At 51.0% G+C, this 63,276-nt stretch overlaps 9 non-coding genes across 9 annotated transcripts; all 9 read left to right on the top strand.

Moving 5' to 3' along the window:
- The first annotated feature begins 19,620 nt into the window (after nucleotides 1–19,620).
- TRNAN-GUU (transfer RNA asparagine (anticodon GUU)) lies at nucleotides 19,621–19,694 on the top strand. Its single transcript has one exon. It is a non-coding gene; the product is annotated as a tRNA-Asn (tRNA).
- A 4,050-nt stretch (nucleotides 19,695–23,744) lies between these two features.
- On the top strand, nucleotides 23,745–23,821 carry TRNAN-GUU (transfer RNA asparagine (anticodon GUU)). Its single transcript has one exon. It is a non-coding gene; the product is annotated as a tRNA-Asn (tRNA).
- A 1,111-nt stretch (nucleotides 23,822–24,932) lies between these two features.
- Nucleotides 24,933–25,006, top strand: TRNAN-GUU (transfer RNA asparagine (anticodon GUU)). Its single transcript has one exon. It is a non-coding gene; the product is annotated as a tRNA-Asn (tRNA).
- A 955-nt stretch (nucleotides 25,007–25,961) lies between these two features.
- TRNAN-GUU (transfer RNA asparagine (anticodon GUU)) lies at nucleotides 25,962–26,038 on the top strand. Its single transcript has one exon. It is a non-coding gene; the product is annotated as a tRNA-Asn (tRNA).
- A 669-nt stretch (nucleotides 26,039–26,707) lies between these two features.
- Nucleotides 26,708–26,781, top strand: TRNAN-GUU (transfer RNA asparagine (anticodon GUU)). The gene has a single exon. It is a non-coding gene; the product is annotated as a tRNA-Asn (tRNA).
- A 21,464-nt stretch (nucleotides 26,782–48,245) lies between these two features.
- TRNAN-GUU (transfer RNA asparagine (anticodon GUU)) lies at nucleotides 48,246–48,319 on the top strand. Its single transcript has one exon. It is a non-coding gene; the product is annotated as a tRNA-Asn (tRNA).
- Nucleotides 48,320–55,468: 7,149 nt separating this feature from the next.
- Nucleotides 55,469–55,542, top strand: TRNAN-GUU (transfer RNA asparagine (anticodon GUU)). Its single transcript has one exon. It is a non-coding gene; the product is annotated as a tRNA-Asn (tRNA).
- Nucleotides 55,543–58,117: 2,575 nt separating this feature from the next.
- On the top strand, nucleotides 58,118–58,191 carry TRNAN-GUU (transfer RNA asparagine (anticodon GUU)). Its single transcript has one exon. It is a non-coding gene; the product is annotated as a tRNA-Asn (tRNA).
- Nucleotides 58,192–63,144: 4,953 nt separating this feature from the next.
- Nucleotides 63,145–63,218, top strand: TRNAN-GUU (transfer RNA asparagine (anticodon GUU)). The gene has a single exon. It is a non-coding gene; the product is annotated as a tRNA-Asn (tRNA).
- Nucleotides 63,219–63,276: the final 58 nt, after the last annotated feature.

The following is a 63,276-nucleotide window of genomic DNA, read 5'->3' as shown; positions in this document are numbered from 1 at the left end:
TTCTAGTTGTGGAGTTTCTAGTTGCGGAGTCTCTAGTTGTGGAGTTTCAAGTTGTGGAGTCTAGTTGCGGAGTCTCTAGTTGTGGAGTTTCTAGTTTTGGAGTTTCCAGTTGTGAAGTTTTTAGTTGTGGACTTTCTAGACATGAAATTTCTTGTAGGCAGGTCTCTATTTGTGGAGTTTGCAGTTGTGGAGTTTCTAGTTGTGAAGTTTCTAGTTGTGGAGTCTCTAGTTGCAGAGTTTCTAGTTGTGGAGTTTCTAGTTGTGGAGTCTCAAGTTGTGGAGTTTAAAGTTGTGGAGTATCTAGTTGTGGAGTTTTAAGTTGTGGAGTTTCTAGTTGTGGAGTTTCTAGTTGCGGAGTTTTTAATAGCGGAGTTTCTAGTTGTGAAGTTTCAAGTTGCGGAGTCTCAAGTTGTGGAGTTTTCAGTTGTCGAGTTTTTTTGTTGTGGAGTTTCTAGTTGTTGAGTTTCTAGTTGAGAAGTCTCTAGATTTGCAATTTTAGTTGTGGAGTTTCTAGATATGGAATTTCTAGTTGCCGAGTCTGTATTTGGGGAGTTTGTAGTTGTGGAGTTTCTAGTTGTGGAGTTTCTAGTTGGTGAGTCTCTAGTTGTGGAGTTTCTAGTTGTGGAGTTTCTGGTTGTGGAGTTTCTAGTTGTGGAATTTCTAGTGGTGGAGTCTCTAGTGGCGGAGTTTCTAGTTGTGAAGTTTCTAGTTGTGGAGTTTCTAGTCTTGGAGTTTCTAGTTGTGGAGTTTCTAGTTGTAGAGTCTCCTGTTGCGGAGTTTCTAGTTGCGGAGTTTCTAGTTGTGGAGTTTCCAGTTGTGGAGTTTCTAGTTGTGGAGTTGCGGAGTCTCTAGTTGTGAAGTTTCTAGTTGCAGAGTCTCTAGTTGTGGAGTTTCCAGTTGTGGAGTCTCTATTTGTGGAGTTTCTAGTTTTGGAGTATCTAGTTGGAGTTTCATGTTGTGAAGTTTCTAGTTGTGAATTTGGGGAGTCTCTGGTTGTGGAGTTTCTAGTACTGGAGTTTCTAGTTGTGGAGATTCGAGTTGTGGAGTTTTTAGTTGTGGAGTTTCTAGTTGTGGAGTTTCTGGTTGTGGAGTTTCTAATTGTGGAGTTTCCAGTTGTGGAGTTTTGAGTTGTGGAGTTTCTAGTTGTGGAGTCTCAAGTTGTGGAGTTTAAAGTTGTGACGTTTCAAGTTGTGGAGTCTCTAGTTGTGGAGTTTCTAGTTGCGGAGTATCTAGTTGTGGAGTTTCCAGTTGTGGAGTTTCTAGTTGTGGAGTTTCTACTTGCGGAGTCTCTAGTTGTGGAGCTTCAAGTTGTGGAGTCTAGTTGCGGAGACTCTAGTTGTGGAGTTTCTAGTTTTGGAGTTTCCAGTTGTGAAGTTTTTAGTTGTGGACTTTCTAGACATGAATTGTCTTGTAGCCGAGTCTCTATTTGTGGAGTTTGTAGTTGTGGAGTTTCTAGTTGTGGAGTCTCTAGTTGCAGAGTTTCTAGTTGTGGAGTTTCTAGTTGTGGAGTCTCAAGTTGTGGAGTTTAAAGTTGTGGAGTATCTAGTTGTGGAGTTTTAACTTGTGGAGTTTCTAGTTGTGGAGTTTCTAGTTGCGGAGTTTTTAATAGCGGAGTTTCTAGTTGTGAAGTTTCAAGTTGCGGAGTCTCAAGTTGTGGAGTTTTCAGTTGTCGAGTTTTTAGCTGTGGAGATTCTAGTTGTTGAGTTTCTAAATGAGAAGTCTCTAGTTTTGCAGTTTTAGTTGTGGAGTTTCTAGATATGAAATTTCTGGTTGCCGAGTCTGTATTTGTGGAGCTTGTAGTTGTGGAGTTTCTAGTTGTGGAGTTTCTAGTTGGTGAGTCTCTAGTTGTGGAGTTTCTAGTTGTGGAGTTTCTAGTTGTGGAGTTTCTGGTTGTGGAGTTTCTAGTTGTGGAATTTCTAGTGGTGGAGTCTCTAGTGGCGGAGTTTCTAGTTGTGAAGTTTCTAGTTGTGGAGTTTCTAGTTTTGGAGTTTCTAGTTGTGGAGTTTCTAGTTGTAGAGTCTCCTGTTGCGGAGTTTCTAGTTGCGGAGTTTATAGTTGTGGAGTTTCCAGTTGTGGAGTTTCCAGTTGTGGAGTTTTGAGTTGTGGAGTTTAAAGTTGTGGAAGTCCCGCTGGCCTTGTCGGCGGTGTCTTGCGTCGCTGACAGTCCCGGCATATTCTCACATAAAAAGTGACGTCGGTGGTAAGACGTGGCCAGTAGTACCTTTCTTGTATCCTCGCGAGCGTGCGAGAAACACCGAGGTGCCCTGCCGTCGGATCGTCGTGCAGGGCCTGCAGGAGTTCTGGTCGCAGAGCTGAAGGCACCACAAGGAGGTACTTAGCTCGAAGAAAAGTTTTTCTTTTGTAGAAGACCGTTTCGTAGAGAGAACGACGCAAGTGCGCGCTTGAATACCTTCGGGACTTCGGCGGTCCTGCCTTCGAGGTATTCTATTAGGGTCTTAAGTTCCGGGTCGGCCCTCTGTCGTTCAGCGAAGTCGTCGGTAGTTATCGTTCCTAACAAGTAGTCGTCATCCGGGTCGTCGGGTAGCGGTTGGTCGACAGGCGCACGAGAGAGACAGTCGGCGTCGGAGTGTTTTTTGCCGGACTTGTAAATGACAGTAATGTCATATTCTTGAAGTCTCAGGCTCCATCGTGCGAGGCGACCTGAAGAGTCCTTCAAGGTGGCTAGCCAACACAATGCATGGTGGTCGCTCACAACTTTGAAGGGTCTGCCGTAGAGGTAGGGGCGAAATTTCGACGTAGCCGAGATGATGGCGAGGCACTCCTTTTCTGTTGTGGAATAATTTGCTTCTGCTTTGGATAGCGATCGGCTGGCGTAACTAACAACCCTTTCAAGTCCGTCAGTCCTCTGCACAAGAACGGCGCCAAGACCTACGCTGCTTGCGTCAGTATGTATTTCTTTCTCGGCGAATTCGTCGAAATGGGCAAGTAACGGAGGCGTCTGGGGGCGATGTTTAAGCTCCTGGAAAGCGTGTTCCTGCGGCGTTTCCCACTTAAACTCCACGTCGGCCTTGGTAAGGTTAGTGAGAGGATGGGCGATGCGGGCGAAGTTTTTCACGAACCGCCTATAATAGGCACACAGGCCCAGAAATCGGCGCACGGCTTTCTTGTCAGTGGGCAGCGGGAAGTTGGCGATGGCGGCTGTTTTCCGTGGATCGGGACGAACTCCAGACTTGCTGATAACGTGCCCCAGAAACAAGAGCTCCTCATACGCAAATCTGCACTTTTCTGGCTTCAGTGTGAGTCCCGAAGTCTTGATGGCTTGAAGTACAACTTCAAGGCGCCGAAGATGCTCGTCGAAACTCGAGGAAAATACGACGACGTCGTCCAAGTAAACAAGGCAAGTCTGCCACTTCAATCCTGCCAGTACTGTATCCATAACGCGTTGAAAAGTTGCAGGCGCTGAGCAAAGGCCGAAGGGCATCACCTTAAACTCGAAGAGGCCATCTGGTGTTATAAACGCCGTCTTCTCTTGGTCTCTTTCGTCGACTTCGATTTGCCAATAGCCAGTCTTGAGGTCCATTGACGAAAAGTACTTGGCGTTATGGAGCCGATCAAGTGCGCCGTCTATTCGTGGGAGAGGATACACGTCCTTTCTTAAGATTTTGTTCAGGCGGCGATAATCGACACAGAAACGTAGGGTCCCATCCTTTTTCTTCACTAACACCACGGGGGATGCCCATGGACTCTTGGGCGGCTGGATAATGTCATCCCGCAGCATTTCATCAACTTGTCTCTTCATGGCCTCACGTTCTCACGTCGAAACCCTGTACGGACTCTGGCGGAGTGGTCTGGCATTTTCTTCGGTTATGATGCGATGTTTCGTGATTGGGGTCTGCCGAATTTTCGATGACGATGAAAAGCAATCTTCGTATTGCAGGAGCAGGGCCTTGAGCTGTTCTTGCTTATCGTTCGGAAGTCTGGGATTGACGTCGAAAGCTATGGGAGGGGCTTGGTTCCTGAGAGCAGGTTCCGCAGAATCGGCGAGGGCGAAAGCACTTGTGGCTTCGACAATGTCTTCGATGTATGCGACCGTTGTTCCTTTGTTCACATGTTTGTACTCATTGCTGAAATTCGTGAGCATAACCGTTGCTTTGCCTCCCAGCAGCTCTGCAATCCCTCTTGCGACGCAAATATTTCGGGTGACCAACAGATGCCGACTGCCTTCAACGACGCCTTCCAAGTCAGGTGATTTAGGAGCGCCGACTGAAATAATGACGCTTGAGCGAGGCGGAATGGTGACTTGTTCTTCCAGCACATTCAAGGCATGGTGTTCTGACGGCGTGCGCGGCGGTAGTGCTTCTTCTGTGGATAACGTTATCGACTTTGTTTTTAGGTTGATGACAGCACCATGGAGGCATAAGAAGTCCATGCCAAGGATGACATCTCTTGAGCAACGCTGTAGGACTACGAAGTATGTAGGATAAATACGGCCGTTAATGGTGACTCTCGCTGTGCAGATTCCTGCAGGCGTTACGAGATGGCCTCCGGCTGTGCGGATTTCAGGGCCTTTCCAAGCTGCCCTAACTTTCTTTAACTTCGCGGCGAACGACCCACTGATGACAGAATAGTCGGCTCAGGTATTGACGAGAGCGGTCACACTGTGGCCGTCGATAAGAACGTCGAGGTCGCTAGTTCGCCGTCTCGCATTACAGTTAGGGCGTGGCGTCGGGTCACGGCTGCGTCGGCTTGTTCCGCTGCTTCCATGTTGCGTCGTCAGGCCATCTTCGGTAAGTGAGCTTTCGCCGTCAGGGCTTTGCCTGTTTGGCGTTGTGTTCGGAAAGCTCCGTCGCGGCGTCGTCGTCGTCGGAGGATCTTCGGTAGTTCGTCGCACAGCAACCGCCCCTCCACCGGTTGCTGCCCTTAGTTTCCCGGATACGGGCTAGGAGACCGGCCCCGCGTTGGGCCAGAGTACTGCCGGTGGTGCGGTGACGTGCGGCGGCTGGGCGACGGCGAACGCGAAGGGCATCGTGGTGTCCACCGAGTTCCTGTCAGGTAGTCGGCGATGTAACGTGGTTGTTCTCCTGGCTGTGGACGCGGTGCATTGACGGCGAAGCCACGCAGTCCCATCTGTCGGTACTGGCAGCGGCGGTATGTGTGTCCGGCCTCGCTGCAGTGGTAGCAGAGTGGGCGATGGTCAGGGGTGCGCCAGACGTCAGTCTTCCTCGGTGCACTGCGCTGGGCTGCTGGCGTACGGTATGACGTCGGTGGGGGTAGTGGCGGCGGTGGCGTCTGTCGACGGAAGTGCGATGGGGCGGCGTCTTGGCGTGGACGGGGAGGAGCGTTGTGGCGCAGTGCAGCGGCGTAGCTCATAGGTTCCGGCTCGGGCAGCGGTGCGTGGGGAATTTGAAGCGATTGCCGGACTTCTTCTCGCACAATGTCTGCGATCGAATCCACTTGAGGCTGCGCCGAAGGCAACAGTTTGCGCAGCTCTTCCAGCACGATCGCTCGGATCGTTTCACGCAGGTCGTCGGAGTCACTGGCTCGAGCAGAAGCGCATTCTGGAGACAGGTGACGATTATACTGTCTGGTTCGCATGTCCAGGGTTTTTTCGATGGTGGTCGCTTCGGGTACAAATTCTTGAACGGTGTTCGGTGGATTCCTCATTAGTTCTGCGAAGAGCTCCTGTTTGACCCCTCGCATGAGGAACCGAACTTTCTTTTCCTCAGGCATGTCTGGGTCAGCGTGACGGAATAGGCGGGTCATCTCCTCTGTGAAAATTCCAACCTTTTCATTTGGTAGCTGAACCCGGGTCTCGAGTAGAGCAGCGGCCCTCTCTTTGCGAGCGACGCTCGCGAACGTTTGCAGAAATGCGCCGCAGAAGACATCCCACGATCGGAGCGTGGACTCCCGGTTCTCTAGCCAGGTCTTTGCGGTGTCTTCCAGGTAGAAGTACACACGACGGAGCTTTTCTTCGTTGTCTCAGTGGTTGAGGGTGGCCACGCGGTCGTATGTTATTAGCCAGGTTTCCGGGTCTTCAAACGATCTCTCATAATCATAGAGTGGTTTTGGGACGTGAAACCCCACATATCAATCAATCTTCAAACGATGAGCCATGGAACGTTGGTGGTTCCCTAGGTTGATGAATGACGATCGCGGGCTGGGACGCTCCGGTTGTCATTGTCGCTGCAGTCGAGGTCATGGTCTTGGTCTTCCGTGCCTTGTCTTGTAGAAGGCCGTACTCCGGTGGGAGGCCTTGCTGCCGGCGGCTTGTTCGCTGCTCTTGGTTGGCGTCGGTGTCTTCTCCGCGACGGGGGCTAGATTCACTGCTTGACGGGGGCGTCCGGTACATGAACGAAGCAGCACCTCCACCAGATGTCACGAGGTCGTGACGTGGCCGAAGACAGGAAACTTCGTGTTGTGATTTAACTGTTTATTTGGGCGAACCTGTGCCCGGTAAAGGGAAAGTCTAATTACAGCACCAGTCTTGTACACATAGCAGTCTCGGACTGATAGCGGCGAACGCAGCGTCGGCCTTCGATCAACAACTGACAGGCGGCGAAGCGCGTTGACATTTATACTCTTGCCGTCGAATGTTCTAGCGTTATCGCTGGCGGTGGCGTAGGTTCCAGAACAATCTGTACCGTTCGCACAGTGGGCGTGATCTTATCGAAATGATCTACTACAGTCCGGAACCTTCTAGAAAACTGCAGGCGCGGTTTGCGCTGAGAATCGTGTGGTGTTTTGGGATGATAACAAAAACTTGGGAAATGGAACGTGGCAATATGTTATATAGGTGAGGCTGGTAAACTGGAGACAACAATACGAACAGTTTTTAGTTCTTCCGACTCGGCCCCCTTCAAACACACTTCTATACGCCCTCTTCGACTCACAGTAGCTGCGATATAGAGCAGCAGCGATTGAATTCATTTTCTAAGACACATGATGTTGTTTTCAGGCGGGAGGAAGTCCATACAGCGTTTCCTATTTGCTTTCCACCTGAACCTACGTCACCTTCGATGTAAACTTCAGGTCAGACAAACTCCAATAAAGGCACGTCAGAGTGGTTCAAAGAGCCAGAGCTCCGACTGAGCCGTGGCTTCCCTTGCAATGTTCGAGCGTAAGGCACGAAAGTATTGCATAAGCGGCCTGCAATGCAAAAAGCTTACATTGCACGGTCACAATTAAGACACGGAAAGAACCCCTATGAGCAAAACTCTACGAAAAGTATCTTTAAATATCATTATATATATTTATGTGATAGCTGCGCTGAACGAAAATTTCGTCTGAGTTCGTTTCTCAGTGTGCAGTCGACAGCGGCCACTGCCGAAAGTGGGGGGGGGGGGAGCTCAGCCTCCCTTACTTTCCTTAGTGGGAGGGGGCAGCACTCTCCTTGCCCCCCCAGGAGATACGCCTATGCATGAGGCATGACTCTTGTAAGCTTAATCTTCATAAAAGCATCACAAATGAATTCAACTATTGTAAATATGCTATTTCAGAGATGTCATGTATGTTTATGTATCCATTCATTACTTTTGAATTAAATGACTTGCCTTTAGATTTCCAAGTCCGTTCATTCGCTTAGTTTACATGTAATGTTGAAAATAATGTATAGTAATCAAGGCTGTGTACACTCTGGCCTATTTGGCCACCGGCTGGCACGTGCGGAAATGTCTTGTGCAAGTGGAAACAATGCATTGAAATTATCTGTGAAGTTGGATTGTGCAGAACGAAAGCCACGGTTTTTATTGAGAAACCCTTACCCAAAACTTTTTGCTCTATAGAATCCTGAGCATTTCACAGAAGCAATATTTCCTTACACGACCAGTCAAATAGCAGCACTTAGAAGAACTGAAGCGTTCTGCGATGATATCATGCATGTAACGTGGATGCACGCTGACGAAAAAAATTTCATTGAACAACCAAAAAGACAAACACAATAACCCCAATTCTAAAAGTTCTTAGCTAACTTGTGCATAGACTACAGAAAAAAAAATTTCAATATTACTCATTTATTTCTATTTCAGTATGAACAAATTCATCTAACCTTTTCTCAAGCATAATTTACAAAAAAAGCAATATTTTTATTGTACAAAACGAGAAATTATTCTATTCGCTGACCTTTAAATATATAAATTTTTTTTCTGAGCTACCCATTTCCTAATAAATCCCCCAGAATGGTTGTGAGCCAGAAATCTGCAAACCTTTTGGGCAGTACGTGCATGAAAGCAAAGGCGAGCAGCTTACGAAGAACACGACTGCATCATGTGCGAATGCATAACCAACGTATACGCAATAAATCACCAGAGAAAAGACCGCAAAGGCTCACAGCACTGTACTCACGATGCTGAAAATTCCAGCCTTCATGTTTTCGATAGTGCTGTACACTAGCGTTGCATGCTAGCCAAAATTTTTATTGGCATATCACGGGTGCCGACCCGCAAGTGAGAATAAAGATGGCGGCCTGCCCAATTTAGCGCCGGCTATGGATGGTAACTAGGTTGCCCGTCAAATTCGGTGGCTACTTGTGCTTGCACTGTTGCAGATTTCATCACCCTGAAACTGGGCGGGAGGTGTGTGTGCATAAAAGCTCCCTGAGACTACGCGAAGCTGGCGCTGAACAACCACGAGTACAAGGAAGCTCCTGGATTCGTGTTTTTGAGCGAGTTAATTTGCATTTGTGCTTCTCACCGGCTTTGCATTTGTGCTACTCGCCGGGTACAGCGAGGAAGAAAAGTAACACAAACATAGCAGCGCGCTGTTTCTACTGGGCTCTGACTGTAGTGGCAACAAAACGATGCAATATGGTCTTCGCCACATGTGTGACTCTGTCTTTTTATTATCCCAGCTCCAACCACTTAGAAATAATTGTAACAGAAAGGGAGGTACAGTATAGACCGCTTATAAGATAAGTCGCGGGAGTGAAGAATATCCCCACTATAAGTGGTACCGCACTATAACTATAACGACCTTTTTCAAGAGCTCCACTAGCACAAAACATGTTAAGCATGCAGCTTTGTGTGTCTGAGAATGAAAGCATGCGATGTGTGCTTGCTAACATTTAACTTTCTGAATGTTAAAAGAATTTAACGTTCAAAGACAGGTGTTGCCAATGAAATGAATGCGAAAGGAGGGTTCATCACAAAACATTATGATTTGTGATGTCATAAGATGACGTCTTCTTCATGTAACGATGATTTGGTGCATCATATCGTGTAAACGCAGCTGGCTTGAGAAGATGCCGGATGCCGCCAACGATCCATTTTCGCTTTTCATGAGGAATTTGTTGCATTCGCATCTGTTTTGGTGAGGATTTTTTATGCTGTTTATTTGCCCCGTTTATTCACATTGTTAATTATTGCCTCCTCATGTTATATCGCTGCGAGTTTTTTTTTCTTGCTCCTTCATAAGTGCAGCGCAACTGCAAACGCTCCAAAGTGTACAATTAGAGGGAGGGCGGAGCTTATCAAGCTGCTTGTCAGCTTTTTATCTCACCCTCGATCATTGTCTTGGTGAAAAATAAAGGATATACTATTGTTATTTATGCTTCTGCCTTAATACAATGTATGGCTGTCATTCCGCGAAATTGCAGCTCCACTGGTGTACGAGGGAGGGTGCTTGCAGTAATCAGGCAAGGTAAGTGATCTTGTAATACAATATTTGTGCTACACTCAAATATGTAGCCGTGACTCACAACTCAAATATTTTGCAGATTATAAGAAGTGGTGGCGCAAGACTACACTTCACATTTGGAAGCATGGCAATCGGTATGACTAAGCGGCACTGCGCTACGTCCGAACAGTCAACGAATGAGTCTTATCAGTAGCTACACTGCCCGGCGATCACTCCAGAGTGCAACGCTTACATTACGCCCCGAAGCTGAATGGGAGCCCTAGGGCAAAACATGAGTTACACGCGAAACACGCGACAGTTATCATGTACTGTGTCGTAATGAATGCGTCCTTCTAAGGCTGAACAGGGTGCCTCCCGTGGTGAAAGCGTCCGTGTCTACAGCCATTCAACCTCTACTGTGCTCGCTACCGAATAGAACGGCCGAAGAAAAGAAAAAAGAAACAGAACCGAGCAGCCAAATAAATCTGTCCAGGAATACACAGACGAAATCCAGGAATTGACAACAGCCAGCATTTTTCTCGCCTGTCACCTTGGCTCAAGATGTGGATCGGCATCAGACTTTACACTAACGACCGCGCCTGTTCAAAACATCGGCCACGGTTGCAGGAATCGTGCCGTACATGGAGCTGTTTTTGTTTGTTTTTCGTACCAACACCTTTCTGTCAAATGGTGAATTCAAATGGCATCTTTTCTCATTTTCTCGCACTTGCTTTCTCTCAGTGTAAACACATGTAATACTCAAAAGCGTTACGAAGGAAATGGATGATCACTTATATTCCTGGAAGCAGTTCAGTGGCAATTCATGCCATTTAGCGCATGAACTCCGTGCTTGCATATAATGTGCTACACCACTGTACAGTAGCAAGCATCAGAGAACATAAAGCACCCAAGGCTTTAGAATTGGCGTCTTGCACAGAAGCTAATACTCTCAAAAATCAACTTTCAGTAAGTCAAAAAAGCAACTCTCAGAAGAGCAAACAAAACAATGAAAAAATTATTTTCGGCGCATCGCTGGCCTGGCATGAGCTATCTGGTATCGGCTTAGCAGAGGACAAGCGATTGCCTCAATGAAGAAGTCGAAAACGACACATGCCTAGGAAACGAGCTAGGTGTCTAGAACAACAAGTGTTTCACATCTCAACAATTATACCTCAAACAATGCCAATACAGCCGAAGGCCGAACCGTATACAGCTTCGAACGCACCCCCGGCGTTGTTTGCGCGAGAGACGACGCGGTGATATGCCTACTCTGGTAGTGGTGCCTGGCAGCAAAATGCCACACTAACACCGACGGCCGCTTCCCATTGAAATCTGCTCCTTCGCCCAGGCATTGGAAAAAGGCGCTAGGCAAGCACATCGAAAGCTGTTCCACGTTGCTCACATACAAATGACGCACGAAACGTATGCGCAGGTACAGATGAACGCAAATAAGCACCTCAATTGTTACTTCCCAGTGTCTGAAAAGCATGGCGCTTTCGTAGAGACTGTGCAGCGAGTGTAGTGACCTTTGTGCACCCAATAAATACAACAAAATATTTCAAGTGGAAGACCAAGGCATACGATTCTCACCACCGTAAGATAAGCGCGCGCACGCATGAGCGTCCATTCCCCCTTTCGCAGGGCAAAGTACGCGTGAAAGACGAGAGCACGCGCCACAGCATCGTGATCTGGCGACGCGCACTTATTGCATCATCCCACTGGCAATGCTCAAAATATAGAAGATAGAATGGTGAATAGCCGGCAGTGTCGTGACGTGACGAATTATATGCGAACGTCACAAATGGCAAATGAACGTCCCAGTCCTGGTGGTCGGCCGCTACGTATTTAGAAAGCATGTCGGTTATGGTGTGGTCGAGGCGCTCCGTAAGACCGTTCGTTTGCGGATGGTACGAAGTGGCAAACTTGTGCTTTGCAGAGCAAGAGCGCAGGATTTCATCAACGACAGCTGATAGGAAGGTCCGGCCCCGGTCAGTGAGAAATTGACGTGCAGCTCCGTGTACTAAAATAATATCATATACCAGAAAGTTCGCCACATCGGTTGCGCAACTCGTTGGAAGTGCTCGTGTGATAGCGTACCGTGTCGCATAGTCAGTGGCGACAGTGATCCAATTGTTGCCTGAGCTGGAGATCGAGAATGGGCCAAGCAGGTCGAGGCCAATTCGAAAGAAGGTTCAATGGGAATGTCGATTGGCTGAAGGAATCCAGCTGGTAGGGAAGATGGCTTTTTGCGGCGCTGGCAGGGCTCACAAGCGGCGACGTAGCGTCGAACAGAGCGGGCAAGACCAGGCCAAAGGAAACGACGACGTACACGGTCGTATTGCCGAGAGACGCGCAAGTGTCCCGCCAAAGGAGCGTCATGAAGCTGGTTGAGAACAGTCGCACGAAGATGTGCTGGTATGATGGGGAGCAAGTCATGGCCATATGGATCGAGGTTATGGCGATACAGGATGCCGTCTTTTACCAGGAACCTTTGTAGAGATGCCTCGCGAGGCATTGACTCAAGCTTGTCAATGATGGTTCGCAGGGAAGCATCCAGGCGTTGTTCGTGGCCAAGGTTGAGTAGCTGCGTCACAGGCAAAAGGTCTGGAAAGGTGTCAGTATGGGCAGCCTCTTCCACAGGGTAGCGTGATAAAGAATCCGCATCTTGATGTGACCGCCCTGTTTTGTACGTTACGGTGAACGTGTATTCTTGTAATTGTAGGGACCAACGAGGGAGGCGTCCTGAGGGATTCTTGAGCGAGGCCAGCCAGCAGAGCGCGTGGTGGTCGGTGACTACCCGGAATGAACGCCCGTATAAGTATGGGAGAAACTTGGCGACTGCCCACACAAGAGCGAGACACTCACGTTGTGTGATTGAATAGTTGCGCTTGGCTGTAGATAGCAGGCGGCTTGCATACGCTATAACACGGTCTTGTCCGCGTTGATGTTGCATTAGCATTGCCCCGATGCCATGCCCACTAGCGTCAGTGCGAACCTCGGTTGGAGCTGATGGATTGAAATGGGCTAAAATCGGCGGTGTTTTAAGGAGCATCGTGAGCTGGGAAAAAGATGAAGCTTGATCAACGCCCCAGAAAAACGGGGTGTCCTTCTTCAGGAGGTTTGTGAGTGGGCGTGCAATGATGGCGAAGTCCTTAACAAACCGTCGAAAGTAGGAGCACAAGCCCACAAAACTGCGAACGTCCTTTGTTGACTTCGGAACAGGAAAGTCCGTGACGGCGCGAATTTTCTCGGGTTCTGGGCGGACTTTTGCGGCATCGACGATGTGGCCAAGTACGGTTATTTGACGACGAGCAAAGTGGCATTTAGACGAGTTCAGTTGAAGTCCGGCTCGATGAAAAACTTCAAGAATCGCCGATAAACGCTTGAGACGAGAGTCGAATGTGGGCGAGGAAACGATAACGTCGTCTTAATAACATAAGCAGGTTGACCGTTTAAACCCTTGGAGAAATGAGTCCATCATTCTTTCGAATGTGGCCGGCGCATTACAGAGACCAAAAGGGCATGACTGTTTTTCTTTGGGCTGATAGCTCTGGAGAAATGTTCTGATGGTGGTGAGAGGGGAGCACGACTGTCTCCGTGGTGCAATTGGCTAGCGCGATAGGCTGTTAACCGAAAGGTTGGAGCTTCGAGCCCTCCCGGGAGTGGTGCGGCGCTTTTTTTCTTTGGGCTGATAGCTCTGAAGAAATGTTCTTACGGAGGTGGGAGTGCTGCACTACTGTCTCCGTGGCGAAATTTGCTAGCGCGATCGGCTGTTACCTGAAAGGTTGGAGGTTCGAGCCCTCCCGGGAGTGGTTTGTTGCTTTTTTTTCTTTGGGCTAATAGCTTTGAAAATATGTTCTGATGGTGGTGAGAGTGGAGCAGGACTGTCTCCGGGGCACAATTGGCTAGCGCGATCGGCTGTTAACCGAAAGGTTGGAGGTTCGAGCCCACCCGGTGGTGGTGCGGCGCTTTTTTTCCTTTGGGCTGATAGTTTTCAAGATATGTTCTGATGATGGTGAAAGTGGAGCAGGACTGTCTCCGTGGCGCAATTGGCTAGCGCGATCATCTGTTAACCGAAAGGTTGGAGTTTCGAGCCCACCCGTGGACGGTGTGTCGCTTTTTTTGCTTTGCGCTGATGGCGTTGAAGATATGTTCTCATGGTGGTGAGAGTGAAGCACGACTGTCTCCGTGGCGCAATTGGCTAGAGCGATCGGCTGTTAACCGAAAGGTTGGAGGTTCGAGCCCACCCGGGGGTGGTGCGGCGCTTTTTTTTTCTTTGGGCTGATAGCTTTGAAGATATGTTTGATGGTGGTGAGAGTGGTGCAGGACTGTCTCCGTGGCGCAGTTGGCTAGCGCGATTGGCTGTTAACCGAAAAGTTGGAGGTTCGAGCTCACCAAGGGACGGTGTGTCGCTTTTTTCTTTGCGCTGATAGCTTTGAAGATATGTTCTGATGGTGGTGAGAGGGGAGAACGACTGTCTCCGTGGCTGGCGCAATTGGCTAGCGCGATCGGCTGTTGACCGAGAAGTTGGAGGTTCGAGCCCACCCGGGGGTGGTGCGGCGTTTCTTTTTCTTTGGGCTGAAAGCTCTGAAGAAATGTTCTGACAGTGATGAGAGTGGACCACGACTGCCTCCGTGTCCCAATTGGCTAGCGCGATCGGCTGTTAACCGAATGGTTGGAGGTTCGAGCCCACCCGGTGGTGGTGCGGCGCTTTTTTTTTCTTTGGGCTGATAGCTTAGAAGATATGTTCTGCTGGTGGTGAGAGGGTAGCACGACTGTCTCCGTGGCGCAATTGCCTAGCGCGATAGGCTGTTAACCGAAAGGTTGGAGGTTCGAGCCCTCCCGGGAGTGGTGCGGCGCTCTTTTTTCTTTGCGCTGATAGCTTTGAAGATATGTTCTGATGGTGGTGAGAGTGGAGCACGACTGTCTCCGTGGCGCTACTGGCTAGCACGTTCGGCTGTTAACCAAAAATTGGAGGTTTCAGCCCTCCCGGGAGTGGTGTGTTGCTTTTTTCTTTGCGCTGATAGCTTTGAAGATATGTTCTGATGGTGGTGAGAGTGGAGCACGACTGTCTCCGTGGCGCTATTAGCTAGCGCGATGGGCTGTTAACCGAAAGGTTGGAGGTTCGAGCCCACCCGGTGGTGTAGCGGCGCTTTTTTTCTTTGGGCTGATAGCTCTGAAGAAATGTCCTGACGGAGGTGGGAGTGCTGCACTACTGTCTCTGTGGCGCAATTGGCTAGCGCGATCGGCTGTTAACAGAAAGTTTGTAGTTTTGAGCCTTCCCGGGAGTGGTGTGTTGCTCTTTTCTTTGCGCTGATAGCTTTGGAGATATGATCTGATGGTGGTGAGAGTGGAGCACGACTGTCTCCGTGGCGCGATTGGGTAGCACGATCGGCTGTTAACCGAAAGGCTGGAGGTTCGAGCCCACCCGGTGGAGGTGCGGCGCTTTTTTTTCTTTGGGCTGATAGCTCTGAAGAAATGTTCTGACGGAGGTGGGAGTGCTGCACTACCCTACCAGAAAAATTGCCATGGTGGATACTGGAAAACATGGTGGGCGTAGTGGAAATAATAGTGGGCATGGTGGAAATTATGATGGATATGGTGAGACGTAGTGGAAAATATGGTGGATATGCCGGGACATACTGGGTGGTGTGGTGTACAGATGATGGGTAAAGTGGAAATGATGGTGGAAAGCAGAGGCTAGATAGTGGGCAATAATGGGACACTCGGCCCACCATTGCGATAATGCTGGGAAGCCCTAAGTATATGTTGGGTGGTGCTTATTATGGTGGGCTACATGGTGTACCAAGCTGAGAAGCTCTGCCCACCATCGCGATAATGCTGGGAAGCAGTAAGCAGATGATGGGTGGGCTTATAATGGCGGGCAATTTATATAGTGTACCAAGCTGGGATCTGTACACTACATGTTCTACCACCATGATTTCCACCAAATGTTAGGCCTACCGACCGAGCCCGTACAATTGTGTTATCCGTGCTTCCGGGTTTCAGAATACACGATTTCGACGATTAAGTATGACAATACAGCGCAGCCATGGCATCAATTAACCTAAATGAAGCATTTTTCATTGTGTATGGTGTCCGCTCAAGAAGCAACAAACATCGATGCGACGCGATTAAAGCACTCCCAGAGAACGTCAGTGTCTTCTCACCGAAAGCCACCGGTCGCGCTCGCCGGCACTTCTCTAGCTTTTGTACGGGAACTCAGAAGTGGCAATTCGTATGCTTGGTGAACCAATATGATAGCGTAATGTTTCCGGCACACTGAATTCGTTTTGGCCAAGCTGTTATGTAGTTGTTGCTTTAGCGAAAGAGCTACAGCATTGCGCTGGCACGACCGCCCTCTACATTGCGCGAAAAACATCCCAATACTCAATCAAATAAACTAGGCGGGCGAATCTATGGAATGAGCCTAGAAGCGTCATAAAGCGTGAGCAGATGTCGCCCTTTAGAACGAGCGCGAAACGGATAATAAACTTGGCAGACCCCGCCGGAAAACTGTTGCTGCTCCCCAGTCCACTTGTTTTTTTTCTTGAAGTTGTGAATTGTAAAAAAATAGCACTAGTGCCATTAACACAATGGCAATCGTTACAGGCCGCAGTTGCCTGTGTCTATTAAATGTGCAATTTTTAGTAGCAGGTGTATATCTTGTCTATGTTGTGTACTCGACAAACATAAGTTGAACCGTACGTTAGTATGCCAACTAAGTATTCAGCACACCATCAACGTCATGTTGGTGTGGCGCAGTCGTTAGTGTCTTCGAATCAAAATCCGCAGGTTGCACGTTCGATCTCCCTGGGCGCCTTGTTTTTTTTTTACAGGACAGGTGTTTTTTATACCGTTTCTATGGAATTCTTTTTTATTTTTTGTGGCAGCTCGTCACGGTGATTCTGACGTCATTTCGCGCTGAAGCGTTGACGGCACTGCAGCACCCACCATACGCACCATGCACCATGGTGGGCGTTTTCCACCATTCACCCACTACATTAATCCACTATAATGGTGGGTGGTTGTTTCCACCATGCCCACCATACGTTTTTTTTCGATAGGGTACTGTCTCCGTGGCGCAAATTCCTAGCGCAATAGGCTGTTAACCGAAAGGTTGGAATTTCGAGCCCTCCCGGGAGTGGTGTGTTGCCTTTTTCTTTGCGCTGATAGCTTTGAAGACATGTTCTGATGATGGTGAGAGTGGAGCATGACTGTCTCCGTGGCGCAATTGGCTAGCGCGTTCGGCCGTTAACCGAAAGGCTGGAGGTTCGAGCCCACCCGGTGGTGGTGTGGCGCTTTTTTTTCTTTGGGCTGATAGCTATGAAGAAATGTTCTGACGGTGGTGAGAGCGGAGCACGACTGTCTCCGTGGCGCCATTGGCTAGCGCGATCGGCTGTTAACCAAAAGGTTGGAAGTTCAAGCCCACCCGGTGGTGGTGCGGCGTTTCTTTTTCTTTGGGCTGATAGCTCTGAAGAAATGTTCTGACGGTCGTGAGAGTGGAGCACGACTGTCTCCGTGTCGGAATTGGCTAGCGCGATCGGCTGTTAACCAAAAGGTTGGAAGTTCGAGCCCACCCGGTGGTGGTGCGGCGTTTCTTTTTCTTTAGGCTGATAGCTCTGAAGAAATGTTCTGACGGTGGTGAGAGTGGAGCACGACAGTCTCCGTGGCGCTATTGCCTAGCGCGTTCGGCCGTTAAACGAAAGGCTGGAGGTTCGAGCCCACCCGGTGGTGGTGCGGCGCTTTTGTTTCTTTGGGCTGATAGCTTTGAAGAAATGTTCTGACGGTGGTGAGAGTAGAGCACGACTTTCTCTGTGGCGCAATTGGCTAGCGCGATGGGCTGTAAACCGAAAGGTTGGAGGTTGGAGCCCACCCGGTGGTGGTGCGGCGCTTTTTTCTTCTTTGCGCTGATAGCTTTGAAGAAATGTTCTGACGGTGGTGAGAGTGCAGCAAAAATGTCTCCGTGAAGCAATTGGCTAGCGCGTTCGGCTGTTAACCGAAAGTTTGGAGATTCGAGCACTCCCGGTAGATGTGTGTTGCTTTTTTTCTTTGCGCTGATGGCTTTGGAGAAATGTTCAGATGGCGGTGAGAGTGCAGCACGAACTTCCAATCACAGGTAATGTTATTAGGTTCCTTCTGTTCAAAAAGAGTCTGACTGATAATACTCCTTACGACTTGTTTATGTTGTTGGGACTGTATTCATTATGGAAAAGTCGCACGATTGATAGACATGCCGAGCAACCATGGTCGACTATATCTGTCTTCCGAGAAGCAGCTGCTCAAGTGCGCAGTGTTGCCGACACTTTTGACCCTGTTCCGGAGTCACTTCTCCTTCTTGACGATTTTGCGTGTTTTCCGGACTTCTGGTGAAGTATGCTCTGTGTACATTACTGTTGATAATTTCATTCATTCAAGAAAAAAAAGTCTCCGTGGCGCAATATTCTAGCGCGATCGGCTGTTAATCGAAACGTTGGAGGTTCGAGCCCTCCCGGGAGTGGTGTGTCGCTTTTTTTTTCTTTGCGCTGATAGCTTTCAAGAAATGTTCTGACGGTGGTGAGAGTGGAGCACGACTGTCTCCGTAGCGCAATTGGCTAGCGCGTTCGTATGGTAATCGAAAGGTTGGAGGTTCCAGCCCTTCCGGGAGCAGTGTGTCGCTTTTTTTATTGCGCTGATAGCTTTGGAGAAATGTTCTGACGGCGGTGAAAGTGGAGCACGACTATCTCCTTTGCGCCATTGGCTAGCGCGATGGGCTGTTAACCGAAAGGTTGGAGTTTCGTGCCCACCCGTGGACGGTGTGTCGCTTTTTTTGCTTTGCGCTGATGGCGTTGAAGATATGTTCTGATGGTGGTGAGAGTGAAGCACGACTGTCTCCGTGGCGCAATTGGCTAGCGCGATCGGCTGTTAACCGAAAGGTTGGAGTTTCGAGCCCACCCGTGGATGGTGTGTCGCTTTTTTTGCTTTGCGCTGATGGCGTTGAAAATATGTTCTGATGGTGGTGAGAGTGAAGCACGACTGTCTTCGTGGCGCAATTGGCTAGCGCGATCGGCTGTTAACCAAAAGTTTGGAGGTTCGAGCCCACCCGGGGATGGTGCGGCGCTTTTTTTTCTTTGGGCTGATAGCTTTGAAGATATGTTTGATGGTGGTGAGAGTGGTGCAGGACTGTCTCCGTAGCGCAATTGGCTAGCGCGATTGGCTGTTAACCAAAAGGTTGGAGGTTTGAGCCCACCAGCGGACGGTGTGTCGCTTTTTTCTTTGCGCTGATAGCTTTGAAGATATGTTCTGATGGTGGTGAGAGCGGAGAACGACTGTCTCCGTGGCTGTCGCAATTGGCTAGCGCGTTCGGCTGTTGACCGAGAGGTTGGAGGTTCGAGCCTTCCCGGGAGTGGTGTGTTGCTTTTCTCTTTGCGCTGATAGCTTTGAAGATATGTTCTGATGGTGGTGAGAGTGGACCACGACTGTCTCCGCGGCGCAATTGGCTAGCGCGTTGGGCTGTTAACCGAAAGGTTGGAGGTTCGAGCCCACCCGGTTGTGGTGCTGCGCTTTTTTTCCTTTGGGCTGATAGCTCTGAGGAAATGTTCTGACGGTGGTGAAAGTGTAGCGCGACTGTCTCCGTGTCGCAATTGGCTAGCGCGATCGGCTTTTAACTGAAAGGTTGGAGGTTCGAGCCCTCCCGAGAGTGGTGTGTTGCTCTTTTTTCTTTGGGCTGATAGCTTTGAAGATATGTTCTGATGGTGGTGAGAGTATAGCAGGACTGTCTCCGTGGCGCATCTGGCTAGCGCGACCGGCTGTTAACCGAAAGGTTGGAGGTTCGAGCCCACCCGGTGGTGCTGCGGCGCTTTTTTTTCTGTGGGCTGATAGCTTTGAAGTTATGTTCTCATGGTGGTGAGAGTGGAAAAGGACTGTCTCCGTGGCGCAATTGGTTAGCGCAATCGGCTGTTAACCGAAAGGTTGGAGGTTCGTGCCCTCCCGGAAGTGGTGTGTTGCTTTTTTCTTTGCGCTGATAGCTTTAAAGTAATGTTCTGACAGTGGTGAGAATGGAGCACGACTGTCTCCGTGGCGCATTTGGCTAGCGCGTTCGGCTGTTAACCGAAAGTTTGGAGGTTCGAGCCCTCCCGGAAGCAGTGTGTCAGTTTTTTTATCTTTGCGCTGATAGCTTTGGAGAAATGTTTTCACGGTGGTGAGAGTTGCGCATGACTGTCTCCGCTGCGCAATTGGCTAGCGCGATCGGCTGTTAACCAAAAGGTTGGAGTTCCGAGCCCTCCCGGGAGTGGTGTGATGCTCTTTTCTTTGTGCTGATAGATTTGGAGAAATGTTCTAACGTTGGTGAGATTGGAGCACGACTGTCTCCGTGGCGCAATTGGCTAGCACGTTCGGTTGTTAACCGAAACTTTGGAGGTTCGAGCCCTCCCGGGAGTGGTGTGTTGCTCTTTCTTTGCGCTGATAGCTTTGAAGATATGTTCTGATGGTGGAGAGATGAGCACGACTGTCTCCGTGGCGCAATCGGCTAGCGTGAACGGCTGTTAACCGAAAGGTTGGAGGTTCGCGCCCACCCGGTGGTGGTGCGGCGCTTTTTTTTCTTTGGGCTGATAGTCTGAAATATGTTCTGACGGTGGTGAGAGAGGAGCACGACTGTCTCCGTGGCGCTATTGGCTAGCGCGATGGGCTGTTAACCGAAAGGTTGGAGTTTCGAGCCCACCCGGTGGTGGTGCGGCGCTTTTTTTCTTTTGGCCTGATAGCTCTGAAGAAATGTTCTGATGGTGTTGAGAGTGGAGCACGACTGTCTCTGTGGCGCAGTTGGCTAGCGCGATCGGCTGTTAACTGAAAGGTTGGAGGTTCGAGCCCTCCCGGGAGTGGTTTGTTGCTTTTTTTCTTTGGGCTGATAGCTTTGAAGATATGTTCTCAGGGTGGTGAGAGTGGAGCAGGGCTGTCTCCGTAGCGCAATTGGCTAGCGCGATCAGCTGTTAACCGAAAGGTTGGAGTTTCGAGTCCACCCGTGGACGGTGTGTCGCTTTTTTTTGCTTTGCGCTGATGTCGTTGAAGATATGTTCTGATGGTGGTGAGAGTGAAGCACGACTGTCTCCGTATCGCAATTGGCTAGCGCGTTCGGCTATTAACCGAAGGTTTGGAGGTTCGAGCCCTCTCGGAAGCAGTGTGTCACTTTTTTTATCTTTGCGCTGATAGCTTTGGAGAAATGTTTTCACGGTGGTGAGAGTTGCGCATGACTGTCTCCGCTGCGCAATTGGCTAGCGCGATCGGCTGTTAACCAAAAGGTTGGAGTTCCGAGCCCTCCCGGGAGTGGTGTGATGCTCTTTTCTTTGTGCTGATAGCTTTGGAGAAATGTTCTGACGTTGGTGAGATTGGAGCACGACTGTCTCCGTGGCGCAATTGGCTTCCACGTTCGGCTGTTAACCGAAAATTTGGAGGTTCGAGCCCTCCCGGGAGTGGTGTGTTGCTTTTTCTTTGCACTGATAGCTTTGAAGATATGTTCTGATGGTGGTGAGAGTGGAGCACGACTGTCTCCGTGGCGCAATCGGCTAGCGTGATCGGCTTTTAACCGAAAGGTTGGAGTTTCGAGCCCACCCGGTGGTGCTGCGGCGCTTTTTTTTTCTGTGGGCTGATAGCTTTGAAGTTATGTTCTCATGGTGGTGAGAGTGGAAAAGGACTGTCTCCGTGGCGCTATTGGCTAGCGCGATGGGCTGTTAACCGAAAGGTTGGAGGTTAGAGCCCACCCGTGGACGGTGTATCGCTTTTTTTGCTTTGCGCTGATGGCGTTGAAAATATGTTCTGATGGTGGTGAGAGTGAAGCACGACTGTCTCCGGGGCGCAATTGGCTAGCGCGATCGGCTGTTAACCGAAAGGTTGGAGTTTCGAGTCCACCCGTGGACGGTGTGTCGCTTTTTTTGCTTTGCGCTGATGGCGTTGAAGATATGTTCTGATGGTGGTGAGAGTGAAGCACGACTGTCTCCGTGGCGCAATTGGCTAGTGCGATCGGCTGTTAACCGAAAGTTTGGAGGTTCGAGCCCACCCGGGGGTGGTGCGGCGCTTTTTTTTTCTTTGGGCTGATAGCTTTGAAGATATGTTTGATGGTGGTGAGAGTGGTGCAGGACTGTCTCCGTAGCGCAATTGGCTAGCGCGATTGGCTGTTAACCAAAAGGTTGGAGGTTTGAGCCCACCAGGGGACGGTGTGTCGCTTTTTTCTTTGCGCTGATAGCTTTGAAGATATGTTCTGATGGTGGTGAGAGCGGAGAACGACTGTCTCCGTGGCTGTCGCAATTGGCTAGCGCGTTGGGCTGTTAACCGAAAGGTTGGAGGTTCGCGCCCACCCGGTTGTGGTGCTGCGCTTTTATTCCTTTGGGCTGATAGCTCTGAGGAAATGTTCTGACGGTGGTGAAAGTGTAGCGCGACTGTCTCCGTGTCGCAATTGGCTAGCGCGATCGGCTTTTAACCGAAAGGTTGGAGGTTCGAGCCCTCCCGAGAGTGGTGTGTTGCTCTTTTTTCTTTGGGCTGATAGCTTTGAAGATATGTTCTGATGGTGGTGAGAGTAGAGCAGGACTGTCTCCATGGCGCAACTGGCTAGCGCGACCGGCTGTTAACCGAAAGGTTAGAGGTTCGAGCCCACCCGGTCGTGCTGCGGCGCTTTTTTTTCTTTGGGCTGATAGCTTTGAAGTTATGTTCTCATGGAGGTGAGAGTGGAAAAGGACTGTCTCCGTGGCGCAATTCGCTAGCGCAATCGGCTGTTAACCGAAAGGTTGGAGGTTCGAGCCCTCCCGGGAGTGGTGTGTTGCTTTTTCTTTGCGCTGATAGCTTTGAAGATATGTTCTGATGGTGGTGAGAGTGGAGCACGACTGTCTCTGTGGCGCAATCGGCTAGCGTGATCGGCTGTTAACCGAAAGGTTGGAGGTTCGAGCCCACCCGGTGGTGCTGCGGCGCTTTTTTTTCTGTGGGCTGATAGCTTTGAAGTATGTTCTCATGGTGGGGAGAGTGGAAAAGGACTGTCTTCGTGGCGCTATTGGCTAGCGCGATGGGCTGTTAACCGAAAGGTTGGAGGTTCGAGCCCACCCGTGGACGGTGTGTCGCTTTTTTTGCTTTGCGCTGATGGCGTTGAAGATATGTTCTGATGGTGGTGAGAGTGAAGCACGACTGTCTCCGTGGCGCAATTGGCTAGCGCGATCGGCTGTTAACCGAAAGGTTGGAGTTTCGAGTCCACCCGTGGACGGTGTGTCGCTTTTTTTGCTTTGCGCTGATGGCGTTGAAGATATGTTCTGATGGTGGTGAGAGTGAAGCACGACTGTCTCCGCGGCGCAATTGGCTAGCGCGTTCGGCTGTTAACCGAAAGTTTGGAGGTTCGAGCCCTCTCGGAAGCAGTGTGTCACTTTTTTTATATTTGCGCTGATAACTTTGGAGAAACGTTTTCACGGTGGTGAGAGTTGCGCATGACTGTCTCCGCTGCGCAATTGGCTAGCGCGATCGGCTGTTAACCAAAAGGTTGGAGTTCCGAGCCCTCCCGGGAGTGGTGTGATGCTCTTTTCTTTGTGCTGATAGCTTTGGAGAAATGTTCTGACGTTAGTGAGATTGGAGCACGACTGTCTCCGTGGCGCAATTGGCTACCACGTTCGGCTTTTAACCGAAAATTTGGAGGTTCGAGCCCTCCCGGGAGTGGTGTGTTGCTTTTTCTATGCACTGATAGCTTTGAAGATATGTTCTGATGGTGGTGAGAGTGGAGCACGACTGTCTCCGTGGCGCAATCGGCTAGCGTGATCGGCTGTTAACCGAAAGGTTGGAGGTTCGAGCCCACCCGGTGGTGCTGCGGCGCTTTTTTTTTCTGTGGGCTGATAGCTTTGAAGTTATGTTCTCATGGTGGTGAGAGTGGAAAAGGACTGTCTCCGTGGCGCTATTGGCTAGCGCGATGGGCTGTTAACCGAAAGGTTGGAGGTTAGAGCCCACCCGTGGACGGTGTATCGCTTTTTTTGCTTTGCGCTGATGGCGTTGAAAATATGTTCTGATGGTGGTGAGAGTGAAGCACGACTGTCTCCGTGGCGCAATTGGCTAGCGCGATCGGCTGTTAACCGAAAGTTTGGAGGTTCGAGCCCACCCGGGGGTGGTGCGGCGCTTTTTTTTCTTTGGGCTGATAGCTTTGAAGATATGTTTGATGGTGGTGAGAGTGGTGCAGGACTGTCTCCGTAGCGCAATTGGCTAGCGCGATCGGCTGTTGACCGAGAGGTTGGAGGTTCAAGCCCTCCCGGGAGTGGTGTGTTGCTTTTTTCTTTGCGCTGATAGCTTTGAAGGTATGTTCTGATGGTTGTGAGAGTGGACCACGACTCACGACTGTCTTCGTGGCGCAATTGGCTAGCGCGTTGGGCTGTTAACCGAAAGGTTGGAGGTTCGCGCCCACCCGGTTGTGGTGCTGCGCTTTTTTTCCTTTGGGCTGATAGCTCTGAGGAAATGTTCTGACGGTGGTGAAAGTGTAGCGCGACTGTCTCCGTGTCGCAATTGGCTAGCGCGATCGGCTTATAACCGAAAGGTTGGAGGTTCGAGCCCTCCCGAGAGTGGTGTGTTGCTCTTTTTTCTTTGGGCTGATAGCTTTGAAGATATGTTCTGATGGTGATGAGAGTAGAGCAGGACTGTCTCCATGGCGCAACTGGCTAGCGCGACCGGCTGTTAACCGAAAGGTTAGAGGTTCGAGCCCACCCGGTCGTGCTGCGGCGCTTTTTTTTCTTTGGGCTGATAGCTTTGAAGTTATGTTCTCATGGTGGGGAGAGTGGAAAAGGACTGTCTCCGTGGCGCAATTCGCTGGCGCAATCGGCTGTTAACCGAAAGGTTGGAGGTTCGAGCCCTCCCGGGAGTGGTGTGTTGCTTTTTCTTTGCGCTGATAGCTTTGAAGATATGTTCTGATGGTGGTGAGAGTGGAGCACGACTGTCTCCGTGGCGCAATCGGCTAGCGTGATCGGCTGTTAACCGAAAGGTTGGAGGTTCGAGCCCACCCGGTGGTGCTGCGGCGCTTTTTTTTCTGTGGGCTGATAGCTTTGAAGTATGTCCTCATGGTGGGGAGAGTGGAAAAGGACTGTCTTCGTGGCGCTATTGGCTAGCGCGATGGGCTGTTAACCGAAAGGTTGGAGGTTCGAGCCCACCCGTGGACGGTGTGTCGCTTTTTTTGCTTTGCGCTGATGGCGTTGAAGATATGTTCTGATGGTGGTGAGAGTGAAGCACGACTGTCTCCGTGGCGCAATTGGCTAGCGCGATCGGCTGTTAACCGAAAGGTTGGAGTTTCGAGTCCACCCGTGGACGGTGTGTCGCTTTTTTTGCTTTGCGCTGATGGCGTTGAAGATATGTTCTGATGGTGGTGAGAGTGAAGCACGACTGTCTCCGTGGCGCAATTGGCTAGCGCGTTCGGCTGTTAACCGAAAGTTTGGAGGTTCGAGCCCTCTCGGAAGCAGTGTGTCACTTTTTTTATCTTTGCGCTGATAGCTTTGGAGAAATGTTTTCACGGTGGTGAGAGTTGCGCATGACTGTCTCCGCTGCGCAATTGGCTAGCGCGATCGGCTGTTAACCAAAAGGTTGGAGTTCCGAGCCCTCCCGGGAGTGGTGTGATGCTCTTTTCTTTGTGCTGATAGCTTTGGAGAAATGTTCTGACGTTGGTGAGATTGGAGCACGACTGTCTCCGTGGCGCAATTGGCTACCACGTTCGGCTGTTAACCGAAAATTTGGAGGTTCGAGCCCTCCCGGGAGTGGTGTGTTGCTTTTTCTTTGCACTGATAGCTTTGAAGATATGTTCTGATGGTGGTGAGAGTGGAGCACGACTGTCTCCGTGGCGCAATCGGCTAGCGTGATCGGCTGTTAACCGAAAGGTTGGAGGTTCGAGCCCACCCGGTGGTGCTGCGGCGCTTTTTTTTCTGTGGGCTGATAGCTTTGAAGTTATGTTCTCATGGTGGTGAGAGTGGAAAAGGACTGTCTCCGTGGCGCTATTGGCTAGCGCGATGGGCTGTTAACCGAAAGGTTGGAGGTTAGAGCCCACCCGTGGACGGTGTATCGCTTTTTTTGCTTTGCGCTGATGGCGTTGAAAATATGTTCTGATGGTGGTGAGAGTGAAGCACGACTGTCTCCGTGGCGCAATTGGCTAGCGCGATCGGCTGTTAACCGAAAGGTTGGAGTTTCGAGTCCACCCGTGGACGGTGTGTCGCTTTTTTTGCTTTGTGCTGATGGCGTTGAAGATATGTTCTGATGGTGGTGAGAGTGAAGCACGACTGTCTCCGTGGAGCAATTGGCTAGTGCGATCGGCTGTTAACCGAAAGTTTGGAGGTTCGAGCCCACCCGGGGGTGGTGCGGCGCTTTTTTTTTCTTTGGGCTGATAGCTTTGAAGATATGTTTGATGGTGGTGAGAGTGGTGCAGGACTGTCTCCGTAGCGCAATTGGCTAGCGCGATCGGCTGTTGACCGAGAGGTTGGAGGTTCAAGCCCTCCCGGGAGTGGTGTGTTGCTTTTATCTTTGCGCTGATAACTTTGAAGGTATGTTCTGATGGTTGTGAGAGTGGACCACGACTCACGACTGTCTCCGTGGCGCAATTGGCTAGCGCGTTGGGCTCTTAACCGAAAGGTTGGAGGTTCGCGCCCACCCGGTTGTGGTGGTGCGCTTTTTTTCCTTTGGGCTGATAGCTCTGAGGAAATGTTCTGACGGTGGTGAAAGTGTAGCGCGACTGTCTCCGTGTCGCAATTGGCTAGCGCGATCGGCTTTTAACCGAAAGGTTGGAGGTTCGAGCCCTCCCGAGAGTGGTGTGTTGCTCTTTTTTCTTTGGGCTGATAGCTTTGAAGATATGTTCTGATGGTGGTGAGAGTAGAGCAGGACTGTCTCCATGGCGCAACTGGCTAGCGCGACCGGCTGTTAACCGAAAGGTTAGAGGTTCGAGCCCACCCGGTCGTGCTGCGGCACTTTTTTTTCTTTGGGCTGATAGCTTTAAAGTTATGTTCTCATGGTGGTGAGAGTGGAAAAGGACTGTCTCCGTGGCGCAATTCGCTAGCGCAATCGGCTGTTAACCGAAAGGTTGGAGGTTCGTGCCCTCCCGGAAGTGGTGTGTTGCTTTTTTCTTTGCGCTGATAGCTTTAAAGTTATGTTCTGACAGTGGTGAGAATGGAGCACGACTGTCTCCGTGGCGCATTTGGCTAGCGCGTTCGGCTGTTAACCGAAAGTTTGGAGGTTCGAGCCCTCCCGGAAGCAGTGTGTCAGTTTTTTTATCTTTGCGCTTATAGCTTTGGAGAAATGTTTTCACGGTGGTGAGAGTTGCGCATGACTGTCTCCGCTGCGCAATTGGCTAGCGCGATCGGCTGTTAACCAAAAGGTTGGAGTTCCGAGCCCTCCCGGGAGTGGTATGATGTTCTTTTCTTTGTGCTGATAGATTTGGAGAAATGTTCTGACGTTGGTGAGATTGGAGCACGACTGTCTCCGTGGCGCAATTGGCTAGCACGTTCGGCTGTTAACCGAAATTTTGGAGGTTCGAGCCCTCCCGGGAGTAGTGTGTTGCTCTTTCTTTGCGCTGATAGCTTTGAAGATATGTTCTGATGGTGGTGAGAGTGGAGCACGACTGTATCCGTGGTGCAATCGGCTAGCGTGAACGGCTGTTAACCGAAATGTTGAGGTTCGCGCCCACCCGGTGGTGGTGCGGCGCTTTTTTTTCTTTGGGCTGATAGTCTGAAGAAATGTTCTGACGGTGGTGAGAGAGGAGCACGACTGTCTCCGTGGCGCTATTGGCTAGCGCGATGGGCTGTTAACCGAAAGGTTGAAGGTTCGAGCCCACCCGGTGGTGGTGCGGCGCTTTTTTTCTTTTGGCCTGATAGCTCTGAAGAAATGTTCTGATCGTGTTGAGAGTGGAGCACGACTGTCTCTGTGGCGCAATTGGCTAGCGCGATCGGCTGTTAACTGAAAGGTTGGAGGTTCGAGCCCTCCAGGGAGTGGTTTGTTGCTTTTTTTCTTTGGGCTGATAGCTTTGAAGATATGTTCTCAGGGTGGTGAGAGTGGAGCAGGACTGTCTCCGTGGCGCAATTGGCTAGCGCGATCAGCTGTTAACCAAAAGGTTGGAGTTCCGAGCCCTCCCGGGAGTGGTGTGATGCTCTTTCTTTGTGCTGATAGCTTTGAAGAAATGTTCTGACGTTGGTGAGATTGGAGCACGACTGTCTCCGTGGCGCAATTGGCTACCACGTTCGGCTGTTAACCGAAAATTTGGAGGTTCGAGCCCTCCCGGGAGTGGTGTGTTGCTTTTTCTTTGCGCTGATAGCTTTGAAGATATGTTCTAATGGTGGTGAGAGTGGAGCACGACTGTCTCCGTGGCGCAATCGGCTAGCGTGATCGGCTGTTAACCGAGAGGTTGGAGGTTCGAGCCCACCCGGTGGTGCGGCGGCGCTTTTTTTTTTCTGTGGGCTGATAGCTTTGAAGTTATGTTCTCATGGTGGTGAGAGTGGAAAAGGACTGTCTCCGTGGCGCTATTGGCTAGCGCGATGGGCTGTTAACTGAAAGGTTGGAGGTTCGAGCCCACACGGTGGTGGTGCGGCGCTTTTTTTCCTTTGGCCTGATAGCTCTGAAGAAATGTTCTGACGGTGGTGAGAGTGGAGCACGACTGTCTCTGTGGCGCAATTGGCTAGCACAATCGGCTGTTAACTGAAAGGTTGGAGGTTCGAGCCCTCCCGGGAGTGGTTTGTTGCTTTTTTTCTTTGGGCTGATAGCTTTGAAGATATGTTCTCATGGTGGTGAGAGTGGAGCAGGATTGTCTCCGTAGCGCAATTGGCTAGCGCGATCAGCTGTTAACCAAAAGGTTGGAGGTTCGAGCCCACCCGGTGGTGGTGCGGCGCTTTTTTTGTTTGGGCTCATAGATTTGAAAACATGTTCTGACGGTGGTAAGAGGGGAGAACGACAGCCTCCGTGGCGCTATTGCCTAGCGCGTTGGGCCGTTAACCGAAAAACTGGAGGTTCGAGCCCACCCGGTGGTGGTGCGGCACTTTTGTTTCTTTGGGCTGATAGCTCTGAAGAAATGTTCTGACGGTGGTGAGAGTAGAGCACGACTTTCTCCGTGGCGCAATTGGCTAGCGCGATCGGCTGTTAACCGAAATGTTGGAGGTTCGAGCCCACCCGGTGGTGGTGCGGCGCTTTTTTCTTCTTTGCGCTGATAGCTTTGAAGAAATGTTCTAACGGGGGTGAGAGTGCGCAAAAATGTCTCCGTGAAGCAATTGGCTAGCGCGTTCGGCTGTTAACCGAAAGGTTGGAGGTTCGAGCCCACCCGGTGGTGGTGCGGCGCTTTCTTTTCTTTGGGCTCATAGATTTGAAGATATGTTCTGACGGTGGTAAGAGTGAAGCATGACTGTCTCCGTGGTGCAATTGGCTAGCGCGATCGGCTGTTAACAGAAAGGTTGGAGGTAAGAGCCCACCCGGGGGTGGTGCGGCGCTTTTTTTTCTTTGGGCTTATAGCTTTGAAGATATGTTTGATGGTGGTGAGAGTGGTGCAGGAATGTCTCCGTAGCGCAATTGGCTAGCGCGATTGGCTGTTAATCGAAAGGTTGGAGGTTTGAGCCCACCAGGGGACGGTGTGTCGCTTTTATCTTTGCGGTGATAGCTTTGAAGATATGTTCTAATGGTGGTGAGAGGGGAGAACGACAGTCTCCGTGGCGCTATTGCCTAGCGCGTTCGGCCGTTAACCGAAAAGCTGGAGGTTCGAGCCCACCCGGTGGTGGTGCGGCGCTTTTGTTTCTTTGGGCTGATAGCTCTGAAGAAATGTTCTGACGGTGGTGAGAGTAGAGCACGACTTTCTCCGTGGCGCAATTGGCTAGCGCGATCGGCTGTTAACCGAAAGGTTGGAAGTTCGAGCCCACCCGGTGGTGGTGCGGCGCTGTTTTCTTCTTTGCGCTGATAGCTTTGAAGAAATGTTCCAACGGGGGTGAGAGTGCGGCAAAAATGTCTCCGTGAAGCAATTGGCTAGCGCGTTCGGCTGTTAACCGAAAGGTTGGAGGTTTGAGCCCACCAGGGGACGGTGTGTCGCTTTTATCTTTGCGCTGATAGCTTTGAAGATATGTTCTAATGGTGGTGAGAGGGGAGAACGACAGTCTCCGTGGCGCTATTGCCTAGCGCGTTCGGCCGTTAACCGAAAAGCTGGAGGTTCGAGCCCACCCGGTGGTGGTGCGGCGCTTTTGTTTCTTTGGGCTGATAGCTCTGAAGAAATGTTCTGACGGTGGTGAGAGTAGAGCACGACTTTCTCCGTGGCGCAATTGGCTAGCGCGATCGGCTGTTAACCGAAAGGTTGGAAGTTCGAGCCCACCCGGTGGTGGTGCGGCGCTTTTTTCTTCTTTGCGCTGATAGCTTTGAAGAAATGTTCTAACGGGGGTGAGAGTGCGGCAAAAATGTCTCCGTGAAGCAATTGGCAAGCGCGTTCGGCTGTTAACCGAAAGGTTGGAGGTTCGAGCCCACCCGGTGGTGGTGCGGCGCTTTCTTTTCTTTGGGCTCATAGATTTGAAGATATGTTCTGACGGTGGTAAGAGTGAAGCATGACTGTCTCCGTGGTGCAATTGGCTAGCGCGATCGGCTGTTAACAGAAAGGTTGGAGGTTAGAGCCCACCCGGGGGTGGTGCGGCGCTTTTTTTTCTTTGGGCTTATAGCTTTGAAGATATGTTTGATGGTGGTGAGAGTGGTGCAGGAATGTCTCTGTTGCGCAATTGGCTAGCGCGATTGGCTGTTAACTGAAAGTTTGGAGGTTTGAGCCCACCAGGGGACGGTGTGTCGCTTTTTTCTTTGCGCTGATAGCTTTGAAGATATTTTCTAATGGTGGTGAGAGGGGAGAACGACAGCCTCCGTGGCGCTATTGCCTAGCGCGTTCGGCCGTTAACCGAAAAACTGGAGGTTCGAGCCCACCCGGTGGTGGTGCGGCACTTTTGTTTCTTTGGGCTGATAGCTCTGAAGAAATGTTCTGACGGTGGTGAGAGTAGAGCACGACTTTCTCCGTGGCGCAATTGGCTAGCGCGATCGGCTGTTAACCGAAATGTTGGAGGTTCGAGCCCACCCGGTGGTGGTGCGGCGCTTTTTTCTTCTTTGCGCTGATAGCTTTGAAGAAATGTTCTGACGGGGGTGAGAGTGCAGCAAAAATGTCTCCGTGAAGCAATTGGCTAGCGCGTTCGGCTGTTAACCGAAAGTTTGGAGATTCGAGCCCTCCCGGTAGATGTGTGTTGCTTTTTTTTGCGCTGATGGCTTTGGAGAAATGTTCTGATGGTGGTGAGAGTGCAGCACGAACTTCCAATCACAGGTAATGTTATCAGGTTCCTTCCGTTCAAAAAGAGTCTGACTGATAATACTCCTTACGACTTGTTTATGTTGTTGGGACTGTATTCATTATGGAAAAGTCGCGTGATTGATGGACATGCCGAGCCACCATTGTCGACTAGATCTGTCTTCCGAGAAGCAGCTGCTCAAGTGCGCAGTGTTGTCGACACTTTTGACCCTGTTCCGGAGTCACTTCTCGTTCTTGACGCTTTTGCGTGTTTTCCGGACTTCTGGTGAAGTATGCTCTTTGTACATTACTGTTGATAATTTCATTCGTTTAAGAAAAAAAAAGTCTCCGTGGCGCAATATTCTAGCGCGATCAGCTGTTAATCGAAACGTTGGAGGTTCGAGCCCTCCCGGGAGTGGTGTGTCGCTTTTTTTTTCTTTGCGCTGATAGCTTTCAAGAAATGTTCTGACGGTGGTGAGAGTGGAGCACGACTGTCTCCGTGGCGCAATTGGCAAGCGCGTTCGTATGGTAATCGAAAGGTTGGAGGTTCCAGCCCTTCCGGGAGCAGTGTGTCGCTTTTTTTATTGCGCTGGTAGCTTTGGAGAAATGTACAGACGGTGGTGAGAGCACTGCACTACTGTCTTCGTGGCACATTTGGCTAGCGCGTTCGACTGTTAACCGAAAGACTGGAGGTTCGAGCCCTCCCAGGAGCGGTGTGTCGCTTTTTTCTTCTTGGCGCTGAAAGCTTTGGAGAAATGTTCTGACGGTGGTGAAAGTGGAGCACGACTATCTCCGTTGCGCCATTGGCTAGCGCGATGGGCTGTTAACCGTAAGGTTGGAGGTTCGAGCCCACCCGGTGGTGGTGCGGCGCTTTTTTTCCTTTGGGCTAATAATAGCTCTGATGAAATGTTCTGACGGTGTTGAGAGTGGAGCACGACTGTCTCCGTGGTGCAATCGGCTAGCGTGAACGGCTGTTAACCGAAATGTTGGAGGTTCGAGCCCTCCCGGGAGTGGTTTGTTGCTTTTTTGTTTGGGCTGATAGCTTTGAAGCTATGTTCTGATGGTGGTGAGAGTGGAGCAGGACTGTCTCCGAGGTGCAATTGACTCGCGCGATCCGCTGTTAACCAAAAGATTGGAGGTTCGTGCCCACCCGGTGGTGGTGCGGCGCTTTTTTTTCTTTGCGCTCATAGCTTTGAAGATATGTTTTGATGGTGGTGAGAGGGGAGAACGACTGTCTCCGTTGCTGTCGCAATTGGCTAGCGCGATCGGCTGTTGACCGAGAGGTTGGAAGTTCGAGCCCTCCCGGGAGTGGTGTGTTGCTTTTTCCTTTGCCCTGATAGCTTTGAAGATCTGTTCTCATGGTGGTGAGAGTGGAAAAGACTGTCTCCGTGGCGCCATTGGCTAGCGCGATGGGCTTTTAACCGAAAGGTTGGAGGTTCGAGCCCACACGGTGGTGGTGCGGCGCTTTTTTTCCTTTGGCCTGATAGCTCTGAAGAAATGTTCTGACGGTGGTGAGAGTGGAGCACGACTGTCTCTGTGGCGCAATTGGCTAGCGCAATCGGCTGTTAACTGAAAGGTTGGAGGTTCGAGCCCTCCCGGGAGTGGTTTGTTGCTTTTTTCTTTGGGCTGATAGCTTTGAAGATATGTTCTCATGGTGGTGAGAGTGGAGCAGGATTGTCTCCGTGGCGCAATTGGCTAGCGCGATCAGCTGTTAACCAAAAGGTTGGAGGTTCGAGCCCACCCGGTGGTGGTGCGGCGCTTTTTTTTCTTTGGGCTCATAGATTTGAAAACATGTTCTGACGGTGGTAAGAGTGAAGCATGACTGTCTCCGTGGTGCAATTGGCTAGCGCGATCGGCTGTTAACAGAAAGGTTGGAGGTAAGAGCCCACCCGGGGGTGGTGCGGCGCTTTTTTTTTCTTTGTGCTTATAGCTTTGAAGATATGTTTGATGGTGGTGAGAGTGGTGCAGGAATGTCTCCGAAGCGCAATTGGCTAGCGCGATTGGCTGTTAATCCAAAGGTTGGAGGTTTGAGCCCACCAGGGGACGGTGTGTCGCTTTTATCTTTGCGCTGATAGCTTTCAAGATATGTTCTAATGGTGGTGAGAGGGGAGAACGACAGTCTCCGTGGCGCTATTGCCTAGCGCGTTCGGCCGTTAACCGAAAAGCTGGAGGTTCGAGCCCACCCGGTGGTGGTGCGGCGCTTTTGTTTCTTTGGGCTGATAGCTCTGAAGAAATGTTCTGACGGTGGTGAGAGTAGAGCACGACTTTCTCCGTGGCGCAATTGGCTAGCGCGATCGGCTGTTAACCGAAAGGTTGGAGGTTCGAGCCCACCCGGTGGTGGTGCGGCGCCTTTTTCTTCTTTGCGCTGATAGCTTTGAAGAAATGTTCTGACAGGGGTGAGAGTGCTGCAAAAATGTCTCCGTGAAGCAATTGGCTAGCGCGTTCGGCTGTTAACCGAAAGGTTGGAGGTTCGAGCCCACCCGGTGGTGGTGCGGCGCTTTCTTTTCTTTGGGCTCATAGATTTGAAGATATGTTCTGATGGTGGTAAGAGTGAAGTATGACTGTCTCCGTGGTGCAATTGGCTAGCGCGATCGGCTGTTAACAGAAAGGTTGGAGGTTAGAGCCCACCCGGGGGTGGTGCGGCGCTTTTTTTTCTTTGGGCTTATAGCTTTGAAGATATGTTTGATGGTGGTGAGAGTGGTGCAGGAATGTCTCTGTTGCGCAACTGGCTAGCGCGATTGGCTGTTAACCGAAAGGTTGGAGGTTTGAGCCCACCAGGGGACGGTGTGTCGCTTTTTTCTTTGCGCTGATAGCTTTGAAGATATTTTCTAATGGTGGTGAGAGGGGAGAACGACAGTCTCCGTGGCGCTATTGCCTTGAGCATTCGGCCGTTAACAGAAAAACTGGAGGTTCGAGCCCACCCGGTGGTGGTGCGGCACTTTTGTTTCTTTGGGCTGATAGCTCTCAAGAAATGTTCTGACGGTGGTGAGAGTAGAGCACGACTTTCTCCGTGGCGCAATTGGCTAGCGCGATCGGCTGTTAACCGAAAGGTTGGAGGTTCGAGCCCACCCGGTGGTGGTGCGGCGCTTTTTTCTTCTTTGCGCTGATAGCTTTGAAGAAATGTTCTAACGGGGGTGAGAGTGCAGCAAAAATGTCTCCGTGAAGCAATTGGCTAGCGCGTTCGGCTGTTAACCGAAAGTTTGGAGATTCGAGCCCTCCCGGTAGATGTGTGTTGCTTTTTTTTGCGCTGATGGCTTTGGAGAAATGTTCTGATGGTGGTGAGAGTGCAGCACGAACTTCCAATCACAGGTAATGTTATTAGGTTCCTTCCGTTCAAAAAGAGTCTGACTGATAATACTCCTTACGACTTGTTTATGTTGGACTGTATTCATTATGGAAAAGTCGCATGATTGATGGACATGCCGAGCCACCATTGTCGACTAGATCTGTCTTCCGAGAAGCAGCTGCTCAAGTGCGCAGTGTTGTCGACACTTTTGACCCTGTTCCGGAGTCACTTCTCGTTCTTGACGCTTTTGCGTGTTTTCCGGACTTGTGGTGAAGTATGCTCTTTGTACATTACTGTTGATAATTTCATTCATTTAAGAAAAAAAAAGTCTCCGTGGCGCAATATTCTAGCGCGATCGGCTGTTAATCGAAACGTTGGAGGTTCGAGCCCTCCCGGGAGTGGTGTGTCGCTTTTTTTTTCGTTGCGCTGATAGCTTTCAAGAAATGTTCTGACGGTGGTGAGAGTGGAGCACGACTGTCTCCGTGGCGCAATTGGCTAGCGCGTTCGTATGGTAATCGAAAGGTTGGAGGTTCCAGCCCTTCCGAGAGCAGTGTGTCGCTTTTTTTATTGCGCTGATAGCTTTGGAGAAATGTACAGACGGTGGTGCGAGCGCTGCACTACTGTCTTCGTGGCACATTTGGCTTGCGCGTTCGACTGTTAACCGAAAGACTGGAGGTTCGAGCCCTCCCAGGAGCGGTGTGTCGCTTTTTTCTTCTTGGCGCTGAAAGCTTTGGAGAAATGTTATGACGGTGGTGAAAGTGGAGCACGACTATCTCCGTTGCGCCATTGGCTAGCGCGATGGGCTGTTAACCCTAAGGTTGGAGGTTCGAGTGCACCCGGTGGTGGTGCGGCGCTTTTTTTCCTTTGGGCTAATAGCTCTGAAGAAATGTTCTGACGGTGTTGAGAGTGGAGCACGACTGTCTCCGTGGCGCAATTGGCTAGCGCGATCGGGTGTTAACTGAAAGGTTGGAGGTTCGAGCCCTCCCGCGAGTGGTTTGTTGCTTTTTTCTTTGGGCTGATAGCTCTGAAGAAATGTTCTGACAGTGGTGAGAGTGGAGCACGACTGCCTCCGTGGCCCAATTGGCTAGCGCGATCGGCTGTTAACCGAAAGGTTGGAGGTTCGAGCCCACCCGGTGGTAGTGCGGCGCTTTTTCTTCTTTGAGCTGATAGCTCTGAAGAAATGTTCTGACGGTGGTGAGAGTGGAGCACGACTGTCTCCGAGGCGCAATTGGCTAGCGCGTTCGGCTGTTAACCTAAAGGTTGGAGGTTCGAGCCCACCAGGTGGATGTGTGGCGCTATTTTTTCTTTGGGCTGATAGTCTGAAGAAATGTTCTGACGGTGGTGAGAGTGGAGCACGATTGTCTCCGTGGCGCAATTGGGTAGCGCGATGGGCTGTTAACCGAAAGGTTGGAGGTTCGAGCCCACTCGGTGGAGGTGCGGCGCTTTTTTTCCTTTGGGCTGATAGCTCTGAGGAAATGTTCTGACGGTGGTGAGAGTGGAGCACGACTGTCTCCGTGGCGCAACTGGCTAGCGCGATCGGCTGTTAACCGAAAAGTTGGAGGTTCGATCCCTTCCGGGAGTGGTGTGTTGCTTTTTTCTTTGCGCTGATAGCTTTGAAGATATGTTCTGATGGTGGGGATATTGGAGCATGACTCTCTCCGTGGCGCTATTGGCTAGCGCAATCGGCTGTTAACCGAAAGGTTGGAGGTTCGAGCTCGCCCGGTGGTGGTGCGGCGCTTTTTATCCTTTGGCCTGACAGCTCCGAAGAAATGTTCTGACGGTGGTGAGAGTGTAGCACGACTGTCTCCGTGGCGCAATGGCCTAGCGCATCCGGCTGTTAACCGAAAGTTTGGAGGTTCGAGCCCACCCGTTGGTGGTGCGGCGCTTTTTTTTCTTTGGGCTGATAGCTCTGAAGAAATGTTCTGACGGAGGTGGGAGTGCTGCACTATACTGTCTCCGTGGCCTAATCGCCTAGCGCGATCGGCTGTTAACCGAATAGTTGGAATTTCGAGCCCTCCCGAGAGTGGTGTGTTGCTTTTTTCTTTGCGCTGATAGCTTTGAAGATATGTTCTGATGGTGGTGAGAGTGAAGCACGACTGTCTCCGTGGCGCAATTGGCTAGCGCGATCAGCTGTTAACCAAAAGGTTGGAGGTTCGAGCCCACCCGGTGGTGGTTCGGCGCTTTTTTTTCTTTGGGCTCATAGCTCTGAACATATGTTCTGATGGTGGTGAGAGTGGAGCAGGACTGTCTCCGGGGCGCAATTGGCTAGCGCGATCGGCTGTTAACCGAAAGGTTGGAGGTTCGAGCCCACCCGCTGGTGGTGCGGCGCTTCTTTTTCTTCGGGCTGATAGCTTTGAAGTTATGTTCTCATGGTGGTGAGAGTGGAGCACGACTGTCTCCGTGGCGCAATGGCCTAGCGCATCCGGCCGTTAACCGAAAGTTTGGAGGTTCGTGCCCACCCGGTGGTGGTGCGGCGCTTTTTTTTCTTTGGGCTGATAGCTCTGAAGAAATATCCTGACGGAGGTGGGAGTGCTGCACTACTGTCTCTGTGGCACAATTGGCTAGCGCGATCGGCTGTTAACCGAAAGGTTGTAGTTTCGAGCCTTCCCGGGAGTGGTGTGTTGTTCTTCCCTTTGCGCTGATAGCTTTGGAGATATGTTCTGATGGTGGTAAGAGTGGAGCACGACTGTCTCCGTGGCGCAATTGGCTAGCGCGATCGGCTGTTAACCGAAAGGCTGGAGGTTCGAGCCCACCCGGAGGAGGTGCGGCGCTTTTTTTTTCTTTGGGCTTATAACTCTGAAGAAATGTTCTGACGGAGGTGGGAGTGCTGCACTATACTGTCTCCGTGGCCTAATCGCAAAGCGCGATCGGCTGTTAACCGGAAGGTTGGAATTTCGAGCCCTCCCGGGAGTGGTGTGTTGCTTTTTTCTTTGCGCTGATAGCTTTGAAGATATGTTCTGATGGTGGTGAGAGTGAAGCACGACTGTCTCCGTGGCGCAATTGGCTAGCGCGTTCGGCCGTTAACCGAAAGGCTGGAGGTTCGAGCCCACCCGGTGGTGGTGTGTTGCTTTTTTCTTTGCGCTGATAGCTTTGAAGATATGTTCTGATGGTGGTGAGAGTGGCGCACGACTGTCTCCGTGGCGCAATTGGATAGCGCGATGGGCTGTTAACCGAAAGGTTGGAGGTTCGCGCCCACCTGGTGGTGGAGCGGCGCTTTTTTTCTTTGGGCTGATAGCTCTGAAGAAATGTTATGACGGTGGTGAGAGTGGAGCACGACTATCTCCGTGGTGCAATTGGCTAGCGCGATCGGCTGTTAACTGAAAGGTTGGCGGTTCGAGCCCTCCCGGGAGTGGTTTGTTGCTTTTTTTTTCTATGGGCTGAAAGCTTTGAAGATAAGTTCTGAAGGTGGTGAGAGTGGAGCAGGACTGTCTCCGTGGCGCAATTGGCTTGCGCGATCAGCTGTTAACCAAAAGGTTGGAGGTTCGAGCCCACCCGGTGGTGGTTCGGCGCTTTTTTTTCTTTGGGCTCATAGCTCTGAAGATATGTTGTGATGGTGGTGAGAGTGGAGCAGGACTGTCTCCGGGGCGCAATTGGCTAGCGCGATCGGCTGTTAACCGAAAGGTTGGAGGTTCGAGCCCACCCGGTGGTGGTGCGGCGCTTCATTTTCTTTGCGCTGATAGCTTTGAAGATATGTTCTCATGGCGGTGAGAGTGGAGCACGACTGTCTCCGTGGCGCAATGGCCTAGCGCATCCGGCTGTTAACCGAAAGTTTGGAGGTTCGAGCCCACCCGGTGGTGGTGCGGCGCTTTTTTTTCTTTGGGCTGATAGCTCTGAAGAAATATCCTGACGGAGGTGGGAGTGCTGCACTACTGTCTCCGTGGCGCAATTGGCTAGCGCGATCGGCTGTTAACCGAAAGCGTGTAGTTTCGAGCCTTCCCGGGGTGGTGTGTTGCTCTTTTCTTTGCGCTGATAGCTTTGGAGATATGTTCTGATTTTGGTAAGAGTGGAGCACGACTGTCTCCGTGGCGCAATTGGCTAGCGCGATCGGCTGTTAACCGAAAGGCTGGAGGTTCGAGCCCACCCGGAGGAGGTGCGGCGCTTTTTTTTCTTTGGGCTGATAGCTCTGAAGAAATGTTCTGACGGAGGTGGGAGTGCTGCACTATACTGTCTCCGTGGCCTAATCGCCTAGCGCGATCGGCTGTTAACCGAAAGGTTGGAATTTCGAGCCCTCCCGGGAGTGGTGTGTTGCTTTTTTCTTTGCGCTGATAGCTTTGAAGATATGTTCTGATGGTGGTGAGAGTGAAGCACGACTGTCTCCGTGGCGCAATTGGCTAGCGCGTTCGGCCGTTACCCGAAAGGCTGGAGGTTCGAGCCCACCCGGTGGTGGTGCGTTGCTTTTTTCTTTGCGCTGATAGCTTTGAAGATATATTCTGATGGTGGTGAGAGCGGAGCACGACTGTCTCCGTGGCGCAATTGGCTAGCACGTTCGGCTGTTAACCAAAACATTGGAGCTTTGAGCCCTCCCGGGAGTGGTGTGTTGCTTTTTTCTTTGCGCTGATAGCTTTGAAGATATGTTCTGATGGTGGTGAGAGTGGCGCACGACTGTCTCCATGGCGCAATTGGCTAGCGCGATCGGTTGTTAACCGAAAGAATGGAGTTTCGAGCCCACCTGTGGACGGTGTGTCGCTTTTTTTGCTTTGCGCTGATGGCATTGAAGGTATGTTCTGATGGTGGTGAGAGTGAAGCACGACTGTCTCCGTGGCGCAATTGGCTAGCGCGATCGGCTGTTAACCGAAAGGTTGGAATTTCGAGCCCTCCCGGGAGTGGTGTGTTGCTTTTTTCTTTGCGCTGATAGCTTTGAAGATATATTCTGACGGTGGTGAGAGTGGCGCACGACTGTCTCCGTGGCGCAATTGGCTAGCGCGTTCGGCCGTTAACCGAAAGGCTGGAGGTTCGAGCTCACCTGGTGGTGGAGCGGCGCTTTCTTTTTCTTTGGGCTGATAGCTCTGAAGAAATGTTCTGATGGTGGTGAGAGTGGAGCAGGACTGTCTCCGGGGCGCAATTGGCTAGCGCGATCGGCTGTTAACCGAAAGGTTGGAGGTTCGAGCCAACCTTGTGGTGGTGCGGCGCTTCTTTTTCTTTGGGCTGATAGCTTTGAAGATATGTTCTCATGGTGGTGAGAGTGGAGCAGGACTGTCTCCGTGGCGCAATTGGCTAGCGCGATCGGTTGTTAACCGAAAGAATGGAGTTTCGAGCCCACCTGTGGACGGTGTGTCGCTTTTTTTTGCTTTGCGCTGATGGCATTGAAGGTATGTTCTGATGGTGGTGAGAGTGAAGCACGACTGTCTCCGTGGCGCAATTGGCTAGCGCGATCGGCTGTTAACCGAAAGGTTGGAATTTCGAGCCCTCCCGGGAGTGGTGTGTTGCTTTTTTCTTTGCGCTGATAGCTTTGAAGATATGTTCTGACGGTGGTGAGAGTGGCGCACGACTGTCTCCGTGGCGCAATTGGCTAGCGCGTTCGGCCGTTAACCGAAAGGCTGGAGGTTCGAGCCCACACGGTGGTGGTGTGGCACTTTTTTTTCTTTGGGCTGATAGCTCTGAAGAAATGTTCTGACGGTGGTGAGAGCGCAGCACGACGGTCTCCGTGGCGCCATTGGCTAGCGCGACTGGCTGTTAACCGAGAGGTTGGAGGTTCGAGCCCACCCGGTGGTGGTGCGGCGTTTCTTTTTCTTTGGGCTGATAGCTCTGAAGAAATGTTCTGACAGTGGTGAGAGTGGAGCACGACTGCCTCCGTGGCCCAATTGGCTAGCGCGATTGGCTGTTAGCTGAACGGTTGGAGGTTCGAGCCCAGCTGGCGGTGGTGCGGCGCTTTTTCTTCTTTGGGCTGATGGCTATGAAGAAATGTTCTGACGGTGGTGAGAGTGGAGCACGACTATCTCCGTGGTGCAATTGGCTTGCGCGATCGGCTGTTAACTGAAAGGTTGGAGGTTCGAGCCCTCCCGGGAGTGGTTTGTTGCTTTTTTTCTTTGGGCTGATAGCTTTGAAGATATTTTCTGATGGTGGTGAGAGTGGCGCACGACTGTCTCCATGGCGCAATTGGCTAGCGCGATGGGCTGTTAACCGAAAGGTTGGAGGTTCGAGCCCACCTGGTGGTGGAGCGGCGCTTTCTTTTTCTTTGGGCTGATAGCTCTGAAGAAATGTTCTGATGGTGGTGAGAGTGGATCAGGACTGTCTCCGTGGCGCAATTGGCTAGCGCGATCGGTTGTTAACCGAAAGAATGGAGTTTCGAGCCCACCTGTGGACGGTGTGTCGCTTTTTTTTGCTTTGCGCTGATGGCATTGAAGGTATGTTCTGATGGTGGTGAGAGTGAAGCACGACTGTCTCCGTGGCGCGATTGGCTAGCGCGATCGGCTGTTAACTGAAAGGTTGGAGGTTCGAGCCCTCCCGGGAGTGCTGTGATGCTCTTTTCTTTGTGCTGATAGGTTTGGAGAAATGTTCTGACGTAGTTGAGATTGGAGCACGACTGTCTCCGTGGCGTAATTGGCTAGCACGTTCGGCTGTTAACCGAAAATTTGGAGGTTCGAGCCCTCCCGGGAGTGGTGTGTTGCTCTTTCTTTGCGCTGATAGCTTTGAAGATATGTTCTGGTGGTGGTGAGAGTGGAGCACGACTGTCTCCGTGGCGCAATCGGTTAGCGTGAACGGCTGTTAACCGAAAGGTTGGAGGTTCGCGCCCACCCGGTGGTGGTGCGGCGCTTTTTTTTCTTTGGGCTGATAGTCTGAAGAAATGTTCTGACGGTGGTGAGAGAGGAGCACGACTGTCTCCGTGGCGCTATTGGCTAGCGCGATGGGCTGTTAACCGAAAGGTTTGAGGTTGGAGCCCACCCGGTGGTGGTGCGGCGCTTTTTTTCTTTTGGCCTGATAGCTCTGAAGAAATGTTCTGATGGTGTTGAGAGTGGAGCACGACTGTTTCTGTGGCGCAATTGGCTTGCGCGATCGGCTGTTAACTGAAAGGTTGGAGGTTCGAGCCCTCCCGGGAGTGGTTTGTTGCTTTTTCCTTTGGGCTGATAGCTTTGAAGATATGTTCTCAGGGTGGTGAGTGTGGAGCAGGACTGTCTCCGTGGCGCAATTGGCTAGCACGATCAGCTGTTAACCAAAAGGTTGGAGGTTCGAGCCCACCCGGTGGTGGTGCGGCGCTTTTTTTTCTTTGGGCTCATAGATTTGAAGACATGTTCTGATGGTGGTGAGAATGGAGCACGACTGTCTCCGTGGCGCATTTGGCTAGCGCGTTCGGCTGTTAACCGAAAGTTTGGAAGTTCGAGCCCTCCCGGAAGCAGTGTGTCACTTTTTTTATCTTTGCGCTGATAGCTTTGGAGAAATGTCTTCACGGTGGTGAGAGTTGCGCATGACTGTCTCCGCTGCGCAATTGGCTAGCGCGATCGGCTGTTAACCAAAAGGTTGGAGTTCCGAGCCCTCCCGGGAGTGGTGTGATGCTCTTTTCTTTGTGCTGATAGCTTTGGAGAAATGTTCTGATGGTGGTGAGAGCGAAGCACGACTGTCTCCGTGGCGCAATTGGCTAGCACGTTCGGCTGTTAACCAAAACATTGGAGGTTTGAGCCCTCCCGGGAGTGGTGTGTTGCTTTTTTCTTTGCGCTGATAGCTTTGAAGATATGTTCTGATGGTGGTGAGAGTGGCGCACGACTGTCTCCATGGCGCAATTGGCTAGCGCGATGGGCTGTTAACCGAAAGGTTGGAGGTTCGAGCCCACCTGGTGGTGGAGCGGCGCTTTCTTTTTCTTTGGGCTGATAGCTCTGAAGAAATGTTCTGACGGTGGTGAGAGTGGAGCACGACTATCTCCGTGGTGCAATTGGCTAGGGCGATCGGCTGTTAACTGAAAGGTTGGAGGTTCGAGCCCTCCCGGGAGTGGTTTGTTGCTTTTTTTTCTTTGGGCTGAAAGCTTTGAAGATATGTTCTGATGGTGGTGAGAGTGGAGCAGGTCTGTCTCCGTGGCGCAATTGGCTAGCGCGATCAGCTGTTAACCAAAAGGTTGGAGGTTCGAGCCCACCCGGTGGTGGTTCGGCGCTTGTTTTTCTTTGCGCTCATAGCTCTGAAGATATGTTCTGATGGTGGTGAGAGTGGAGCAGGACTGTCTCCGGGGCGCAATTGGCTAGCGCGATCGGCTGTTAACCGAAAGGTTGGAGGTTCGAGCCAACCTTGTGGTGGTGCGGCGCTTCTTTTTCTTTGAGCTGATAGCTTTGAAGATATGTTCTCATGGTGGTGAGAGTGGAGCAGGACTGTCTCCGTGGCGCAATTGGCTAGCGCGATCGGTTGTTAGCTGAACGGTTGGAGGTTCGAGCCCAGCTGGCGGTGGTGCGGCGCTTTTTCTTCTTTGGGCTGATAGCTCTGAAGAAATGTTCTGACGGTGGTGAGAGTGGCGCACTTCTGTCTCCGTGGCGCAATTGGCTAGCGCGTTCGGCCGTTAACCGAAAGGCTGGAGGTTCGAGCCCACACGGTGGTGGTGTGGCGCTTTTTTTTCTTTGGGCTGATAGCTCTGAAGAAATGTTCTGACGGTGGTGAGAGCACAGCACGACTGTCTCCGTGGCGCCATTGGCTAGCGCGACTGGCTGTTAACCGAGAGGTTAGAGGTTCGAGCCCACCCGGTGGTGGTGCGGCGTTTCTTTTTCTTTGGGCTGATAGCTCTGAAGAAATTATTTATTTATTTAGTACCCACAGCGCCAGAGGCATTACAGTGGGGGAGGGGTTTAAAGTCAGTCTGGACAGTTCAATATTTTGTCATATATAAAGCGTGGAAAACGGTAATAGCAACAACAACAGCTACAGCAGATCGACAACATAAGTTATTCACAGCAGTATGCAGTATATGTGAGAAACAAGAACACTACAAGGTTGAGTCACTTCAACAGGAAAAATAAGTGATTTGATACCGGAGTATAGCCGCAATTCCCTTCTGCATACAGTGTGAGGACAAAAGAAAGAAGAACAAAAGATAAGAACAGTAATACATACAGTACGTCCTAAAAAGATCAAAGAAACAATCATTTCAGCAGGGCAAAAAACATCTCATTCGAAACTACGTTGACGATGTCAGCAGGTAACCTATTCCAGTCGTGGATTGTTTTTGGAAAGAAAGATTTCTTAAAAAGTTCCGTGCGGCATAGGACCTCTCTTACTTTTCGCTCATGGTCCACGCGTTGGGACCTATAGTTAGGCGGTATTATATATATGTCTCTCTGTATGTTAATCGTACCATAGTAAATGGAATGAAAAAGCTTCAGGCGCAGCTTTCTGCGTCGTTCTACCAGGGTATCCCATTTGAGTTCTTCCTTAGTTCTTGTTGCACTGAAATTAATTGTGTATTGACGGGACACGTACCTCGCACCGAGATTCTGAACTCTTTCAAGTTTAATAACGTCGCGCGCCGTCGTAGGGTCCCACACTACACAAGCGTACTCGAGGACGGACCTCACGTACGTCTTGTAGAGTAGCTCACGTGTGGACTGACTGAATGCACCAGAGTTCCTGCGAATGAAGCCCAGCATTTTTCCCGCCTTTCCGGTTACGTAGTTAACCTGCTTCTGCCACGATAATTCTGGGGTATACCAAACACCTAAGTATTTAAATTCGGTTACTTTACCAATTACAATGTTATTCAGGGTGTAGCAGTAATTTAGAGGGTTCTTCTTTCGAGTGAATGTCATATTGACAGTTTTCGTGAGGTTTAGCTGCATGCGCCACCTAGTGCACCATGTGCTGATTCGATCGAAGTCTTGCTGAATCAGGTTGAGGTCTTCCGTACCGTTAGTGATCCTATAAACCGCACAGTCATCTGCAAACAGCCTCAACTGCGATGTCAAACCGTCGCCAATATCATTGATGTACAATAAGAACAGCAAAGGTCCCAGGACGGAGCCCTGGGGTACACCAGATGAAACGCTTTGTGCCCGTGACCGAACCCCATTTACAACCACGAATTGCCGGCGTAACGTTAGATATTCTTTAATCCATGAGACAACCGCCGGATTTATTTTATATGTGAGCATCTTTTCAATGAGTAATGAATGGGGTACTGTGTCGAAAGCTTTCCTGAAATCGAGGAAAATACATTCAACCGCAAGCCGTTTATCTAATGCAGAAGCAATATCATTTGTGAATTCCAATAATTGGGTAACACAGGAAAAACCTTTACGAAATCCATGTTGGGCTGACGTAATCGCAGAATGAGTATTCAAGTGAGCTACAATACTCGTGAATAGAATGTGCTCCATTATTTTACATGCAACGGATGTCAGCGATATCGGGCGGTAGTTTGAAACGTCGCTTCTAGGGCCGGACTTATGAATAGGGACCACAATACCTGCTTTCCAATCATCAGGAAGAGAAGCTTCGAGTAGTGACATATCAAATATAACTTTCAAGTACTTTGCTATCGATTCAGCGCATGATTTAAGCAGGAAATTGGGTAAGTCGTCAGGACCACACGCTTTAGAAGAGTCGAGCCTTCGAAGCAACGATTCAATGCCGTGTGTACATATGACAACATCATCCATGTCGCTTATCGTTTCAAGTACCGGTGGGACGTCTTCAGAAGGCATTACTGCAGGAGTGAAGACGGAGCAGAAGTAGGCGTTAAAGCATTCTGCCTTGTCAGCGTCTTCGCGAACAATGACGTCACCAGACACGAGTGGAGGGATAGTTACAACATCCTTGCCATTCTGCTTCACGTGCTTCCAGAACACTTTCGGTTTATCTTTTAGTCTTGTTTGAATAGTTCCCGAATAACTGTCTTTGGCAATGCGTGTTGCTTCTTTAACTTCACGAGTTATTTCTTTCAGTTTTTTCTCTGTCTCTTTTGAAGGTTTTCTGCAATAAGCGCGATAAGTTCGTTGTCTTTTTTGTGTGAGCTGGCGCAAGGTTTTCGTAAACCAAGGCTTGCTTCTACCCTGTCTCGCCGTCAACACCCAAGTTAGGACGAACAGCTCACGTAATTCGAGTATTTTCTGCTTAAATAACCGCCACAGCCCGTCCACACTCCTACACTCGGCTTCCGTTTCGAACACTACTAAATAAGCCTGTAATGCTTGATTTATACAATCGAAATTGGCCTTTTTATAATTGTACAGTTTTCTGTTAGCATGGTTTTTTGTTTTAACATAGGCCAGCGACATCGTCGACACGACAGCGTGATGGTCGCTTATGCCAGGAATCACAAGCGTTGACTGAACAAGTTCTGGTCGATTGGTAAGCAGAAGGTCTAAAATGTTGTTTCCCCGCGTTGGGGTGAGGACTAGCTGATGCATAGCATGCAGGTTGACCATGTTCATCATTTCTGTATTGCATATTCCATTAACTGTGGCGGTGTTCGATGCATCCCATTTCAAGTCCGGTAAATTGAAGTCTCCCCCAATGACCACGGTATCTGAGTGAACTTCATCAATCGCACTTTGCTTTGAAGTCGAGTGAGAACATCCGGCGATGCATTAGGGGGACGATAAAAGCTACATACTGTTAAGGCGATGCGGTTCGGAAGTTCTAGTTTGCACAACACTACTTCACTCACGCCAGCATCAACGTCAATCTGGGAGGACCTAATGCTACTATCAATGAGAATGAACACACCCCCTCCATGACCGTTCCCGTCTTTTCTGTAGCAGGTGTAACCAGTTGGAAATACCTCGTGGTCACCAATGTCAGGATCTAACCAGGATTCCGTACCGAGAATCACGGAAGGCTTAACAGTTTCTACTAAGGCGGAAAATTCATCTCTCTTATTCTTTATGCTCCTGCAATTCAGCAGAAGAATACTAATGTTCACAGAACTAGACTGGCACGGTCACTTCTGTGGGGTCACATGCATTGTTGCATCATCGCAGACAAACTTCTGCCCGTTCAGAAGAAGGTAATCGTACCTAAGCATAGCTTTCGCGCCATCCTGTTTTTGTGCTTTTGCATATTCCCACAAAATTTTTCTTTTCTTTCGTACTGCTTCGGAGAAATCTTCGGAAATGCTAGTCGTAGTGCCTTTTAACTTTCTTGCGTTGCTTAGGACATGCTGTTTTTCTTTGAAAGATGAAAATTTTGCGATAATGGGTCTGCTCCTCCCAGCTCGAAAACGCCCCAACCGGTGTGCCCTTTCTATTCCTATAGTGGGAATTCCTAACTTCGAAGAACAGATATCCAAGATCTGTTTCTCACACTCCGCATTTGTTTCGTTGGCTCCTTCGTCGGGTATACCGTGAAAGATGAGGTTGCACCTTCTGCTGCGGTTTTCAAGGTCGTCAACCTTTGAAGTTAGAGACTTCAACACTCGTGCTTGAGTCTCACATTGTACAACGCACTCTGCTAAAGACGATTTCATTTCATCAAGGTTTGTGAACTTAGTTTCAAGGGATTTGATACGATCACCTAGATCGTTTATAGCGAGCTTGTTTGCAGCTTGAACGGTTTCAATAGCATTTAGTTTATCCTTAATTATGCTTTGACCTGCTAAGAGCTGCTGCAGTGTCGCCTCGGTGGACGGTCCCGGATTCACCTCTACGTCGCCACATATTAGCAGAAGTAAAAAATAAAAAGAGAAGCGACGCAGCAAGCGAAACTGTTTCCGCGAACGGTATTGCGTGCATGAATGTGACAGAATGCAGTCAAACAACTTTTGGGGTGAAACCGGCAAGAAAAAGGGGAGCAAGAAAGGGGGTTCCGTATGACTAACCTGCATAGGCAGTAGGAACAGCGTGAAGCGTACTGCTGCAGCCATGCCGGTTTCACGCCCCACTGACGCACTGAAGAGTCCCGCCTTATGAAGCTGAGCGTTATCGTCGAGCCGGTAATCACTCAGATTTTCACTGGCAGGAATCGCACATGCGCCGGATACCGGAACGTCTGGTGGCGTCATCCCGCTGTCGTCATCAGGTGCTACGTTGGTTTTAAGGGTTGTTCCTCGTAGTCCTTGCGTTGTGGCTACTTCCGGTGGAAGAAACGCTGCGGCTTTCCTGGGACACTGTCTTGCAGAAGCGCCGTTAACCTGCATAAGCAGTAGGAACAGCGTGAAGCGTACTGCTGCAGCCATGCCGGTTTCACGCCCCACTGACGCACTGAGAGTGGAGCACGACTGCCTCCGTGGCCCAATTGGCTAGCGCGATCGGCTGTTAGCTGAACGGTTGGAGGTTCGAGCCCAGCTGGCGGTGGTGCGGCGCTTTTTCTTCTTTGGGCTGATAGCTCTGAAGAAATGTTCTGACGGTGGTGAGAGTGGAGCACGACTATCTCCGTGGTGCAATTGGCTAGGGCGATCGGCTGTTAACTGAAAGGTTGGAGGTTCGAGCCCTCCCGGGAGTGGTGTGATGCTCTTTTCTTTGTGCTGATAGATTTGGAGAAATGTTCTGACGTTGTTGAGATTGGAGCACGACTGTCTCCGTGGCGCAATTGGCTAGCACGTTCGGCTGTTAACCGAAAATTTTGAGGTTCGAGCCCTCCCGGGAGTGGTGTGTTGCTCTTTCTTTGCGCTGATAGCTTTGAAGATATGTTCTGATGGTGGTGAGAGTGGAGCACGACTGTCTCCGTGGCGCAATCGGCTAGCGTGAACGGCTGTTAACCGAAAGGTTGGAGGTTCGCGCCCACCCGGTAGGGGTGCGGCGCTTTTTTTTCTTTGGGCTGATAGTCTGAAGAAATGTTCTGACGGTGGTGAGAGAGGAGCACGACTGTCTCCGTGGCGCTATTGGCTATCGCGATGGGCTGTTAACCGAAAGGTTGGAGGTTCGAGCCCACCCGGTGGTGGTGCGGCGCTTTTTTTCTTTTGGCCTGATAGCTCTGAAGAAATGTTCTGATGGTGTTGAGAGTGGAGCACGACTGTTTCTGTGGCGCAATTGGCTTGCGCGATCGGCTGTTAACTGAAAGGTTGGAGGTTCGAGCCCTCCCGGGAGTGGTTTGTTGCTTTTTTTCTTTGGGCTGATAGCTTTGAAGATATGTTCTCAGGGTGGTGAGAGTGGAGCAGGACTGTCTTCGTGGCGCAATTGGCTAGCGCGATCAGCTGTTAACCAAAAGGTTGGAGGTTCGAGCCCACCCGGTGGTGGTGCGGCGCTTTTTTTTCTTTGGGCTCATAGATTTGAAGACATGTTCTGATGGTGGTGAGAATGGAGCACGACTGTCTCCGTGGCGCATTTGGCTAGCGCGTTCGGCTGTTAACCGAAAGTTTGGAGGTTCGAGCCCTCCCGGAAGCAGTGTGTCACTTTTTTTATCTTTGCGCTGATAGCTTTGGAGAAATGTTTTCACGGTGGTGAGAGTTGCGCATGACTGTCTCCGCTGCGCAATTGGCTAGCGCGATCGGCTGTTAACCAAAAGGTTGGAGTTCCGAGCCCTCCCGGGAGTGGTGTGATGCTCTTTTCTTTGTGCTGATAGCTTTGGAGAAATGTTCTGACGTTGGTGAGTTTGGAGCACGACTGCCTCCGTGGCGCAATTGGCTACCACGTTCGGCTGTTAACCGAAAATTTGGAGGTTCGAGCCCTCCCGGGAGTGGTGTGTTGCTTTTTCTTTGCCCTGATAGCTATGAAGATATGTTCTGATGGTGGTGAGAGTGGAGCACAACTGTCTCCGTGGCACAATCGGCTAGCGTGATCGGCTGTTAACCGAAAGGTTGGAGGTTCGAGGCCACCCGGTGGTGCTGCGGCGCTTTTTTTTCTGTGGGCTGATAGCTTTGAAGTTATGTTCTCATGGTGGTGAGAGTGGAAAAGGACAGTCTCCGTGGCGCTATTGGCTAGCGCGATGGGCTGTTAACCGAAAGGTTGGAGGTTCGAGCCCACCCGTGGACGGTGTGTCGCTTTTTTTGCTTTGCGCTGATGGCGTTGAAGATATGTTCTGATGGTGGTGAGAGTGAAGCACGACTGTCTCCGTGGCGCGATTGGCTAGCGCGATCGGCTGTTAACCGAAAGGTTGGAGTTTCGAGTACACCAGTGGACGGTGTGTCGCTTTTTTTGCTTTGCGCTGATGGCGTTGAAGATATGTTCTGATGGTGGTGAGAGTGAAGCACGACTGTCTCCGTGGCGCAATTGGCTAGCGCGATCAGCTGTTAACCAAAAGATTGGAGGTTCGCGCCCACCCGATGGTGGTGCGGCGCTTTTTTTTCTTTGGGCTGATAGTCTGAAGAAATGTTCTGACGGTGGTGAGAGAGGAGAACGACTGTCTCCGTGGCGCTATTGGCTAGCGCGATGGGCTGTTAACCGAAAGGTTGGAGGTTCTAGCCCACCCGGTGGTGGTGCGGCGCTTTTTTTCTTTTGGCCTGATAGCTCTGAAGAAATGTTCTGATGGTGTTGAGAGTGGAGCACGACTGTCTCTGTGGCGCAATTGGCTAGCGCGATCGGCTGTTAACTGAAAGGTTGGAGGTTCGAGCCCTCCCGGGAGTGGTTTGTTGCTTTTTTTCTTTGCGCTCATAGCTCTGAAGATATGTTCTGATGGTGGTGAGAGGGGAGCAGGACTGTCTCCGTGGCGCCATTGGCTAGCGCGACTGGCTGTTAACCGAGAGGTTGGAGGTTAGAGCCCACCCGGTGGTGGTGCGGCGTTTCTTTTTCTTTGGGCTGATAGCTCTGAAGAATTGTTCTGACAGTGGTGAGAGTGGAGCACGACTGCCTCCGTGGCCCAATTGGCTAGCGCGATCGGCTGTTAGCTGAACGGTTGGAGGTTCGAGCCCAGCCGGTGGTGGTGCGGCGCTTTTTCTTCTTTGAGCTGATAGCTTTGAAGATATGTTCTGATGGTGGTGAGAGTGGAGCACGACTGTCTCCGTGGCGCAATCGGCTAGCGTGAACGGCTGTTAACCGAAAGGTTGGAGGTTCGCGCCCACCCGGTGGTGGTGCGGCGCTTTTTTTTTCTTTGGGCTGATAGTCTGAAGAAATGTTCTGACGGTGGTGAGAGAGGAGCACTACTGTCTCCGTGGCGCTATTGGCTAGCGCGATGGGCTGTTAACCGAAAGGTTGGAGGTTCGAGCCCACCCGGTGGTGGTGCGGCGCTTTTTTTCTTTTGGCCTGATAGCTCTGAAGAAATGTTCTGATGGTGTTGAGAGTGGAGCACGACTGTCTCTGTGGCGCAATTGGCTAGCGCGATCGGCTGTTAACTGAAAGGTTGGAGGTTCGAGCCCTCCCGGGAGTGGTTTGTTGCTTTTTTTCTTTGGGCTGATAGCTTTGAAGATATGTTCTCAGGGTGGTGAGAGTGGAGCAGGACTGTCTCCGTGGCGCAATTGGCTAGCGCGATCAGCTGTTAACCAAAAGGTTGGAGGTTCGAGCCCACCCGGTGGTGGTGGGGCGCTTTTTTTTCTTTGGGCTCATAGATTTGAAGATATGTTCTGATGGTGGTGAGAATGGAGCACGACTGTCTCCGTGGCGCATTTGGCTAGCGCGTTGGGCTGTTAACCGAAAGTTTGGAGGTTCGATCCCTCCCGGAAGCAGTGTGTCACTTTTTTTATCTTTGCGCTGATAGCTTTGGAGAAATGTTTTCACGGTGGTGAGAGTTGCGCATGACTGTCTCCGCTGCGCAATTGGCTAGCGCGATCGGCTGTTAACCAAAAGGTTGGAGTTCCGAGCCCTCCCGGAAGTGGTGTGATGCTCTTTTCTTTGTGCTGATAGCTTTGGAGAAATGTTCTGACGTTGGTGAGATTGGAGCACGACTGTCTCCGTGGCGCAATTGGCTACCACGTTCGGCTGTTAACCGAAAATTTGGAGGTTCGAGCCCTCCCGGGAGTGGTGTGTTGCTTTTTCTTTGCGCTGATAGCTTTGAAGATATGTTCTGATGGTGGTGAGAGTGGAGCACGACTGTCTCCGTGGCGCAATCGGCTAGCGTGATCGGCTGTTAACCGAAAGGTTGGAGGTTCGAGCCCACCCGGTGGTGCTGCGGCGCTTTTTTTTTCTGTGGGCTGATAGCTTTGAAGTTATGTTCTCATGGTGGTGAGAGCGGAAAAGGACAGTCTCCGTGGCGCTATTGGCTAGCGCGATGGGCTGTTAACCGAAAGGTTGGAGGTTCGAGCCCACCCGTGGACGGTGTATCGCTTTTTTTGCTTTACGCTGATGGCGTTGAAGATATGTTCTGATGGTGGTGAGAGTGAAGCACGACTGTCTCCGTGGCGCAATTGGCTAGCGCGATCCGCTGTTAACCGAAAGTTTGGAGGTTCGAGCCAACCCGGGGGTGGTGCGGCGCTTTTTTTTTTCTTTGGGCTGATAGCTTTGAAGATATGTTTGATGGTGGTGAGAGTAGAGCACGACTGTCTCTGTGGCGCAATTAGCTAGCGCAATCGGCTGTTAACTGAAAGGTTGGAGGTTCGAGCCCTCCCGGGAGTGGTTTGTTGCTTTTTTTCTTTGGGCTGATAGCTTTGAAGATATGTTCTCATGGTGGTGAGAGTGGAGCAGGATTGTCTCCGTGGCGCAATTGGCTAGCGCGATCAGCTGTTAACCAAAAGGTTGGAGGTTCGAGCCCACCCGGTGGTGGTGCGGCGCTTTTTTTTCTTTGGGCTCATAGATTTGAAAATATGTTCTGACGGTGGTAAGAGTGAAGCATGACTGTCTCCGTGGTGCAATTGGCTAGCGCGATCGGCTGTTAACAGAAAGGTTGGAGGTAAGAGCCCACCCGGGGGTGGTGCGGCGCTTTTTTTCTTTGGGCTTATAGCTTTGAAGATATGTTTGATGGTGGTGAGAGTGGTGCAGGAATGTCTCCGTAGCGCAATTGGCTAGCGCGATTGGCTGTTAATCGAAAGGTTGGAGGTTTGAGCCCACCAGGGGACGGTGTGTCGCTTTTTTCTTTGCGCTGATAGCTTTGAAGATATGTTCTAATGGTGGTGAGAGGGGAGAACGACAGTCTCCGTGGCGCTATTGCCTAGCGCGTTCGGCCGTTAACCGAAAAGCTGGAGGTTCGAGCCCACCCGGTGGTGGTGCGGCGCTTTTGTTTCTTTGGGCTGATAGCTCTGAATAAATGTTCTGACGGTGGTGAGAGTAGAGCACGACTTTCTCCGTGGCGCAATTGGCCAGCGCGATCGGCTGTTAACCGAAAGGTTGGAGGTTCGAGCCCACCCGGTGGTGGTGCGCGCTTTTTTCTTCTTTGCGCTGATAGCTTTGAAGAAATGTTCTGACGGGGGTGAGAGTGCAGCAAAAATGTCTCCGTGAAGCAATTGGCTAGCGCGTTCGGCTGTTAACCGAAAGGTTGGAGGTTCGAGCCCACCCGGTGGTGGTGCGGCGCTTTTTTTTCTTTGGGCTCATAGATTTGAAGATATGTTCTGACGGTGGTAAGAGTGAAGCATGACTGTCTCCGTGGTGCAATTGGCTAGCGCGATCGGCTGTTAACAGAAAGGTTGGAGGATAGAGCCCACCCGGTGGTGGTGCGGCGCTTTTTTTCTTTTGGCCTGATAGCTCTGAAGAAATGTTCTGATGGTGTTGAGAGTGGAGCACGACTGTCTCTGTGGCGCAATTGGCTAGCGCGATCGGCTGTTAACTGAAAGGTTGGAGGTTCGAGCTCTCCCGGGAGTGGTTTGTTGCTTTTTTTCTTTGGGCTTATAGCTTTGAAGATATGTTCTCAGGGTGGTGAGAGTGGAGCAGGACTGTCTCCGTGGCGCAATTGGCTAGCGCGATCAACTGTTAACCAAGAGGTTGGAGGTTCGAGCCCACCCGGTGGTGGTGCGGCGCTTTTTTTTCTTTGGGCTCATATATTTGAAGATATGTTTTGATGGTGGTGAGAATGGAGCACGACTGTCTCCGTGGCGCATTTAGCTAGCGCGTTCGGCTGTTAACCGAAAGTTTGGAGGTTCGAGCCCTCCCGGAAGCAGTGTGTCACTTTTTTTATCTTTGCGCTGATAGCTTTGGAGAAATGTTTTCACGGTGGTGAGAGTTGCGCATGACTGTCTCCGCTGCGCAATTGGCTAGCGCGATCGGCTGTTAACCAAAAGGTTGGAGTTCCGAGCCCTCCCGGGAGTGGTGTGATGCTCTTTTCTTTGTGCTGATAGCTTTGGAGAAATGTTCTGACGTTAGTGAGATTGGAGCACGACTGTCTCCGTGGCGCAATTGGCTACCACGTTCGGCTGTTAACCGAAAATTTGGAGGTTCGAGCCCTCCCGGGAGTGGTGTGTTGCTTTTTCTTTGCGCTGATAGCTTTGAAGATATGTTCTGATGGTGGTGAGAGTGGAGCACGACTGTCTCCGTGGCGCAATCGGCTAGCGTGATCGGCTGTTAACCGAAAGGTTGGAGGTTCGAGCCCACCCGTTGGTGCTGCGGCGCTTTTTTTTCTGTGGGCTGATAGCTTTGAAGTTATGTTCTCATGGTGGTGAGAGTGGAAAAGGACTGTCTCCGTGGCGCTATTGGCTAGCGCGATGGGCTGTTAACCGAAAGGTTGGAGGTTCGAGCCCACCCGGTGGTGGTGCGGCGCTTTTTTTCCTTTGGCCTGATAGCTCTGAAGAAATGTTTTGACGGTGGTGAGAGTAGAGCACGACTGTCTCTGTGGCGCAATTGGCTAGCGCAATCGGCTGTTAACTGAAAGGTTGGAGGTTGGAGCCCTCCCGGGAGTGGTTTGTTGCTTTTTTTCTTTGGGCTGATAGCTTTGAAGATATGTTCTCATGGTGGTGAGAGTGGAGCAGGATTGTCTCCGTGGCGCAATTGGCTAGCGCGATCAGCTGTTAACCAAAAGGTTGGAGGTTCGAGCCCACCCGGTGGTGGTGCGGCGCTTTTTTTTCTTTGGGCTCATAGATTTGAAAATATGTTCTGACGGTGGTAAGAGTGAAGCATGACTGTCTCCGTGGTGCAATTGGCTAGCGCGATCGGCTGTTAACAGAAAGGTTGGAGGTTTGAGCCCACCAGGGGACGGTGTGTCGCTTTTTTCTTTGCGCTGATAGTTTTGAAGATATGTTCTAATGGTGGTGAGAGGGGAGAACGACAGTCTGCGTGGCGCTATTGCCTAGCGCGTTCGGCCGTTAACCGAAAAGCTGGAGGTTCGAGCCCACCCGGTGGTGGTGCGGCGCTTTTGTTTCTTTGGGCTGATAGCTCTGAATAAATGTTCTGACGGTGGTGAGAGTAGAGCACGACTTTCTCCGTGGCGCAATTGGCCAGCGCGATCGGCTGTTAACCGAAAGGTTGGAGGTTCGAGCCCACCCGGTGGTGGTGCGGCGCTTTTTTCTTCTTTGCGCTGATAGCTTTGAAGAAATGTTCTGACGGGGGTGAGAGTGCAGCAAAAATGTCTCCGTGAAGCAATTGGCTAGCGCGTTCGGCTGTTAACCGAAAGGTTGGAGGTTCGAGCCCACCCGGTGGTGGTGCGGCGCTTTCTTTTCTTTGGGCTCATAGATTTGAAGATATGTTCTGACGGTGGTAAGAGTGAAGCATGACTGTCTCCGTGGTGCAATTGGCTAGCGCGATCGGCTGTTAACAGAAAGGTTGGAGGATAGAGCCCACCCGGGGGTGGTGTGGCGCTTTTTTTTCTTTGGGCTTATAGCTTTGAAGATATGTTTGATGGTGGTGAGAGTGGTGCAGGAATGTCTCCGTAGCGCAATTGGCTAGCGCGATTGGCTTTTAATCGAAAGGTTGGAGGTTTGAGCCCACCAGGGGACGGTGTGTCACTTTTTTCTTTGCGCTGATAGCTTTGAAGATATGTTCTAATGGTGGTGAGAGGGGAGAACGACAGTCTCCGTGGCGCTATTGCCTAGCGCGTTCGGCCGTTAACCGAAAAGCTGGAGGTTCGAGCCCACCCGGTGGTGGTGCGGCGCTTTTGTTTCTTTGGGCTGATAGCTCTGAATAAATGTTCTGACGGTGGTGAGAGTAGAGCACGACTTTCTCCGTGGCGCAATTGGCCAGCGCGATCGGCTGTTAACCGAAAGGTTGGAGGTTCGAGCCCACCCGGTGGTGGTGCGGCGCTTTTTTTTCTTTGGGCTTATAGCTTTGAAGAAATGTTCTGACGGGGGTGAGAGTGCAGCAAAAATGTCTCCGTGAAGCAATTGGCTAGCGCGTTCGGCTGTTAACTGAAAGTTTGGAGATTCGAGCCCTCCCGGTGGATGTGTGTTGCTTTTTTTTGCGCTGATGGCTTTGGAGAAATGTTCTGATGGTGGTGAGAGTGGAGCACGACTGTCTCTGTGGCGCAATTGGCTAGCGCGATCGGCTGTTAACTGAAAGGTTGGAGGTTCGAGCTCTCCCGGGAGTGGTTTGTTGCTTTTTTTCTTTGGGCTTATAGCTTTGAAGATATGTTCTCAGGGTGGTGAGAGTGGAGCAGGACTGTCTCCGTGGCGCAATTGGCTAGCGCGATCAACTGTTAACCAAGAGGTTGGAGGTTCGAGCCCACCCGGTGGTGGTGCGGCGCTTTTTTTTCTTTGGGCTCATAGATTTGAAGATATGTTTTGATGGTGGTGAGAATGGAGCACGACTGTCTCCGTGGCGCATTTGGCTAGCGCGTTCGGCTGTTAACCGAAAGTTTGGAGGTTCGAGCCCTCCCGGAAGCAGTGTGTCACTTTTTTTATCTTTGCGCTGATAGCTTTGGAGAAATGTTTTCACGGTGGTGAGAGTTGCGCATGACTGTCTCCGCTGCGCAATTGGCTAGCGCGATCGGCTGTTAACCAAAAGGTTGGAGTTCCGAGCCCTCCCGGGAGTGGTGTGATGCTCTTTTCTTTGTGCTGATAGCTTTGGAGAAATGTTCTGACGTTAGTGAGATTGGAGCACGACTGTCTCCGTGGCGCAATTGGCTACCACGTTCGGCTGTTAACCGAAAATTTGGAGGTTCGAGCCCTCCCGGGAGTGGTGTGTTGCTTTTTCTTTGCGCTGATAGCTTTGAAGATATGTTCTGATGGTGGTGAGAGTGGAGCACGACTGTCTCCGTGGCGCAATCGGCTAGCGTGATCGGCTGTTAACCGAAAGGTTGGAGGTTCGAGCCCACCCGGTGGTGCTGCGGCGCTTTTTTTTCTGTGGGCTGATAGCTTTGAAGTTATGTTCTCATGGTGGTGAGAGTGGAAAAGGACTGTCTCCGTGGCGCTATTGGCTAGCGCGATGGGCTGTTAACCGAAAGGTTGGAGGTTCGAGCCCACCCGGTGGTGGTGCGGCGCTTTTTTTCCTTTGGCCTGATAGCTCTGAAGAAATGTTTTGACGGTGGTGAGAGTAGAGCACGACTGTCTCTGTGGCGCAATTGGCTAGCGCAATCGGCTGTTAACTGAAAGGTTGGAGGTTCGAGCCCTCCCGGGAGTGGTTTGTTGCTTTTTTTCTTTGGGCTGATAGCTTTGAAGATATGTTCTCATGGTGGTGAGAGTGGAGCAGGATTGTCTCCGTGGCGCAATTGGCTAGCGCGATCAGCTGTTAACCAAAAGGTTGGAGGTTCGAGCCCACCCGGTGGTGGTGCGGCGCTTTTTTTTCTTTGGGCTCATAGATTTGAAAATATGTTCTGACGGTGGTAAGAGTGAAGCATGACTGTCTCCGTGGTGCAATTGGCTAGCGCGATCGGCTGTTAACAGAAAGGTTGGAGGTTTGAGCCCACCAGGGGACGGTGTGTCGCTTTTTTCTTTGCGCTGATAGCTTTGAAGATATGTTCTAATGGTGGTGAGAGGGGAGAACGACAGTCTGCGTGGCGCTATTGCCTAGCGCGTTCGACCGTTAACCGAAAAGCTGGAGGTTCGAGCCCACCCGGTGGTGGTGCGGCGCTTTTGTTTCTTTGGGCTGATAGCTCTGAATAAATGTTCTGACGGTGGTGAGAGTAGAGCACGACTTTCTCCGTGGCGCAATTGGCCAGCGCGATCGGCTGTTAACCGAAAGGTTGGAGGTTCGAGCCCACCCGGTGGTGGTGCGGCGCTTTTTTCTTCTTTGCGCTGATAGCTTTGAAGAAATGTTCTGACGGGGGTGAGAGTGCAGCAAAAATGTCTCCGTGAAGCAATTGGCTAGCGCGTTCGGCTGTTAACCGAAAGGTTGGAGGTTCGAGCCCACCCGGTGGTGGTGCGGCGCTTTCTTTTCTTTGGGCTCATAGATTTGAAGATATGTTCTGACGGTGGTAAGAGTGAAGCATGACTGTCTCCGTGGTGCAATTGGCTAGCGCGATCGGCTGTTAACAGAAAGGTTGGAGGATAGAGCCCACCCGGGGGTGGTGTGGCGCTTTTTTTTCTTTGGGCTTATAGTTTGAAGATATGTTTGATGGTGGTGAGAGTGGTGCAGGAATGTCTCCGTAGCGCAATTGGCTAGCGCGATTGGCTTTTAATCGAAAGGTTGGAGGTTTGAGCCCACCAGGGGACGGTGTGTCACTTTTTTCTTTGCGCTGATAGCTTTGAAGATATGTTCTAATGGTGGTGAGAGGGGAGAACGACAGTCTCCGTGGCGCTATTGCCTAGCGCGTTCGGCCGTTAACCGAAAAGCTGGAGGTTCGAGCCCACCCGGTGGTGGTGCGGCGCTTTTGTTTCTTTGGGCTGATAGCTCTGAATAAATGTTCTGACGGTGGTGAGAGTAGAGCACGACTTTCTCCGTGGCGCAATTGGCCAGCGCGATCGGCTGTTAACCGAAAGGTTGGAGGTTCGAGCCCACCCGGTGGTGGTGCGGCGCTTTTTTTTCTTTGGGCTTATAGCTTTGAAGAAATGTTCTGACGGGGGTGAGAGTGCAGCAAAAATGTCTCCGTGAAGCAATTGGCTAGCGCGTTCGGCTGTTAACTGAAAGTTTGGAGATTCGAGCCCTCCCGGTGGATGTGTGTTGCTTTTTTTTGCGCTGATGGCTTTGGAGAAATGTTCTGATGGTGGTGAGAGTGGAGCACGACTGTCTCTGTGGCGCAATTGGCTAGCGCGATCGGCTGTTAACTGAAAGGTTGGAGGTTCGAGCTCTCCCGGGAGTGGTTTGTTGCTTTTTTTCTTTGGGCTTATAGCTTTGAAGATATGTTCTCAGGGTGGTGAGAGTGGAGCAGGACTGTCTCCGTGGCGCAATTGGCTAGCGCGATCAACTGTTAACCAAGAGGTTGGAGGTTCGAGCCCACCCGGTGGTGGTGCGGCGCTTTTTTTTCTTTGGGCTCATAGATTTGAAGATATGTTTTGATGGTGGTGAGAATGGAGCACGACTGTCTCCGTGGCGCATTTGGCTAGCGCGTTCGGCTGTTAACCGAAAGTTTGGAGGTTCGAGCCCTCCCGGAAGCAGTGTGTCACTTTTTTTATCTTTGCGCTGATAGCTTTGGAGAAATGTTTTCACGGTGGTGAGAGTTGCGCATGACTGTCTCCGCTGCGCAATTGGCTAGCGCGATCGGCTGTTAACCAAAAGGTTGGAGTTCCGAGCCCTCCCGGGAGTGGTGTGATGCTCTTTTCTTTGTGCTGATAGCTTTGGAGAAATGTTCTGACGTTAGTGAGATTGGAGCACGACTGTCTCCGTGGCGCAATTGGCTACCACGTTCGGCTGTTAACCGAAAATTTGGAGGTTCGAGCCCTCCCGGGAGTGGTGTGTTGCTTTTTCTTTGCGCTGATAGCTTTGAAGATATGTTCTGATGGTGGTGAGAGTGGAGCACGACTGTCTCCGTGGCGCAATCGGCTAGCGTGATCGGCTGTTAACCGAAAGGTTGGAGGTTCGAGCCCACCCGGTGGTGCTGCGGCGCTTTTTTTTCTGTGGGCTGATAGCTTTGAAGTTATGTTCTCATGGTGGTGAGAGTGGAAAAGGACTGTCTCCGTGGCGCTATTGGCTAGCGCGATGGGCTGTTAACCGAAAGGTTGGAGGTTCGAGCCCACCCGGTGGTGGTGCGGCGCTTTTTTTCCTTTGGCCTGATAGCTCTGAAGAAATGTTTTGACGGTGGTGAGAGTAGAGCACGACTGTCTCTGTGGCGCAATTGGCTAGCGCAATCGGCTGTTAACTGAAAGGTTGGAGGTTCGAGCCCTCCCGGGAGTGGTTTGTTGCTTTTTTTCTTTGGGCTGATAGCTTTGAAGATATGTTCTCATGGTGGTGAGAGTGGAGCAGGATTGTCTCCGTGGCGCAATTGGCTAGCGCGATCAGCTGTTAACCAAAAGGTTGGAGGTTCGAGCCCACCCGGTGGTGGTGCGGCGCTTTTTTTTCTTTGGGCTCATAGATTTGAAAATATGTTCTGACGGTGGTAAGAGTGAAGCATGACTGTCTCCGTGGTGCAATTGGCTAGCGCGATCGGCTGTTAACAGAAAGGTTGGAGGTTTGAGCCCACCAGGGGACGGTGTGTCGCTTTTTTCTTTGCGCTGATAGCTTTGAAGATATGTTCTAATGGTGGTGAGAGGGGAGAACGACAGTCTGCGTGGCGCTATTGCCTAGCGCGTTCGACCGTTAACCGAAAAGCTGGAGGTTCGAGCCCACCCGGTGGTGGTGCGGCGCTTTTGTTTCTTTGGGCTGATAGCTCTGAATAAATGTTCTGACGGTGGTGAGAGTAGAGCACGACTTTCTCCGTGGCGCAATTGGCCAGCGCGATCGGCTGTTAACCGAAAGGTTGGAGGTTCGAGCCCACCCGGTGGTGGTGCGGCGCTTTTTTCTTCTTTGCGCTGATAGCTTTGAAGAAATGTTCTGACGGGGGTGAGAGTGCAGCAAAAATGTCTCCGTGAAGCAATTGGCTAGCGCGTTCGGCTGTTAACCGAAAGGTTGGAGGTTCGAGCCCACCCGGTGGTGGTGCGGCGCTTTCTTTTCTTTGGGCTCATAGATTTGAAGATATGTTCTGACGGTGGTAAGAGTGAAGCATGACTGTCTCCGTGGTGCAATTGGCTAGCGCGATCGGCTGTTAACAGAAAGGTTGGAGGATAGAGCCCACCCGGGGGTGGTGTGGCGCTTTTTTTTCTTTGGGCTTATAGTTTGAAGATATGTTTGATGGTGGTGAGAGTGGTGCAGGAATGTCTCCGTAGCGCAATTGGCTAGCGCGATTGGCTTTTAATCGAAAGGTTGGAGGTTTGAGCCCACCAGGGGACGGTGTGTCACTTTTTTCTTTGCGCTGATAGCTTTGAAGATATGTTCTAATGGTGGTGAGAGGGGAGAACGACAGTCTCCGTGGCGCTATTGCCTAGCGCGTTCGGCCGTTAACCGAAAAGCTGGAGGTTCGAGCCCACCCGGTGGTGGTGCGGCGCTTTTGTTTCTTTGGGCTGATAGCTCTGAATAAATGTTCTGACGGTGGTGAGAGTAGAGCACGACTTTCTCCGTGGCGCAATTGGCCAGCGCGATCGGCTGTTAACCGAAAGGTTGGAGGTTCGAGCCCACCCGGTGGTGGTGCGGCGCTTTTTTTTCTTTGGGCTTATAGCTTTGAAGAAATGTTCTGACGGGGGTGAGAGTGCAGCAAAAATGTCTCCGTGAAGCAATTGGCTAGCGCGTTCGGCTGTTAACTGAAAGTTTGGAGATTCGAGCCCTCCCGGTGGATGTGTGTTGCTTTTTTTTGCGCTGATGGCTTTGGAGAAATGTTCTGATGGTGGTGAGAGTGCAGCACGAACTTCCAATCACAGGTAATGTTATTAGGTTCCTTCCGTTCAAAAAGAGTCTGACTGATAATACTCCTTACGACTTGTTTATGTTGTTGGGACTGTATTCATTATGGAAAAGTCGCATGATTGATGGACATGCCGAGCACCAATGGTCGACTAGATCTGTCTTCCGAGAAGCAGCTGCTCAAGTGCGCAGTGTTGTCGACACTTTTGACCCTGTTCCGGAGTCACTTCTCGTTCTTGACGCTTTTGCGAGTTTTCCGCACTTCTGGTGAAGTATGCTCTTTGTACATTACTGTTGATAATTTCATTCATTTAAGAAAAAAAAAGTCTCCGTTGCGCAATATTCTAGCGCGATCGGCTGTTAATCGAAACGTTGGAGGTTCGAGCCCTCCCGGGAGTGGTGTGTCGCTTTTTTTTTCTTTGCGCTGATAGCTTTCAAGAAATGTTTTGACGGTGGTGAGAGTGGAGCACGACTGTCTCCATGGCGCAATTGGCTAGCGCGTTCGTATGGTAATCGAAAGGTTGGAGGTTCCAGCCCTTCCGGGAGCAGTGTGTTGCTTTTTTTATTGCGCTGATAGCTTTGGAGAAATGTACAGACGGTGGTGAGAGCGCTGCACTACTGTCTTCGTGGCACATTTGGCTAGCGCGTTCGACTGTTAACCGAAAGGCTGGAGGTTCGAGCCCTCCCAGGAGCGGTGTGTCGCTTTTTTCTTCTTAGCGCTGATAGCTTTGACGATATGTTCTGATGGTGGTGAGAGTGGACCACGACTGTCTCCGTGGCGCAATTGGCTAGTGCGTTGGGCTGTTAACCGAAAGGTTGGAGGTTCGAGCCCACCCGGTTGTGGTGCTGCGCTTTTTTTCCTTTGGGCTGATAGCTCTGAGGAAATGTTCTGACGGTGGTGAGAGTGCAGCGCGACTGTCTCCGTGGCGCAATTGGCTAGCGCGATCGGCTTTTAACCGAAAGGTTGGAGGTTCGAGCCCTCCCGAGAGTGGTGTGTTGCTTTTTTTTCTTTGGGCTGATAGCTTTGAAGATATGTTCTGATGGTGGTGAGAGTAGAGCAGGACTGTCTCCGTGGCGCAACTGGTTAGCGCGACCGGCTGTTAACCAAAAGGTTGTAGGTTCGAGCCCACCCGGGGGCGCTGCGGCGCTTTTTTTGCTTTGGGCTGATAGCTTTGAAGTTATGTTTTCATGGTGGTGAGAGTGGAAAAGGACTGTGTCCGTGGCGCAATTGGCTAGCGCAATCGGCTGTTAACCGAAAGGTTGGAGGTTCGTGCCCTCCTGGAAGTGGTGTGTTGCTTTTTTCTTTGCGCAGATAGCTTTAAAGTAAAAGTGGTGAGAATGGAGCACGACTGCCTCCGTGGCACATTTGGCTAGCGCGTTCGGCATTTAACCGAAAGTTTGGTGGTTCGAGCCCTCCCGGAAGCAGTGTGTCACTTTTTCTATCTTTGCGCTGATAGCTTTGGAGAAATGTTTTCACGGTGGTGAGAGTTGCGCATGACTGTCTCCGCTGCGCAATTGGCTAGCGCGATCGGCTGTTAACCAAAAGGAAGGAGTTCCGAGCCCTCCCGGGAGTGGTGTGATGCTCTTTTGTTTGTGCTGATAGCTTTGGAGAAATGTTCTGACGGTGGTGAGATTGGAGCACGACTGTCTCCGTGGCGCAATCGGCTAGCGTGATCGGCTGTTAACCGAAAGGTTGGAGGTTCGTGCACACCCGGTGGTGGTGCGGCGCTTTTTTTCTTTGGGCTGATTGTCTGAAGAAATGTTCTGACGGTGGTGAGAGAGGAGCACGACTGTCTCCGTGGCGCTATTGGCTAGCGCGATGGGCTGTTAACCGAAAGGTAGGAGGTTCGAGCCCACCCGGTGGTGGTGCGGCGCTTTTTTTTCTTTGGGCTGATAGCTTTGAAGATATGTTCACATGGTGTGAGAGCGGAGCAGGACTGTCTCCGTGGCGCAATTGGCTAGCTCGATCAGCTGTAAACCAAAAGGTTGGAGGTTCGAGCCCACCCGGTGGTGCTGCGGCGCTTTTTTTCTGTGGGCTGATAGCTTTGAAGTTATGTTCTCATGGTGGTGAGAGTGGAAAAGGACAGTCTCCGTGGCGCTATTGGCTAGCGCGATGGGCTGTTAACCGAAAGGTTGGAGGTTCGAGCCCACCCGTGGACGGTGTATCGCTTTTTTTGCTTTACGCTGATGGCGTTGAAGATATGTTCTGATGGTGGTGAGAGTGAAGCACGACTGTCTCCGTGGCGCAATTGGCTAGCGCGATCGGCTGTTAACCGAAAGTTTGGAGGTTCGAGCCCACCCGGGGGTGGTGCGGCGCTTTTTTTTTCTTTGGGCTGATAGCTTTGAAGATATGTTTGATGGTGGTGAGAGTGGTGCAGGACTGTCTCCGTAGCGCAATTGGCTAGCGCGATTGGCTGTTAACCAAAAGGTTGGAGGTTTGAGCCCACCAGGGGACGGTGTGTCGCTTTTTTCTTTGCGCTGATAGCTTTGAAGATATGTTCTGATGGTAGTGAGAGCGGAGAACGACTGTCTCCGTGGCTGTCGCAATTGGCTAGCGCGATCGGCTGTTGACCGAGAGGTTGGAGGTTCGAGCCCTCCCGGAAGTGGTGTGTTGCTTTTTTCTTTGCGCTGATAGCTTTAAAGTTATGTTCTGACAGTGGTGAGAATGGAGCACGACTGTCTCCGTGGCGCATTTGGCTAGCGCGTTCGGCTGTTAACCGAAAGTTTGGAGGTTCGAGCCCTCCCGGAAGCAGTGTGTCAGTTTTTTTAACTTTGCGCTGATAGCTTTGGAGAAATGTTTTCACGGTGGT

Source organism: Rhipicephalus microplus, unplaced genomic scaffold, assembly GCF_043290135.1.
Source record: "Rhipicephalus microplus isolate Deutch F79 unplaced genomic scaffold, USDA_Rmic scaffold_40, whole genome shotgun sequence".
NCBI lineage: Eukaryota > Metazoa > Arthropoda > Arachnida > Ixodida > Ixodidae > Rhipicephalus > Rhipicephalus microplus.
The sequence above is the reverse complement of the archived record's forward strand: the minus strand, read 5'-3'. Positions and strand labels throughout refer to the sequence as shown.